This window comes from Achroia grisella, unplaced genomic scaffold, assembly GCF_030625045.1.
Source record: "Achroia grisella isolate CSIRO2021 unplaced genomic scaffold, CSIRO_AGI_Agris_v1 utg319, whole genome shotgun sequence".
NCBI lineage: Eukaryota > Metazoa > Arthropoda > Insecta > Lepidoptera > Pyralidae > Achroia > Achroia grisella.
In genome coordinates, this window is record NW_026712795.1 from 1,448,538 (window position 1) to 1,520,626 (window position 72,089).

At 31.4% G+C, this 72,089-nt stretch overlaps 1 protein-coding gene across 1 annotated transcript; it reads left to right on the forward strand.

Moving 5' to 3' along the window:
* The first annotated feature begins 2,297 nt into the window (after nt 1–2,297).
* LOC131843562 (5-hydroxytryptamine receptor 1A-alpha) lies at nt 2,298–43,889 on the forward strand. The gene is made up of 2 exons (XM_059192236.1): nt 2,298–2,609; nt 42,371–43,889. The coding sequence occupies exons 1-2, from the start codon at nt 2,431–2,433 to the stop codon at nt 43,662–43,664; spliced, it is 1,473 nt and encodes a 490-aa protein (XP_059048219.1). The 5' UTR covers nt 2,298–2,430; the 3' UTR covers nt 43,665–43,889.
* Nucleotides 43,890–72,089: the final 28,200 nt, after the last annotated feature.

Here is a 72,089-nt window from a genome sequence, read left to right on the forward strand (position 1 = left end):
GTATTCATGAATATGATTGTTTGATTGATCGTCTGGGTGTTTTTATGTATATGTATATATTTACAAAAAAAATTATCTATGTATTTGTATCAGTTATCAAACCCATAATACAAGCTTCATTCTTATTTCGATCTAGATGGTGCTGTGTGAATTGTCCTGAGATTGTTATAAATATATATTGCCCCACTTATTGATTTCGCATAAAATTCAGATATTTTTTTTTCTTTTGATGGTGATTAACTTAATCAAGCAAGTACATTTTGCTATTTACAAGTTAATTCAGTTCTTCATTCAAAGATATAGTGGTCAAGGTTTTGGATTATGTCATGGAACAATAATAATCCAATTAATGAAAGAACTTAGCCTCCTGTTACAATTGTTAGAATTATCAATTCACAAGTAATAATAATTTACGCTGTGGAATGTCAGTCAGGCTGACTGCCGAACTGATATCTGATAGTCTATATAATAATAATAATATCTTTGGACAATTCGCACAGTGCTATCTAGGCCCAAAGTAAGCAGAGCTTGTGTTATGTGTACTGTATACGTATATGTATATATCTGTACTACTGAACAACTAATATATAAATTTAGATGCAGAATTGATAGATCATACTTTTTTTTGTAAATATATAGATACTTACACAGATACATCTAGACCAATACAAATAATCATACTCATAAATACAAATGTTTGTGCCGTACGAGGAACAAAACTTGCGAACATCCGAAGTAAAGCGATATGCTAAACCGCTAAATCACCGTGGCCGTATATATTTAGGTACGAAATCACGCAGACGACTTTCGTGTAAAGTCAATGTTGGTAGATCGGTGTTACTTAAAATGTACTCTACATACAAAAAGAGTATTAGCAATTTTTATTATCAGATCAGTATTTGATATCTATTTATATATTTGTACATATAACATAAGGTATTAAACAAATCGTATCAACGTCTAGACAGTTATATCTCTAAATCCTTGGAATTGATTTTTTTAACCTAGTTATAGGAGTAGATTCCGTATTTCTCAGATATTAGGCCGTGTTTCCGATAAAGCCACGAGAGATGTTTTTTACTTGCTTCTATTCTAATCTATCGTTATACATATCTGTAAGAAATATATGAAATTGCATTTACATAAATAGTAGTACTGATAAAATATTATACATCTATTTTGTATTAAAAAAATTGAGGCAAAGCTTTTATTCCACCGAAATGGCAATGAATGAGGGCTAACCCGGGCGTCAAATAGTGACATGAGGTCACCAAAGGTTTTCATGTAGGCGACATTTGCCGTTTACCATCCGTCAGATTGTTTGTCCTTCCAAATCATCATTTTTTTAGGATTTACTCCCAAACAACCTAGAGTTCTAAATAGAGTAATTATATTGCTCTATTTTTATTAAACTTTTTTTAATCTTTGATAATAGAATGGTGTACACGCCCACGCTAAAGGTATCCGCTGGTAGAGCACCAGTGGAGGATGAGGAATGTAGAATGTAAAGTCAGGCTAGTTAACCTATAGTGACGAATTCACTAGGACTAAAGTCGACATGGTATATTGACCGCAAACGGGTCCCTCTTTATGTAATATCATCTTATCTGTGCTGTTACTAACAACACCCTTAAATTCATCTAAGAAGTACGTTATAATTAGTTGTCAGTGAATGATTCAAAATCATTTATGATATCTGGACAAAGTATTGAAACTAAATACTATATAGAGAAATAATATGCTCAAGTGTCACCCGTATGCAAATAAACGCATGCAGAACGATTTCCCATAACAGAGTGACGTAATACAAAGCATCAGTAAATGCATAATAGTTCGGAATAAAACTTTTAAGTTAACAAATATTAGTATATTAATCTACAGCACTTAAAACAAATTTATAATTTTTTTTTACACAGTTCTAACAGGATTCGACATAAAAAATCAATTATATATAAGGGATTCAAACTTGCTTCATGTTATGGCTAAGGCATTGTAATTAGCATAAGTAATTATCTAAACTAACTGAAGTTCTAAAGTTTCCATTAAAATCCTCAATATGAAACGCTATGGCGAAATTCGGAGATATGATTTACGTTTAACCACTGAACATAAACTATAATTAAATTACGATTTCCTGCCAAGAACTGCCAAGAATATTGGTAGAGTCTTCTTGAAATGAATGGCCGTTCGAGTTTTGCGATCGTAGTAAAACCGGCTCGAAGAGTGGGGGTTAACGAGCGATGGTTTACCATCGCAACGGAACAAGCCAACCGCTCCTAGCTCAGTTGTCATTCGACAGCGCTACGAGAAAGACGCGGCCTTACGACTGCGTGTTCTCAAAACTTTACGCGACTAACAACTGCAGTGTTTTCGGAATTTGAACTGAGAGTGTTTAGTTGCAAGTGACAGTGGTTTAGTGATGACTATAGAATGGAACAGCCTACTCTCGTGTCTCCTGGACAAACGTTGATGTCAGAGGGAATGGAAGCGAGGGACCGGCTCGTTAAGGAGATAGTACTCCTGGCACTTTTCTTGGTCTCTACAGCGGCTAACTCGTTGGCGCTATTAGTTTTCTGCCGACGACCTGGACTTAGAACAATATCCAATAGGTAAGTTTTTAAAAGTTTATGTTTTCCTGGTACTTTAAACTTAAATTTAGAAGTTGCTCTTAATAGTTAGAAAAAATACTTCTTTCTTCTAAATTATTACTATTAAGTATAATTACATAATTAAACCAAGGTTATTAAGTTTATAAATGAATAAGAAATTAGTTAATACAACACCCGAAATGCGATGCCTCATAAAATTCGTTTCGCAATATTTCACCTTTAACTTTGGTGAATTTGAATATTTAAATCTATATTGAACAGAATCGAGTTTTATTAAATCCTGTTTCAAAACTTAAAGACAATAAAAATTACTAGATTGTTACTATAGAGTATGCGGCACTTAAAAAATCTCTCACAGACACCTCTCACACATAACACAAAGCAAAGAATTTCCAAACAGTCATTCAAAACAAGAGGACGTAAACCCAAAACATCTTAGTAATATTCAAACAAAACTGTTTTGAAATCGGGCCACAACTTTAAAAGTTGATTTTTTGTTGTCATGTGTCCCTAAGTTGGATTGGAGCCAAACTGTACAGTATTATTAGACTATTAGTGTCAGTGAGTACAGCTACCTGGGATCTTTATGGTAGATTGTGAATCTTGTTCGATAGATTTACGACACAAGAAAAATATTGTTACGTGTGTTACTTATCGTCAGTAAATTACCAAAAGAGTGTATCAAACTTTTTCGCAGTTACAACATTTTAAAAAATATGGCTTTTTTTTCAACTAATAAGCATTAATATTGAAGTAATATTAATAATATCTTAAATGAATGACTTAAAAAAATAAATAAGTACCTTAAATATTTTGATATTACATAGTGCTTTTGAAGCGTTGCTAAAACTTGCCTAATGTTTAAAACAACACGTGGATTTGGAATTTTTCAATCACAAACTTTATAAAATCAAATAGATTGTATTTGTAAATTCATTAGATAACTTTATTGCTTTTCATGGCTGTAGTAAGTTTCGCCATGAGACTGTTTGACCGGGGCCCGTTTCCTTTCGACAATATAGAAATAAAAAATGTACCGAACATCGTAACGGTAGTTAAACATCAGAGTGAACGTCCTATTTTGTTTATATTAAATAAAATATCTATACATTTAGACAAATACTTCATCTAGATAAATTGGAATTAGAAAAGTAAAAATATCCAAATAAATTTATAAAAGATCTATAAAGTCTGACCTGTGTGACAGTATTCGCAAGGTCAATTTAATTTAAAGTATTAATTTCGTAGAGAAAGTATGTAAGTATATAAATATTTTGTAAATTTTTGTTGCCACACAAATGAAAGTTTTAAGATAACCCGATTAATAATGTCAATATGACTTGAAAGAAATTGAAACGGTGTTTTTATAGTTATTTAACATATGAATGCAATTTGAAAAGTACATATTATCTGCTTTAAAGTATAAACGAAATTAAAGATATACATATGAACTGTTGACCGTAATATAATGATCCAATTGTGGTCCTGTAATACAGTCAATTAATGTTCATTATGAATTATATGAACGTCCAATTTTGAGGCTATAGGGTCAAAATTAATTCTTCTGAAAACTTTTATGTCTATACTCAAACACCATTTTGCTTTGAACAATTATCAACACAAATTACTTTGCTCATTTCTTTAGAAGTCATTAACGGTTGCGAGTTGACCGGTTTGTTTATACTTAAACATCCTCCCGATTAGTAATTTCGATTTAATCTCCTTGTTAGATGAAGCACATGTAGGCTTCATCTAACAAGGTATATTATTTTACTGTTTGGATTTGTATGCTTTAACATTTTTATGTTGTCCTGGTATTTATTATTATATTTTAATAAATTTATCAACCAAACGCCAAAAGTTTTTTTTTAATTCGACGGGTATTCAGGGTTTACCTTATGTCTTCGCCTAAATTTGCCAGATTCTTGATAATTATTTTTATAATCGATAGGAACTATTTTTGTGTGGACCACATATTATGTCCGAATTTGTAGTCGATTTGTGGAAGTATTATCTTTAAAACTTTTGTCTAAGTTAAGGGAGTTCCGCGTTATCATTCGAAATGCTTCTCTTATTATTAATACAAACAAAGCTGACCCCAAATAATTATATCCGACCAATTGTAACAATGCCGCAATACTCATGTATAGAGGTTTATGTGAATTTGATTTTGCAATTAGCTGGATTGTAGCAATATCCGATATTGCTAAGTCATAGGGCGAATGTAAAATTCCACTAGAAATCTTATCACAAACTTCTTGCGATATTATCTTTATTTATTTATGATATTGCAGTAGTAAAACATGAGCTTATTCAGTCTCATACCTATATATAAGATTACTTTGTTTTCATTGGGATTATTTAAAGTTATTGTATGCAAGTATTAAAACAAAATATTATTAAATATTACTAAAATATTTATTTATTGAAATATATTTATTAAAGTGTATTAAAATTATAACACCGTTGAGTACAAACAATATAAAGAATAGTGGAATGCAAAAACTATTATTAAGTGCATACAAAAGATTATGAAACTTTACGATATCGCAAATTCTTTTATGAATCAAGTTCTAAAAAAATGATTAGAATTTTCTCATAATGTTATTGTTTTTACATCATGAATATAATCTATTTATTTTAAACTAGTTGCCCACATTAGCAGCGGGTGCACTAATGTAGAACTATTTTTTATCTAAATTTTCTTAATTTTTAATTCATTATATAAAATATTTAGTATATTGTCAATATTTTTAAACCAATTTTTTTATCTTGTGCAATTTTTCATACATTATGTTGCAATACTAAGTTATCTAATATCTTTACTTTTAGAAATTGTTTTTTTTTTTACTGTGTCCTAACATTTGCTTGCTACATTATTGCTGTATCATTAATTGTATATTTTTTGGTATATTTAAGAATGTAATACAGAAAGAAATAACATACCGTAACATTTTAGTTTTGGTTTCTAAAACAATTGGACCAATACCAAAACTTAAAAGTAAACGATCTTTTAAGTTTTGGTTATAGTCCGGTTGTATGTTTGGCATTTCTAAAATTCTTTGTATATCTTCTAACTCGAAATATATGAAATACCATTTGTTTAAATATTGTTGATTGCGCGCCTCATTTGATATAATTACTTCTTTATTGAGGTATGTAGTTTACTGGGTACCTGTTATGTATATACTGGTCATATGGAATAATACCAAGCCTGAATTTATAGTTAGCATTTTACTACATTTTTCATCAAATGAATTTAAGATATCAAAGCTCTATTTGTGAAATACTTACATGTATTTCACAAACAGAACAGTCTTAAAATTAGGAATATAATTAATAGCCTAATTATATATGATATGTTGATAAGCCAATAATAAATATTTCACCTGTGTATTTATAAACTATAGATAGAAAGATTGTATATATATAAACAAATACATTGAGCAGAAAATGACACGGAAAGTCACATAAATCTCAAACGCGAACGATAAATTTATCAAAATTAATAATGAACTGCAGAGTGGGTCAATAGCAGACGAATGGAATAAACCATTGAAGTAATGAACAATATCAACAGTACTATCAACATTGGCGTTTCTTTTCTTGCATAAATCCTTGGTGCTATATATTGTGAACTATACAGGCTGGTGCCCGTGGCTTTGGGCGCAAAGTATTACGAGGAAATTTAAAAAAATCTTAGTAGATACAGACATATATATAAAATAGAGTTCTAAGTTCTTTGTCCCAAATTTTTGCTTTATAAATTTAATACTTTTGTTTTAATGATTCAGGATTTTAACACCAAAAACAAGTGAATATTTAAAATAATTGAAAAGATCTATAGTTACAACAATAAATAAATTACAAAGAAAAAAATTAAAAGAGATTTTAATAGTATATATACTGTTTATCTTTACTAAATAGTTCAAACCACTATTTAGTAAAGATAAAAAGATTTAATCTTATTATAGCGGCTTTTCAAACTGATTTAAAGCTTGTATTTAGAATAACTTAATATTATATTATTACTAGGAACAGACAAACCTCGCTACCAACTTTGGTATGGAGAAGTGATAGTAGAAACTTATTTCCTGGACTTTAAACAAAGTTTGCTGTTAGCCTTGTAAATTGAGAGTTTGGTACTGAACCAATTAAGGTCTTGTATTTAATTTTATATTCAATTCGCATATGCTTATTATATGTCCTTCTGTTTTTTTTGTAATCAAAAATATTGCATTGAGATATATACTGTGTTTATTATAAACAAACTCAATGCAGGCGCGCTGAATGTATGTATGGGGTAAAATTATTCTTTATGCTAATTTAGGATACATTTTATTTGAATTCATTCCAGTAGTATTATTTGTTTGTAAGAGTAAAAAAAAGCCAGGACAAAGTATAGAGTGTATACTCTATCCTGAGGAGATAAAAACCATTGCTCACAAGAATATCCTTCAATTCTAGTCCCCGACGGGTTTAGGTAGCGAACTTTGAAATAGGGCGAGCACAATAGATCCATGTAAGTCGCAGTTCTACGGGTCTAAGGACCTGAGAATAAGCCAAAAACCATAGATTTACGATAGTCAAAGGCCTTTGATTAAAGTGTAATATGTATATATTTTTAAATTGTTTTTATTGTTTATCTAACTAATAAGATATCAAATTAATTGCTATAGTTTCTAATTGATTCGTACATAGTAATGCTACTGTTATTGTGAGATGTTAATATATATTTAATAGTTTGTATTTAATTAATTAGACATTGTTTGTATTCTATAGTAATCTATTCTATAATTTGGAAGAAACCACATTCTTATAAAGTTACAGTATTTGTCCATAGTTGTTTTAAAACAGTTCAATTGCACTCACTTAGTGATACGTCGCTCCATCGTCATTTTTAAATGTTATTTTTATTTTATTGTTCATATTATCACTCGGACTCGGTTATCATTGTTTATAATTTCTTTTATATTAGTCATAATACTGCATTCTGGAGAATTAAGTAATATTTATTTAGTAATTATGAAATAAAGTCGCCAGCGCTGTCTATACGCTTAGATTTTTTAAGTTATGCAATGGATTGTAATGCAGTTTTCAGCAATAGATACGAGTAAATCAAGAGTAACTTCTACATGTATGTATACTATAGTACAGAAAAGCCAAGATTGAAAGATTTATATTGCACCGGTGAGAAGGCGGGGCAGGCAGTTGTTTATAATTTCTTTTAAATTTAACATATCATTACATTCTTGTGAATTACGTAATAATAGATAAATGATATCACAACGTTATGGAAATACAACAGATGATCTCATACTTTTTACCACTATTTGACTGCATAAATCATCCAAACATTTTACAACTTTCACAATCTTTACTATACAATTAAACTTTCATACATTTCGAGGTTTACTTATTCAAATGGATAATTTACGTATTAACACCGAGTCATTGTAATATAACATGCACTGAATACGTTAACAGATCGTTATACAAGGAAAACATACATTTTATACTATATTATTTAAATACGGGGAGTTACCGGGTCTTGAAACAAAAAAAAAAGTGGTGCCTTTGTTTCTTTGAGCTCTAGTGTCTTAATATAACAATAAAAATCCATATATGTATCAATTAAACTGGTCCTTCAAGCCGGATTAATATTTTCAATATTCAATATATATTGAAGTTATTTTTATTTTAACAAATTAAGCATATAAAAATGAATTGTTTACAACATAGCAACTTATGCCATATGAAGTCACATTCAGTAGTTAAGTTAGTAAGTTAGTTAACTAATACAGACAGTTATGCCTTAAACGCTCTGTATAAATTTAGCACCTACTAGTATAATTAATTCTATTTGTAAGTGGTAGAAAATGAAAGTTATTTTCTTAATTGAAATAAAGACCGTTAATCTTATATGTTGCTAAATCTTTGTACTCATAGTTGTTTGTACGAAACAAAAGTGGCAATGTATACTACACAACACTAATAGTACATTTCGTAAAGTGTTCTTGACCGCTTATTTCTGATGTCAAAAGACACCCCACTCGGTGGGATTTTAGCAGAAATAACTCCTATCGCAATCGAACACGTCGCGTTTTCTTTTAAAAAAATTATATAGAACGCGACCAAAAAATCTAGATGTCAATTCTGTTGCCAAGTAACTTCAAAGATTGCCGGAAAGTCATTTATCAAGATCATTCTACATACTCCAGTTCTAACGGCCGCTACAATATTGTACCTACATTTATAGTAACTATGTGAAAAAAATCTCAATTGAGAACAAAAAAGAATAAAAATGAGGCACTATCATGTGAACTTCTGGATTTAGAAAGCAGAAACATAACACAGAACTGTATTTGAATTTACCACCATCAACGGATTTTAGCCATTCTTTTTTTTAATGCACTTACTTTACTAATGTTGGTAATACTAAAGTCATATTTTTCGACGATATTGGTACTGTTAAACGGAAAAACGAATAAACAAATTCGATATACATAAATACATATAGATCATACAATAACACAAATAAAAATATCACTCGAATCCAGGCAACACTGCGAGGTACACGAAAGATAAATTCTAACTCTTCTAGTAAACTTGTAATATTTCTTCAATCTATAATAATAAAACAACTTGGCCTAATATTTAGGTCAAACGTAAGTCTAAACAATAGCTTATTATTACTATTAAAAAGAGCACTTCACAAAAACATTTGCTAATGTAAAACATTCCCGTTTTACGCAACATAACTACATATATACGTGTCGCTATTGAGTAAAACCAAATGGTTATGATTGGATTCGTAATAGCATCATTGCTTGGCGTAAGTAGAGAGGTCGTCAAAATTAGGTCAATATAGAACAAATACAACTCATTGATATAATATTTTCAATTCCTTGACAAAGACATTGTACAGGCCTCGTTCGTTTGATATTGGGTGCAAACTATGTCAAGAACTGTACACGGGGTTAAAAAGCACTTGATGTGTTCAATGAACGGTTACAGTAATAGGTTACAGATGTATTATACTTCGAATTATATATAATATACATTAAAGTTTTTATAATGATTGATGAAGATGAATTACTTGTTTGATTGAATTGATTGTTTACAGAAATAACTGGTATATAATACTAGTACAAGCTGATGACATATGATAAAGCTGCAACTTTATTTTTAAAAATTATACAGCATCATCGACTTGGAATTGGTTGTCGTAGTAATCCTGATGCGTTACGAGTTCCATGAGGATTAAAACTAGACTAGAGGACTATAATTGAAGGGAGCTTAACACATGTTCCCGTCAACTGTAATTTTACAGTGATATCTCAGCTGGATTACAACGAACCAAGCTGGTGGTTGAAATTAGTGAGACAGATTACACAGATTTAGCACAAAATATACCTTAGTCTGTATTGCATATTATGTAAACCTGTAACATTAAATTACTAAACGAAATTGCTATTAAACTGCAGTAAATACGTAATGCTTTGATCAAGCGACTGAATTCTGTATAGCAACAAATACAAAATATTACATTATTATATTTATATTGCTTGGGTATTCCTATCTTATCAGTGTGTGAACTGTGTTAGATTTTATTTATCTTTGCTATTATATTGTCAAAACAGACGGGTACTGTTTACCATGTTCATTCATTCAAAGTTAAATGTTTATTTTATGTTTGAGTGAGTTTTACATCTAATTTTATTAGCGTATAAATCTGTTTTTATTATTACGTGCATTTGTGGTGTAGTTACCCACTGAGTTTACATTAGGTACATTAGTTTCCATTGTTTTCATATTTATAATTTTATATAAATAGTAACAATGATAACAACTCTGGCTACGCACTATTAACAAGACTGTTACCTCTACTTTACAAATAAAGAATTTGAACTTGAACAAAATTGCGATAAAATTGAAATAATGTTAATACTCGAATAACATTATAGTAAAGGCTATTAAGACATGTATCGCATATAGATTTCTATTTATGATATTACTGTATTGTACATTGAATATGAATAAATATTAATGCCTCTACCAGCTATAGCTATCTGCATTTCTTGCTATGAAAGTTTTTCTACAATATTTATCAAAGAGTAATAATAAAGGTTTACAAAACAGATTCCATTTAAAGTAAAATGCAAATAATATTGTAGCACCAGTAAAATGTTTACTATAAAATGGTTTAAGTGCTGCCGGCATATTGAGCAACACTAATGCCGGTATCAGCTGGCTAAAGTGACTTTCTAGCATTTCACATTTCTACTATCTAAATGTGTTGTCGAATGTTTGGAGCGCATTCTGTGATTTACCTCCAGTATTTGTAAAGTGGAACGACACGTGTTAGGAAATAGAAGCGTGTATACAAATAGAATAAAACACAAACAATGGCATATGAAAAATCATTGTTAACGCACTTCTTGTAAACGTCAAGTCATTTGGTTTTGCACAAGGTGCAAAGTTTGAGTTATAAGTACTTTTTGTTCCATGATAAATAAGTCGACAATTAATTCAAACAATAATTATAGGTATATCAAGTAACATGGGAATAAATTCCAACCCTTTTATAAAGCATTATTGAAATTCAGTTTATACAAAAAATGAAGTGGAATTCTTTCCATCCTCCTTACTTTTGTTAGAGATGAATATGCAATGGTACAAGAGCCTGTACTGACGGTATTATACGATGATGATAATGAGGTAAGGTTCTATTTGTTCTTTCTATTACTATAGTGAGTAATGAAAATAAAACTAATGAGTAAGGGAGAACCGCTTGATGATCGACCATACTTGATATATTGCTAGAAATGGGATCACCAGTTCTATTTCTAAAAATTTCCTTCCGGTCTTCTCATCTACTACATTTGAAAATTGCATATATGTATTATGCAACACTAAAAGGATTTCTTTCAGGATTAAGAGTACAAAGATCTATAAATAATAACATTACATTTTTTTTTATTATAAATATAAAACAGTCATATAAAAGCACTTTAAACATCATGCAATATTTGATCGTTATGTTTATTGACTTCAAATGGAAGCGAACTAGTTAGTTATTGTAACTGGATAATAAGAAATTTGTATTTAAGTTCATAGTTCTGTTCTTCTACCATTTTGTACTTTACTTTTTAAAAATCCTACAAACAAAACACCGTACTCCTAGTTTTGCTATTTACCTATATAAATATAGAAATAGAAATACAAGAGTAGCGATATATATAAATTGTTGTAGGATGATTAACGATTCTGTATTCCTGTCGTGACGAATCTATCAAATAGATCACAAAGCTGGAAAACTGAAGCCTGCGTGGGCGCTGTCGATTACAAAAATAACGATTAATGTTGGCAACATTTGGCGCTCAACATTGCTGATTTATAAATGTCTCGTCATAATCGAGACAGATCAGAACATCTTGTTATTGCTGAGGTAGATGTGTCTAATATGTTGGTACTACTGTCTCATCTATTTCTGCCGCCAAGTAGCAGTGTTTTGGGTTTGAAGGTTGCGATAATGGCAGTGAAATGATATAGTATGAAGGCGCGAGACCTTAGTCCTTATAAATGCCGTATAATGAGTATCAATGAGTATCACGTGGCGATTTAATGTCCACGTTATTTTCTATAATGGATGATATTGCAATGGCACACCCGTCTGCGGTAACGGTATACGCTGGCAGGGCACTAGTGGAGGATGATGAGACGAGCATGAGGTCAGGTCAATGACCTCATTGTGACAAGTTCACCAACAATTTTTTTTCACCATTACGGTTTTAAATGGTAATCGCGTGGAGGTTAATCTGACATGGTATCTTGCTAGCTATGGAGTCACCAATATATAATCGTATTACTAACAATCCTAGTCCTCCCTCTACTTGAGTATAGATAATGGTTGCTAGTAGAGAAGGGATTCTTACTAATGTGGGCTGATGGCTCAATAGCAATGTAACCAGGGTGGCCTCCTCGAGGTTTCCTCGGAAACCATCGTGATGAACGCCAGGATAATCAAATCTGATTTTATCTTTATGGGATAAAGATTTTGACATTTCTTGCTGGTGCCACGTTAGCATATATAAGTTACGCGTCTATTTTTATGCTATTCCAGTTACGCAAAAAAACATATTTGTCTAATCTATAAAAGGGGTACCCGAAGACAAAGGTTGAGATCCGGTTGGGGACTTGAAAAATTGCCGCCATAACTTTCTATAGTTGAAAAATAAGTTGTTACTTTCCAAAGTTTATTATTAGATCTTAGCAAACCATGATCTTGATTGATGATAGAGTCACGATCTGTTAAACTCTTGTCACTGTTTATCTTATAATCAATAGTTCATTAGATATACAATTTTTATTAATTAATTTTAATCGACATTAATATTTCAAATACAGCGTCTATTTATTTGTTACCTTTAGATGACTAAATGGCATAATGGATTTTAATGAAATATATCTTGACGGATGAATTACATCATGAGGATTGATAGGATATATTTTATTTAAAAAAGCAGACGAAGTCGCGGGTTAAAACATAGTCAATTATAACCATAACAGTTATGGTAATCCAAGTAGCTTTTGATATAAAACTGACTTAGTACTAATAGTTGATTCAAAATTTATGTCATACTTATCGATTGAATTCTGCATGAAAACGTAGCTTCAGGATTACAGTGTCACTTTTCACACATATGCGCAAAGTAAAAAAGAACGATGTATAACTATTTACAATTTATTATTTTCAACTTATTATATTTGTGTTTAACGTTGCATTTCGTACGGATGATGTAAAGTGTTGCTTTGTAGAAGCGTGACGAAGTGTTTGAGGTGAGAACGAAACGGACTCAATTGTATAAGTAAGTACACGCTTGCGGAATTTGTAATTTTTCGTGACTTTTACTTTTTGTTAGTTTGTTACTCCGTTACTAACCATACACAATTCCGCGTTCAAAGCGGAAAGGTCAAAATTTGGATCATCTACTTCTCGCGGTAACTTTTTAATATTACCTTTTTTATACAAGCAATTAACCATTGCTTGATAATTATAGTTTATTATTATTCTAGTTAGTACATAGTAACGGCGGCTACTTGAGATTAGGCGACTACTATGTACTAACTAGAATAATAATAAATTATAATTAATTTAAATAGCTAGAATGTTATAACTCGAGAATAAAAACTTATAGTACTACAAGTATTAAAAGACTAGTGTCCTTAGTTTTACCCGTGCTCGTTAGTTTATAAATTTTATATATAACGTAATATATTATCTATATCACTTATGAATAATGTAATGATGTATCTTTCAAACAGTGGAAGAATTGGTCAAATCGGCGCAGTTCACTTTCAACTTCCAGAAGTTCACTTTTCTAGTAACAAAATCCACACACACTCACTTTATAATATTTATATATTTGAATACAGCAATATATTTTACTTATTATCCACAAAAACGTTTATATTTTTTATATTTACATTATCGATAATTCTTTTCTTAGGCTAAAACTGATTTATAAATATACTCGTGTTGTATTTAATGAGGGTATTGTTAGGTGTATAATTAACAATTTTGCATAAAGTTTAAAGAACTGTTATACTAAGGTCAAATAAAGAAACACGTAAAGAAAACTCATTAAATAGATTTTAAGAATAAAAAGGCCGTTAATGTAGTTTATGACTTACAAACGTTGTTTATGTAAAAATAAGTAATTATACAAATAATATTTACGCATATAAAATGCAGTACCAACCAAGATACTGTATTTTACGTAATTTTTTCTTTTAGCATAATAGCAGCAGTTTAGTCCCCTGCGATCGATTCCCCGTCCAATTTAAACGGAGATCGAAATTACGACATCCTTAGCAGAGATTCGAACCCCTAGCGGTGCCGTCAGTCTAAAGTCGTATCCGTTAGGTAGGAGTTGGAATTCAACCACCTTCAGTAGTACCATAAGTCCTCCGCGGCATCATACAGTAGCCTTCTATCATTCGGCGAAGCTGTAACGGCCAACTACGGCCAACAGCAGCATTCGTCAATAAAATGTCCTCCGGAATGACGACGCTTGTGGATTAGCACAAGTATCACATATCATGATCAGGTGAGTAGCTTGTTAGCTATACGGTATTGCATAGATTGCAAATTGCATCAGTTTCATCTCAAATGATATATTTTCGGATATCTTCAATGCTGTAATGTCGGATCACCGGATACGAGTAAATTGTGTTTCTAAACACATCTATAATTTACAAGCATCGGTAAATAAACATAGTTTATGTAATCCTGGATGCTGTAATCATTATTTAGCAAATATACGTCTCTATTATTTAGATACTTACTTACATATTATTAGGAATATGATTAATAATAGGATTTTATTTCAGATTTCCTTTTAGATATTTAGGATTAGAATCGTCATAAATACATAAATTCTAGTGAGTAGGGAATAATTACAATGCCCCAGGACAATTCCCAAAGAGTCCTCTAGATTAAGTCTAAATAGAGTTTGCGTTATGGTTGCTAAACAACTGATAGAAGTTCTTAAATGTTTTATTTTTAAATAGACGCATAATTTCTTTATTTTCTTATTTTTACTCTCTCTATCAACCCGAAGGTAGTCTGGAAAATATTGTTTAGCGATATGAGCGTCTTTTGTATCAGTTAATGTATATTTACTGTTTTTTGTTCAGTAATTGGTGCAATAAAGAGAATACATAAATAAATAATATAGAATACTATATTATCATAATTATAATATTTAAAAAAAAATGAGTTGAGATGTTATTGAACATTGAGAACCTTGAACTGATTTTGGTGCCAGTTCGAAGTCCATTCTTGTGTACGAGTATATATTACCGTATGATTACTTTTTATTAAAATTCAAAGCACACGTCTTAGATGTTAATTCGTGAGGACATTAGCAGTATCCAAGTTGCTATACCTATAAATGATACTTTGATAAAAGGTTAGCTACATTGTTTAAGGTAAGTTCATTTTAAGTCAGCTTGATTGCAATTAATATATCTTTCTTAACAGGAAAATCATGGTCCAAGCATTTTTTTTTACTTTGCCTATATTAATGCATAGTTTTATTTATTAAAACACATAATATATAATATATACGCTTAATCAATATTTAGAATCATAATTATTTCATAAAATTGGTCTGAAAGTCACTAAAAACAGTCCTCTGTTATGTTAATTTAATGATTCGAATTAGTTGTGTTTAAAAATCTAAAATCTTATAAGTCTATGAACATAAAGAATATAAATATATAATTTTAAGATTATAAACGATACATTTTATGTCCACTGTCACAATTTGAATAAAAATATTAAACACTATTATGATGAAATGGAACGTTAACAGTAAGATCGGTCGTCATGCTGAACAAGTCTCAGAATAATATGGTCTCTGTAATGTTGAGTGAACATTCCTCTGGTAAGTCTATTTTACAGTGTTTTATGTGTTATAATTATATTTATTTAACAAAAAAAATTGCTCACTGTGATAATTTAGACCTGTTGCTGTGTTGTGAAGTAATATTTAAACTGATACGTGGTATGACATTTTTACGTAAAAATAACAGTTCTCTGTACAACAGTCCTCTGGAAATTTATAATACAGAGGACTGTTTAATGGGACAGAGGACTGTTTTATTTGACGTCCGTGTACTTTATTAATAGTCTTTATTTGAACTGCTTTGATTTTTTTTAACTGTTGTATTAGTCTTTTTTTTCTATTATTATGGATTTTAGAATATAAAATGAAAAGACAAACTAAACCATTACGGTTTTTTAATATATATGATGGAATGATGTCACCAAAGAAAAAACCTAAAACCAAAGAAGAAATAGAAGAGCAGGCAGGAAGATTAAGAATCATAACAAATGACCCAGTAAAAAGAGAGCCATTGAAGGAAAAAGTACGTCGAAACTACCAATGAAAGAGGGAAAAAGGTACAAGAAAGTCAGTTCATGATATGAGTCGACGTAAACACAAAGCTGTGACTAAAGAATAGAGAAAGCACTGTGCTATCTATCGCGCAGGCAAAAAAAGGCTTTGAAAGAAATTACAAACAATTTTGTACGAGAAAATACCATATGACCACTCCGCGAAGTGATGCAAGTAATGCGAGAAAGCGTAATGCTAGAAAGAAACGTGACAAAATTGTAAAGGATAAAGACAATAAGTAATACTCCATTACAGAAAAAAATCCGAGAAATATAGGAAGAGATTAGAACGTTTGGAAAAAGCTAAGACAAAGGAAAATGTAGACACACCTAACACTAAACTTACCCAAATGCGTGATTCGCCAGAAGCTCGCATAGAAACAGTCAAAAACTTGGCATTGGAGAGACCTGCAAGAGAACCGCTGATGTCGTCGTCACTACAGGAGGTGATATTGAGACATTAGTATAGAGGCTATTCAACGAAGATGTTCCGCAATTAACTTGTTCACGATTGACGATAAAGCCATCCAAGAATTGACAGACGACATTCAAAATGAAACAGTTAATTTAAAAAACTTTAATGGCTCTATAAAAATACATCAAGTTAAGGCTGAAATATTAAGAAGTCCTCTGGAATTAGCTCCAAGTACAACTCATAATGAAAAGTTTAAGTTGCACTTGTGAAGACGAGTGCCAGCATTTCAATTTAGGAGTGTTAGAGTACAAAAACAAGACAAAACATAACGTAGATGATATTTACACAGAAAGTGAAAACATGGACAACTCACAAGATTCCACAATGGAGACCCACAACGACGTTGTACTGGCTGGACCTAGTTCAATCAACCAACAGAATTACACTATCAAAATGATTGGTATACATCGTGGTTAAATTTCTAGTAAGAAACACTGAATATGCTGATACATACTAACAGTAACCTTCTTAAAAATTTGTGATGCTAAAGGACACACATTCAGAGGCGATGAAAACGAAAATTTCTATATGTGATACAGTATTAAATAAAGAAGAAAATTTATTTGATTGCAATTAATAATTAATATTGTGTTTTTCTTCAAATAAACATTGATATAAACTGTCCTCGGGGTGGAAAAAACAGTACTGTTGGCAAAACAGTCCTCTGCCGCATTTTTTTACAAAGTTGCCTATAATTCGAAAAATAAGGGAAAATTACAATGGTTTCTTGTTCATATGCATTTATATTATGACTATCTATCGATTTAACATATTATATTTTTAATTTTGTTGAAAAATAGGTTGGGACAAATTTCAATAGACAAGTTTCCAGTTAGTAGAGAAAGGCCCATATACGCATTTAGAATAAATCAATACTGATTTTTTAAATTAATTATCCATATGAACCGATAAATATTATTAAGATTATAAACGCGGAAGTTTATGAGTATTAAAAAAATCTTAACATTTGATAAAACTCACAGTAAGATAGCTCAGATCAGAATAATATGGCCTATAAGTTTCATGTAAGAGAAACCGAAGGTACGGCTAGTATTTCATATACGTAGGTAACTAAATTTAATGGTGAAATATTTCTTATGCTATTTGAATTGATTTTTTTAACTGTGTATTAGCAAAGACAAATAAACTGTTTACTTATCTGATGGAATGAACATGTGGCAACATGGCAATCATCGCCTTTAGTCAATGACATTATAAACTTGTGACCTTTAACTTTCTTGACAGAAATCACACTAACATTCCCTTTAAACCGAATAATTTGAGGTTTTATTACAAAATACATTACAGACGTAGCAAAATTATTATCTATGCTATATGATTTCGATAACGTCGCGTAACATATACAAAAAAACTTGTCCTGTGAGTTAATAAGCTTTAATTGTTATTTTATGAATTCAATAAAATTTATTTATATTATTAAATATAAGTAAATAAATATTCTAAAAATACGCGAACCAAAAAAAGTTGTATAATCCTATGAGTTAATAAGCTTTAATTGTTATTTTATTAATTTAACAAAATTTATTTCTATTTATAGATATAAATATCATAAAAATACTTGAACCCGGTACTGTATGCCAAATAAATAAAAAAATGTCCACAAAAAGCGAGTCAAGTTAAAAAAATGTAGCAGCTGTGATTTGTTTGGCATCTATTATGATTTCATGGTTCTAATTTGGTCAAGTGTGCTTTGTTTGTAAGCAATTGGTTCATTAAGTTTTCCTTCCCATCTATTTATATAATAATTACATATAAATATGTGTGTATGTTTCTTTTTGGAAAAAAATACTCCGTTATATAAGTCCTCAAATGCCATTTGTGTGTATGTTTTCTCAATATTATATAACTTAAATGTTAAACTATGTAATGGTTAAAGTAAAGCTTACTTCATTTCATTCTTATTTTGTATTTTAATTGTAATTAAATTTTCCGTAGTATCTAATTATGACTTTAAATTTTTTTCATACCATCATATTACTGAGAAAATCCGGTATATTTCTCAACAGAATTTTAAATATGCATAATGGGATAAAACTTTAGATATTAAATCATGTATATGACTGCACGGGAGTACAAGAGATCTCTAAAACATGACTCAAACTGGATCTTTGAACTTTTTGATCGGGGGTTTTTAAGACGTGGGCAACGAACTTGGTCAGATTTAAATTATATAGGTGGCTCCAGTTGCTAGCTCAGAATGACTCATATATCAGATCTTTAAATACTCGTCCACATACTTTAAATGTAATAAATCAAGGTGCGTTTTTTATAATATGGCTCTGTGTATATGATTCTATAATTGATTTCCTGTGAACTACTTACTGTAAAAGTATGGAATACAACCCATAAAGAAATAAATAAATGTTTGTACTAATATAAAAGCGAAATTATATTTTGATTTTGACGACCAATCTAAAACAACCAATCGGATTAGAAAAGAAATATGTCTCACTGAAAGCCTTACTCTTTAGGAAGTGTAGTTATAGATGTCACGATACGATACTTAAGTGTCAAGAAAAAAGAAAACAATGAGCACTAAACAAAAAAGAATAATAATAATGCGGATAACACAATGCGATGTGGTCGCCATTTCTTTTAAATTAAACTGCGTGAAAGCTCGGGACATAGTTGTTTATATTGTAAATTTTTAATAATCCCGCTATTCTTAATTAGCTAGGTAGATAGTAGTTTATTCTATAAATATTTTCTATTAACTCATACACCTCATATAACTTTATATACTTAGATTGATTTAGTGAGACTGAACGACGCCGCTTGCAAAACAAGTCCTTTTTCCAAGGTAAAAACAACTCTAATTCAATTACTTACAGCATTATTGATAGATACATTAGTATTGACAATGGGAGACATAAATTTCTTCTGTCATGGCGCTAATGCTTTGAATAGATTTCACGGTCAAGGATGGACATTACTATTTTTTTATATATTTGGAATGCCAAATAAGGTGAAGGCTTCTCGGTAGTTAATAGTAATCGTCGTCTATATATCTTAACAGCATCATGGATATCACGTTATCATGAGAGCATTGTCATGCCAAAGGACTAAGATGTCACGTTTCTTATCCTATAATTTAACTATCTGCGGCCTACTCTACGACCGAAACACAGCTTACAAAACAAGCTAGTTGGCGGTAGATGGTAATACTGCGGTACTTCTTAAAGTCTATCCCTGTAGAACTATATAATAATAATAATATCAGGACAATTCACACAGCGCCATCTAGACATAAGATAAACAAATACATACATTTTTTTTCACAATACATATAAAATATCCAGACAATCATGAATACAAATGCCATGCGAGAAATCGTACCCGCGACCGTCGGGAGCAAGACGGTGTGCTGAACTGCTAGACCACCAAGGCCGTCAATATAATGTCTAATAATAGGAAAAAATAACTGTTTTATACCGTTTAAGTTAATAAATCGGCATGATAGTTTAGCAAGAGAGGTATCGTGTTAGTTTGTATGTTCCAGTCACGCAGACTCGAAGAATTTAGATTAGTTTGTCATGCAACAATATAGTTCAATTTGCGGTTCATCGCCGAAAATAGAAATGTTTTAAAATATTGTCATCGTAAGTATATTTGAATGTTTATAGCGCTCTGTAAGAACACTATATATATAGAATATAAATATATATAGAACAAAGACAATAATTGTTAGTTCAGAAAATGTATAGACAATTTATTGTACAACGTTCAAGGCTCAAAAGTTATTACATAATAAATAGTTCAGTTAAAAAATAACTGTCTGTTTAGTTTAGAAATATGATCTGTATAGATCTTATTATTAAATAATACATTAATCTGATTCTATATTGTATATAAGTTCTTCAATTATTATTAAAAAATAAAATGCAATAAACCAAAAAAATAATTTGTTAATAATATTATATTTATTTCATAAGCTTCACGGTCACGAAACATAGATTTATCTGTGGTATTACAATTACTACAAGTAAACAAGAAATAAATTTGCAAAGAAATTATTGACAATAAGTTACTTTATTATGTAAATACTAATGAGATGGGACGTATGCTTGTTTGCCATCTACCTGGTATAAAAAAGAATGAAAATATAGGCAAAGATAATATACTAAAGGTAATATCAAGAATAGCAACACTATTTTGTTCACTGATATGTGGGGATATTATCAAGGGCTTCATTATTGTGGCCTCAGAACAATTGTACGTATATATAATACAGCTATGCCCCTTCAAACAGCCTTTGTGGTCAGTGACCTTACCGTTTCCTATGTAATGTAGTTCAATGAAGAAATAATTACACAATAAAGGGCTTGTAACAATAAACTTGTAATTAATTAACTCGTAAATTGAAATGCTGATTACTGCACTTGTAGCGAAATTACTTGGACGAATTTATAGTATATGTCTGTATATCTTATAATATAAAGAAGAAAGATTTGTATTTTTGTATAATATGTTTAAGACGAAAAAACTCAAAAACTGCTGGTGCTATTTCAAAAATACTTTCACTATTAGAATGTTTCATTATCCCTAAGGTTATATTTATTATTAGAAAAAAATATGAATCCCCACAAAAACTTTAAATAATGTAACCCATGGAGTAACAAAATGCACACCCGTACAAAGCCGGGACGCACCGCTAGTACATTATAAAAAAATAATTAAAAAAATGCGAAAGTATTTGTCACGCTTTCGTGCCTTACCGGCTTATTCAATTATCATAAAATTTTGTATATATGCAGTATTTGAGATGGAGAATATCACAGGCTACTTTTCGTAGACGAAGTCGGGTCATAATAATATTGCCATATTGGTAGTTTCTTACTTGTTAATCCGGTATATTTGATGGTCTTTGTTGTTTAAGAGTATAGAAAAAATACATCATTAGCGGTTTTTTTCACTCTTAATGAATGTTTCTTGGTTTTTTTCTGTCTGAAGAATCGTGAGAAGCGAATATGTAACATCCATTGTGCCGTATATGCTCAAACGGCGATGACAATTGTCTTATAATTAACAAGGCAATTTATCCTCTGTTATAATAAAAAAAAGGTTTACCCACTGACTTGTTTATATATCTTTTTATTTATATTAAACCGATTACACCACGGCAATACGCCCAATCTTTAACACTGTAACAACCAGATCTGCTCGAATTTGTCGTAATATTCTATTATTAGATTGATCAAAATTATAATACGGTTGCTGAACCGTACCACTCTCATTGTACTCTTTCGGTAACAGTCTATCGACTGTCAGACTGGACAAAGGCCTTTTCATTGTAATGAATGGGTATTTAGATCCAACATTGTTATTACTCTGGTCGATTACCACAAAGGTGACGAGAGTTTTAGCGAATTATTTAAAAGACTCGAGTCATTGGTTGATGTTGTAATGAGATAAGGAAAGAGAATCATTCACTGACTTAACTTTATTCACGATCCGATATACTAGTTTCTGACCGCGGTTTTACTTAGTAGACTAGGATAAGAAGTATTTGTCCATTTTATATCCAAAATTGCAATTTGCAGATGCAAAATTTAATGAATATCGATTCAGACGTATAATAAACTTTATATGATAATAAAATTTGTTTTGCAGTTTTTCATTATTTCATTTAGAGACTAGGATAGTACATAACGGGGTGTATATATAGATAGGGGGAGGGAGATTGAATATTTTTCATAAGTTACAGTTTTTCCATCTAACTTAGATTAGATTAGATTAGATTGTCTAATCTAAACATTTCCGAAGATAAATTCGTCATCATGTTTCAAATAGAAATGCGACTCGGAAACGTGACTTACTGTATTTAGTATAACTACAGTTAGCACGTTTTACTTACACATTGATAAATCCACTGCGATTTCATTGCATTGCACGCAAGATTGCATCATTTTTATTGTCGACACTGCTGAAGGATTTTGGTAGGTCATAAAAAGTTTTGTTCATATTATCCCTTGTTTCTATCTCATCTTCTACCAGTTTGTATATGTATCTTACGTTTTAAAATATTTGAGATATAAGTAGTACATACAACGATATCGAACGAAAAACAAAATAACGAAAGAAATCTTAGGCCTATGGTGACTTTTTATCCCGTGATCACGCGGACAACTACTCGTATAGATGCTGTTCTTGTATAATACTCGCTCGTTATATTAAAGGTAGTTAAATTTAAATTTCGCTTCTCATTTGCAAGTAATAAAACGCCTTAAGTCGTAAACCATAAAGGATATAATTCTAAATCGCACAAATCTCTAACAAATTCGAAAACCTAAAGGAAGTTATTAATGGAAAAGTTTGCTATATCTCGCCAGTGCCGGAACTAAAAGTATTATGTAAATTTATATTCAATTGACATTATCTAGAATATTTTTTTTTTCTATATCTTCTTGATCGACCCCTTATGGGCATTTAAATTAACTTTTATGTATATTTTGATTAATTCATCTTAGTCGTAGTCAGTGTTAAATACTTATTTAGACATTTTTTTTACATTAAATTTTGGAATTACCAATTAGTTCTTGTTATTAAATAAATGAGTAGCGACATAGAGAAATGTGGTACCACCGTAGAGTAATATAGGATCAATGGAATATAGACCTATAGGTGTTAATTTTAAATCCATCGCTATCTGCCGATATGACAAATATTTCTAAATCGCTTTTGCGGATACAATAACCGAGGTCATTCCCTCACGCCAGGTAAATCTAGGTTTCGCCTTGATGCCAATGCATTTACTGCTACCATTGACCTATTTTGCAGACAAGTGCATTACAACATGCTAGGTGCAGTAGAAAATTGTTTTAAAACAATATACAACGATTATACTGCGTATATGTTTATTAATTCTCGTAATTACGAATCTTATCTCTATATACCTCTTTGACAATTAAGTTTAGCATACTGTCTATTTTATGACGGTCCCGGATTCGATTCCTGCACGGTACAAATATTTATATTTATGACTCTGATTCTATAGATATGAATGATATTTATGTCTAATATTTTAGAAGATATTAAGTATGTAATGTAATATCCAAAATATACTTTTGTTTTAGTGACTTTGTGGTAATCTAGTACAAATACAGCTTAGTTTGCTACTTAGTCATTCAGGATTAAAAAAAATGACCACAGATGTCAATAAAATTTTATGCCATCCTTTTTAGAGATTTCGTCAATGTTATTTACTTCGATACTTTGTTTGCGTTCAGCAGATAAATTGATTCTGTCTTGTTTATCATTCACAAAGAAAGCGGGTCATTGGGTAGACGTCGCTAATTTTAAAACATCTTTCTACACAAGACGAGCAATCCACTGAAGTGCTGGAATATTCTAAATAAGAATATGATGTATTTATTTAAGACAACGAGATGTAATATTCGTTGTAAATAAAACAAATAAAAGGTAAGATAGATTATTGTGTTAAATATTGCCTTTTAGTTAATATTTCACAGGTTTTACGGTCTTTTAGGCCTTTTAGGGTTTATAGGGTTGAAATATGTTCAGGAGTAAATGTATATACATATATAAAATATTAATAGGAAACATTTTCAAGAATTGTACATTAAAATTAAGCTAAGTGTCAAACACTTTATTAGTTATCGGTGAGTGGCATTCGGTTTTGTGAACACAAATAAATATAGACAAAATTACGTTATAGTATTACCATAATGAACTGTTATTACAAAATTTATAATTATAATAAGTGACGTCAATTATTAATGTAATAATATTTAGAAGTTTTCACTGAATGTAATTATGTATAAATTGTGCCTAATATTGAAATTTCATGGTCGTTTGTTTATGAGATATATCTACATATATTTATGTCAATAACTAATGTATAAATTAGAATATTTATATCGACTCTGTTATATATTTTAGATTGGATAAATATGGAATGGTGTCCCTCCTGCACTTAATGTATACGCTAGCGAGGCACCAGTGGAGGATGATAAGATGAGCATGAAGTCATATCAGTTAGCCTATCACGGCGAGTTCATCGCGATGGTTTTCAGGGTCGACCTGATTTGAAAAGTGCAATGTAGCAAAGGGGTCACTATATATGTAGGATACATTTTATCTAAAAGGAAATAGTTGGAGTCCCGGATAAAAGCCAGTATGATACATATAATGCATTTAGGTCACTATAATATCTCTGATGATGTTGCTTCGGTATTCATGTTACCAGGTGAAGGTTGAGCTTAGATGGCAAGCACGCGGCAGTAAATTGACTAAAAGAAAACAGAGAGAATAAAAACATTTTCATAGAGAATCCTCTATGAAAGTAGTGCCAACAATTATTATGACAGCGTCAAATAAACAATTCAAATATGTACTACGTTTATTAAATTGACAATGAAATTTATTTGCTGATATTGAAATAATATACGTGGCAATACTGATTAGGAAATAGTGAAGACTTAAATATTAAGCGATCTTAAATACATAAATATTATCTTTATTAAGAGCCCTCCTGATGGTATGTGGCTACATTCGTATATATGAACCGAGTACCACGGGTGTCACAACATTAGCTCATGCTACCATTCTTTTTTTATCGAACTACTCTAATGTTGTTGGCCGCAGCTGGCCTTTAGAGCTTCTTCGGAGAATAAGGAGCATGTGCAAACGGCACTCCAAACTCGCGGAAGAACTTATGAAGTAGCTGAAGGTTGACTCCTAGATGACAGATACGACTTTAGTCTGAGGGCACCGCTAGGGGTTCGAACCACGGCTCAGACCGTCATAATTTCGAAACGTCGGGATCGATTGGACTGACTGATTGACTAAGATGTACCTATTCCTATCCGGTAATTTCGCAGATATGTATCACTCGTCAATCGTAATTTCCAAGAAACCGTATTCCAAGCAAGATGCTATGTAGACAATCATGTAATAAGGAAAGAGAGGTCAACACAAAAAGGATAGACGCGGTAGTAACGCTACCTTCCTTTCACTCTTTGTGGTCATTTTTTTAATTAACTTTGGTTCAAGTCCGTACGATAGAATTTTTAATATAACATTTCCGCTATAGTAATTATAATTAAATCATTCGGTTGCCATTTACAAATGAATGCTCCTTTAATAAAAGGAAATAAACAAACATAAAGTGCATATACGCATAATATTTACGGAAATTAAATGCATTATTATAATTTATAATAATCCACTTTTTATTAAATTATTCTAGAATATGTTTCTACTATAAACATAGCATTTTTATAGTTTAATATATACAGATTATAAAATCATAAAAGAGAAGTGTCATCACATTCAATATAAAAAAAAACAATCATGCAAACAAACTAAAAGCTAGTACAGCAAAAACGAAATAAAAAAAAGCTGAACGAAAAAGGTTTTCGCAAACTTGGACTACGCTCGCATAATGCAATATCAAATCTAGATTCCAAGGTTACCGCTCAGTACTTATGTACACAACTAACTTACTGTTACTTGTTACAAGTTAAGTTGTTAACAAGATATTACTTAAGTTGATATAAACTTACTCGGCTAAACACTCGGGAAGGTCGTACAGTTACTGCCTCTGAAATATTGATAACATTTTAACCCTATCAGTACTTGTGGGCTGCTTTGATCACCCTATATACACAAAATATTATAGAATAATAAACATATGTCGGTATATGAGTATATAGGTTTAGTTTCGTCTAAAAATGCAAGAAGCTGACCACACATAGACTGTATAAAAAATCGTTTAGTCGTTTCTCTGTCATCTATTTCAGCTACCAAGCAGCTTGCTTTATAAGCTGGATAAGAAGCATAACATCTTAGATCTTTGGAATAGGAACACATGAATGATATCTCGGGTGTCACATGAAAATGTAATATTCGTAGCTCTATTCGTTCGCTTATTTGGCATTCTATTTATATAAAAAACAATAAATTTGTTTTTTATAATTAATGTAAATAAAAACCGATGTATCATTCATTTTATGTTTGAAAACGTCTGGGGTGAGAATAGTTCCCCGCGCGCGTAATAACAAGTTAAGAGGAAAACGGGAGCCCAAAATATTAACAAGATTTATCCATCACAATCGGCTTTGTTAACTCGGCAGGTAAGTACGTGCCAAGATTGTCTATGCTGATACTGTATTATTTTGAGCTCTTTCCTGTCTTGAAACCATAGACATGGCAACTGTATGTTAATAATTTAAGTTTGAAACTGATTGCTGAAATTTTGTTATTCATCGATACAGTTAGAAGTCACCTTTATAAACGTTTATATTGTGATTCTTTTTTTCAGTATAATGCTAATCATAGACATATGGATCTGGATACTCTGTGCATTATTTGTAAAAATTTGTTGTACTTGATATAGAGAAACGTCAATCGTATTTATATATATTGTATATATGAATAATAACTACTTACCTAAAGTTTTCATTATGGAAGAAGTGGTTCGCCCTTTTGAGGTTGAAGCAATAAACTAAGCCGCTGATCATTTTGTGTTGCTCTAGCGCACACATTACAGTTTTATTACTCATTCACGTTTGTAATGATTGTTTTGTTGTTTATATTTTTATGTGTATTGTGTATGCTGATATATATAAATTGTTTATCTATCTATCTATCTTATATCGTCTATGAAAATCATCAAAAGTTTAGAATAGTCAACGTCTGTAACGTGTGTGATGGGCCGTTGGTCCGCTTTGTAATATAGTAATAAATAACCCTAGAAGACTATGCTTACAAGGAGATTCCAGCCCCGGCTTAACGAAATATATAAATAAAAATATGTGATTGTTGAAATGTAAAAAAAAAAATTGTAAAAAAACATCTTGGTTGGTCCGCTTTGTAAAAATATGAATACTCTGAAAGTAAACATTCATTGTATTGTAATAAATAGTTTTGACTTTGCTCTTACAAGGCAGCTTCCTGTTACTTAATTAGTTATATTCTCATTTGTAACCCAACAGAACATTATTTAGCCCATTAAATAAAGTCTAAACAAATTTAACTTGTCCATTGAATGTTTAAAAGTAATAATTATTCAACATTGAACACTTGTAAAGGCCGAACGATTGCATATAGAAACAATTGTATTCAGTATTCAGTACAGATTTTAATGTAATTTATTACTGCCGTCCGTAGCAATGTAGACAAAGAGAATTCAATTTGTAATCGTGAATGTTTGATTTGAATAGGTGTATTGTAAGAAAGTTTAATATTTGTGTTACATATATTTTATAGTACAGTTGTTAATATATTATTGTTGCTAAATCTATCACATCAAAGAGTAGGTCTGATATGTGGCCTATTGTGTATAGGTAAGTAATGGTACTTACCTTCAGGTACGCTGTCAACTTGTTTGCTGTTCCGGTTTTATTTCTTCTAATTGAAAATTTACATTTTTGCGTTTATTTTTCGGATTACTCTAACGCTGTTGGCCGCAACTGGCCATTACTTCTTCACAGGACGATAGAAGGCGAGTGCAGATGGCACTCCAAATCCGCGGTAAGACATAGATGAAGGCCATGACGGATACGACTTTTCATATGTTTATTTTCATAGATAGGATTTTGGTTGAATCTAATTCTTGGAAATTTTATCAATCTTTCGGGACAATGGAATGCATTTAGACGTTTTTTTTTGTTTATTTGCTGATTCATTAGACTTTTTTTAATTGCCTTAATCTTTTATCTTTCATATATATATACCTACCTTATATAATTTAAGCTATAATAATTTACAAAGGTTGACTAAAATATTTAAATAGAAAATATTTTCAAAGTACATTAATATTTTAGCAAAACGATCAAAATGAATTGGATTATATTTTCATTCAGTTGTATAATAGAAATGTATATTTTCGTTAATTAGTGTGAATACATCAAAGTTTTGTTTCTTGAATTATTTTGCCACTTTTAGACAAGAGGGCAACGACTTCCGTAGTCCGCACCGTCGAAGTTCATTCTCATTATTCTCAAATTTGTAAAGTTTTCCTTTATTGTTTTCCACTTTGTGAAGTTACAGCGAGTCGTTTATTTTGTTAGTCGTGGTCGGAAATGTATTCTTGCTCTGTTTGTTTTTTAAGATAAATTATATTAAGTATCTATTCTATAGTTTGCATTCAATTTAAATATAATACTTGTAAAGTTGTATTTTCTTAATTTACAATTTTCAAAGGGTGTAATTATGAATAAATATTGAAATCGTTGAATGAATAAATAGTGAAATACAGTTTATACAATTTTGACAAAATGTTATTGTTCATTTTACTCAGTTCTACCTGCATAGTGAATGAACGAGCTAATAAAAAAACCCTAAATGACCACATTGAGGATCGAATCTTTGACCTCGATTACGCAACATAGTGTACTGTAATGGCATTTTAATGGCCATTAGCAAATACCACCATGGTAGATACAAAGACAACATTGTAATGATACCTGTATGTAATCACATAGAAGAGAATTTTAATCTATGGCTGACTTTTTACATAGACACCAGACAGTATTTTTTTTAATAAAATGAAGCTTATTTAAAATAGCATAAACAAAAGTCCGATCGATGGTTCGATGATCCTTTGACCATAAATAACTTACTATAGCGCTTGAGCAAATACCGAAATGTATCGAGGTCGCTGCCGATAACTTATGTAAACTCACGCATTGTCGAACACAATACCTGATTCTATCTTAACCCGATTACGAAAACGTACGAACATACAGTTCAGAGAGAAAAAACAACAATAAGTATGTACTTTATTATATTTTCTAAAGAAATATTATAATAAGGTAATATTAAATTTCCTATTTATTTTGAACTCTACAAATAAAATAAATTAAATATTAAAAAAATAGTACTTTATTACATTAATGTAAAGACAACAAATTCAAGTTTGATCAAAAAAAAATATTTAAAAATGCGTAAAATTTATGACTTCCGAGTTTTTATAAGTAACTAACAAAATAATGAGGTTTTCTTCGCACCGGTACATAAGTGCGCCCATGTGAAAAAAAAAAAAAATTAAAGTTCAATGCCTGGACAATGTTGTCCTAATAGGCCGGTGTTAGAATACAAGGTCAGAACAAAACGCCCATATCCATAGTACTGTTTACATTTTGCCAACACTTCATTAAGTGAATGGGTAGAGCTTAATGCATTTAAGTTTTATATACAATATTTAGGCTTTTAAAGCTATTCATTAGAATTTATACGATGCATAAGGGCCTATTCACACGACTGGCGCTGGCGCTGTCTGTGTCCGTTAAGGATAAGGAAAAAATAGTTTACATACACTTTGGCTTCCGATTCTCCGAATTATCTATAATGTATTATATAAACATACAATAATAAAAATAGTGACAATTCATTGCTATTTTATTATTGGTGATGGAATGGTGATTACATCAATCCATGCGCTATCCAAAGTTCAGGTACTACTAGTAAATTATAAATACGAAATCAGGTACTTAGCTCATTGTGTAAAATTATTCAATTCTGCAGCCCATACGTTTCATTATATTTATTTGTGTATACAATCTGTGCGTACTATATAAATACATACTAATAGATCTAAATTTGAAGTAACTTTTACTTCTATATAATAAAAAAACAAATAGAACATAAAATCGCTGTCTCTGATATGATCACTAGTTTATCCTTTATATCGGAAGCTTCTGAACCGTTGAGCAGAGCAGTGTGAATTGCGCTTAAACACATTTATTATCTCAAGTTAAACTGAACTTCTAACATATTTTAATGATAATTTCAAACATTTATGATATTTTGTTCTTTATCTGTTGCATATAAACAGTATATACAAAGTCCAAAGATTGCTTTGGAGTGTAGAACATTGAACTGTATATATAATACTAACACTGATTCACGTAAGATATGTCCGATCTGATCGTTCGAAACGAAAGCAAACAAATGAGTAATCTTTCATTCAATTCGTTATAAATTGGTACAGATTCTTCGGGTGTTAATCAGATGTTTAGAATTAACGAGGATTATTAGTTAAACATTACAACTCCAGATATTATAAGCAAACTATCTTTGTACAATTAGCTAATGTAGTTTTTATTAGTCATAACCGAAAGTTCTTTTCGCGCCAAGATATTCATATCACACAGCAACAGGGAATTCATCACCACACGCTAGAATCTAAGTGCTCTCGGACAGTACGGTATTAGAGGAGCTTCCTGCTGCGTACACTTAGGTAGTGGAATGAACTACCTGCCGAGGTTTTCTCGCGAGACTACAGCATAGGGTTTTTCAAGCAGGATATATTAAGGTTTCTTAAGGGTTGGCAACATGTACCTGGTACCTCAGAAGTCCATAGACTATGAGACATGTGCTTGTTTGCCACCATCGTAGTATAAAAACACATTTCTTAGTTTAGTAATATCATGGTAGAAATCACTATAGCATACGGTTTTACTTGAAATTTTCCTTAAATACAATTATAAGTAATATATAATTTGTTGTACTTTGTAGTTTAAACAATTGAATAAAGGTACCTAACATAGTTGCTTATTTGTATGACGATGTAATATGTAAAAACTAGTTTTTATAATCACTTGTTCCGCCATTAACCGTTTACGTAGCTTATGTAGTTCCTGTGCCAGAAAGGCATTGTACGTCATATAGCCAATTCGAAAGGTCGGCAAGACCAGAAAGGAACATTTACTGGTTGACGATTTACTTTTTTTAATGGTGTTGTTAATATCATGCAAAGGAAATAAAATATAAGTATTTACCTACTTACATAATAATATTTTTTTTATATGCAGAAAAACAAAGGTAAGTTTAGAGAGGTGAAATGTGGTATTATGTAATTGAAACTAGTTGATAAGTTGTGACGGTCTCTTATGGTCCAGCTTCACACCGCCATACTTTCGATAGTCGTAGATTCGATTCCTCGTACGAAATCGTATGAAAATGGATATAAATTTTGTAAGGATAAAACTTTCTGTTAGATATCCATTGTCTCTGCTTACCCTGTAATCGACTTAATGTAGGAATTGACAAATTTACATAAATTACAGTTACCTACGTATAGAAAAAAAATATAAATATCGACTCAGTATTTAATTCTCACAAAAGACAATACAATGACGTCAATAATCACTTTCATTTTTTTTAAACCAAAGAGATACACAGGTTTTAAATAAACGGTATTTAATATTCACTGTACCTACACAAACATGTAAAAGATTAAGTATCTTTAATTAATTATACAAAAACTAAATAACCTCTTATCTAAGTGTAAAATATAAGCAGTTAATTTTACTATCAGTGATGTTAAACATGTGAAAGTTTATTAAAATATCTCTTATTTAAAGTGTTAATAAGTGGATTTGTTCGGTTCGGTATTTTTAGTAGATTATATTCTGCTTAATCAAAGTAGACATTTGAATAACCTTAGATGTAAATAATAGAATAATAACGTGGAATCTATTTTATCAACCGTTGAACGCAATTGTTTTTTTATATAGAAATTTCAACACTAAAGTTGGTTGCATAGTTGAAGTTTATTCTCCAGTGCCGACACTCAAAACAATTGTAATTTGCGTGGGCGTGTCGTAATAAACCAAAATGTTAATAAATTAATTTCAAAAATCGAACTACCATGTTCACTCCCTTTTTTTTAATTTTACACATAAATGGAAACAAACATATTACGTTAGGTACAAGTATCTCGAGCCTGATTTCTAGTATTCACCTAGATGCCAACTCTGCTGTTACAAAACCAGTTTAGAATCCTGTAAAGAAGCCGTTCACTCTCTCTATGAACATTTTATAAGATTAAACTAAAAAAAAATATTAAAGAAAGTTAATAGCAACTATTCTGATCTTAATTACATTTAATGCCTAAATAAAATTATATAATGAATTTAGTACTTAATATTAATACAATATCATTGAAATAAAAGATACATTATTCATAATATCTCAATGATTGTAACATACACGCTTTCTACTAGCGAAAGTTTATTAATCGTCGTTCTATTAGACATAGTACATTGTCTATGGTTTATAGTCTGTAACCATAATCTAAGGACATTACTCGTTTATTTTATAATCTTACAGTCTAGAACTAATTCTATGTCATCATATACATAATCGAGTTAAGTACTAGCAAAGGTTACATAAGTTTCAAGGTTGAATTATAAATTTCTACTTCTTAGTTCATATTTTATAAACATACATAGATACCTAAAGAAATTAGTTTAATTGTACAATGTAAGTTTTTATATTGCATATTCCTATCTTAGAAAAAAAAACTAACTACTGAGTCCTTAATATCCTTAATATAAATGTATTTTTCAAACATAAATATTTGTTAGGGAAATCATGTCGGTAGCCATCTATCAAGACTTCATTACCATTTTTTTTAAATGGTTGCCTGACGCGTTGTACAAGTAATATTAATAAATTTGTCATAATTAACTGCCTATTTCACCTTCTCATTAACCACAGTAATGGCACATTAGCCCCTATTTAGGCGATCGTACGTCAATATTACAACCATACTTTATGTTCCATTTGGCAGACGCGCGCGCATTGAAATCTATATTCTCTATGATTTATTGCCTTTTGTCTCGTCAGAAGTGTGCGATTTGAAAAACGATGGAATTCCTCTTTTTAAATTCGAAATTCGAATGTTATAGACGTGTCGATATTAGGCAAAATATGTCGATAGAATTTAGGTAGGTTTATTTAGTGATAAAATTATCTAACGACTCGTTTTTGTTTCATTATTAGGGCTTTCCATTAATTTTTATCTCAGATTCCATAGCATCTTAGTTTTATTTGGTCTTCTTTCTTTAATATGATTATTATCGACTATGTTTTATGTATACTTTCAGAGAGATATAGTTATAGAGTATACTTTCAATTTTCATATGTATTCTTATATATTTGTATTTTATATATTTTCCACGTGGATATCAAAGAGCACCAAGTAGACATTATAGAAGATGACGCTTGCAAATTACAAGTTGTACCATAGCCAACCCGCGCATTTTCAATCTTTGTAACTTTGTTTTAACGAATCTCGTAACATTATCTATGCGTTTTATACTTCGGAACCTTGTCAAACTATAAGTGGCTTATCATTTAAGTTGTTAACGCTGTCAGTTTCTCTATAAGGAAATACTAGATTACAAATGCCTACATAACCCGCATACCGTCATACTGTGTTGGTGACGTCACATGGTCCATTGGTGGGTCATAATCGGCCTAATAATCCATTGACGACATAGTCTTATGTCGTCAATTCATTTCCAGCTTTTTAATTTCGGCATAACTAAATGCGAAATGCAGTCGTCATAACACGTGTTACTGACGACCTTCAAATGCTTTATTATCGTGTATTCAAAATTATTAATATGGTTCATGCTGTTGATTATATAATAGGTATCTAATATCTGCTATGACATAATAGATGATGACTGAGAATTTTCCGATGATTTATTTTTGGGTAATATGACATTGACATTTTACTACAGGGGTATATTAAAAAATAAAAAATGTGTATGAAAAAAAGAGAAAATATGTAACTGTATTTAATATCCACTGGATATTAATCTATCAACATTGAATATACTACACACAAAGTATAAGCGATCAACTTTCTGAACCACAATATAGTTTTTGTCTCTTTTGGAAGATATAAAAGCAATTTGTTCATTGTTGAGACAAAAGAATATTTAATGTAAGCAGATAACAACTAAGGGCATTAAAAAGTTAACGGGATCAAAGAATGCATAGTAAAACGGTATTTTATATTCTCATAATAAAAACTTGATTTATTTTATGTTATTTTAAAAATGGAATAGATATTCGAAGGATAATATAAATTATGACCCATGATTATATTTTTTAAAATTAGAATTCATTATTTTCCAAAAAACGAAAACGTAATTTCAGTTAAACATTGTGTTATTGAATATAAATATCGGTTTTTAAGTATAATTTTAAATTCATATCAGTGCATTCTAGATAAAATAATGTTCTAAAGGCGGATGCACCTTCAACGGGAAATTCCTCGACTCCCACTAATGTTGTCATGCAACTGCAGGCATTAATTACACACGTTTTGTTTATTCTTAATTCTATTGTTTCTATACATTTATTATGCAAAGGAATTAAATTGCAAACAGCTATGTTCCGCATAACTAACTGTAAGTTCAAACACCCTGCTTAGTTAGAATAACATGAGTATTGAATTTGACGATTTTGTTTATACAACTAAATTATTTTTACTGTTAATTAATTAATGACTGGCAGTTATCAACAACTGACCTACTTTTTGCAACCAACTGTCAAAGGATGTCCTCAATTAGATAGTATTTTTACGCATTCTTCGATAAAACTTGACGGATTTTGATGATTCTTTTTGATATCGTGAGGGTTTTCTTTGTCTCATATAACATTCCTTGTAACAGGTTAAAGAGTTGATTTTAGTGGTATTAGCTGTACTAAAATCTTAGGATAAAAATATTGTTTTAAAAGTCCCTTATTCTTATTTATGGTACAAGTAATCTTATCTTATGTTTTTGTGAATACATACATAAGTACAATAAATTATTTTTCTTATGCTCAGGTAAGAAGAACAAAGACCTCATAAAACAGATGAAATTACAATCTGCAAATCTAATAAAGGTTCTGATGGTTTTTCTAGTATAATAAAAGTCCCCAGCCCCCACAAGTTTAGTAGGTAGTACAATATATATTTACGTACACATAAACAGTCGCAAATCCATAAAGAACTAGGTAATAAGATCTAGATAGCGTATAGAACAGTTTCTATAAATAAAATGTACGTAACATGTTTTTTAAATAAGACAACATATCTTCACGACTAATTTCCTAGAGGGGGTAGTCAGAGACATTGTTATAATACACACAGTTAGCTTGGTATATTTAAATTCAACGTGACTGGAGCGAGGTTACCGCCGGAAGTAATTTTTGTTGTTTTCATCACCAGAGAGGCAATATATATCAACAAGTTTTTTTTTAATGATGGCGAGATTTGAATTCACGGTCTTACGGTTGTAAATAGAGGTAGTAAACCACTATGCCACGACGCTCTCGTTATTTATATTTAAAAATATAACGTTCTATATTTAAATATTAATAGGTAAGTATAAAAACTTTTACATGTAATTCTGAACGGAATATTACAAACCGGATTCAATTGTAATATTAATTTTAATCACGAAACTAGTTTTAAAATGTGACAGCGAACTGCATTAGGGTTTCCCCGGCCTTGAAGACAATTTACATATAAATATATGTAAATATCGATGTGTAAATATATAAAAATGTAATAAAAACTTCATTTTATCAACATTAAAGCTTAATTGGGTATGTTTTTATGAGTTTTTTTTCATGTAAACAATTATTTCAGTCGGTTATTGGATTGGAATTGATTTGCAAAATATATATGTAAAATTGGATGCATATACAATTATAGTACTAATTCAATTTATGATAAGTGCTAAAATTTTGTTAACAGGTTGATATTTATTTATAGTTTGTTCTAGTGTTTATCTATATATATACGATATTATTTGAACAATTTAATATATTTAGTAGTTTAAAAAAATTATATGTCTCTTTCCCTCAGAATTTACTATGTATCCATAACATGTTTTTTCAAAATCGAGCCAGTCAAATAGTCTTATAATTAAAAAAGGGGATGAAGAAGAAATTATCACTGGTGGCGACCCATAGTGTAACAAATGCAGTCATTACGATCTTTATACATGAAGCAACAACCTCTAATGTGTGAAAACTCACAACCCATATTCGAACTGACGACCTCGAAGATATAAATCGAACTCGTAAACCACTAGGCAATGAAAGGCCACATCGCTCTCACTCCAGTTAGAAATATAAAGTTTACATTATAAATATACAAATATCGTTATGTTGATACATTTATAATAATAATTATGAATGATATTTGCAATATATTTTATTTAAATATTTAAGTTTGGCATCATTAACTGCGATATATTAAATTTAATCTAAATTGAACGTTGGAGTGCTAGTGTTAAGGTTTAGAATGAAATGGGTTCTAATAGAATACGATGTAAATAATATAATGATAGTGTGGGAAAAGTAAAAATACACGATGTGTGTGTTTTCTTTTTATGATGTCGTGACATAACTAGTGGAACAAAACAGATTATAATCTACCTGCTAGTAATAGGGAAGGAATTCGAAAAAAGACCGCTCTAAAAAGTACAAAACTTTTAAAACTATACACGAGATAGTAAAAAGAATTTCTGAAATCCAACCTCAAAGGGATGAAAAATGATTGATTTTTTTTGTATTGATCCCTATAGGTATAATCATTTAGAACCAAAATCTAGTCCTGTTTATTCATTTAGAAACTTAAGCTTTTAGTACAAGACTAAGTTCTAAAGTGAAACTCTTTCAGGGTTTTAAATCACAACCCAGAGGTTTAAAGAGAGAATGAAAGTTTATGTCGTCTATCGGATATCTTTTTTTTTAGTTAATTGCATATATTATATGACATAACCTAAAAATGTAATTAGTAGGCACATAATGGCGCGAAAGCGTCTATATATATCATGATTGCATATTATATATATATTATTGAAATATTTATTTGCTACATTTGATGACACTGACGTATCTGTCTGGCATACTCTCATTCTTTCAAGGTTTTTAAATTAGACATATGACGACGTTTCCGGTATAAATGGCCGCCCTCGGATGTTAATATTTGCGATGTGATCATTAAACAAATAAAATTCTTATTATTATTAGCTTAGAGAACAAAATTTGTCGTCTTTGACTCTGAACTTGGTCACCACCAGAAGTGGATATTCGTGGGCATACTTTATGGTCATAATTGTCCTCGACACAGTTTTTAATAGTCACCATTGTGCTCATTTTATGTATGGTTACTGGTAATTTGCTAACATTTAACGCTAAACTTTTAAGAAAAAAATAACCTTTATTTATAATTTTTGCTTAAAGTATTTTAATTTGGAAAATGCTTTTAGACTTAGATAATAAAAATTTTGCTTGAAACCTAATAGGATTATGAAATAAACATCGTGAAATAACAATTTTTGTTAATTACATGAAGAATAATATTGGTTTTATAAATATAGAGGTTATGAAAGCAATTGAAATATTATCAATGTAATTACAAATATTGTTGTGTAATTATTTAACAAACCTAAAAAAAAAAGAAATAGCCATTGTAATTCTAATAATATTTCTTAAAATATACTACATAAGTTCATTGTTATGCTGGCAACGTTTAAAAATAAAAAAAAAACAAACACATATTCCATATTTAAATGTAAATAAATATACAAGATCCTTGTAGTTATCTGATCATCCATAAATTCATGGGAATTGCAAAAAATGATTCCGCCTGCATTAGAAAAATGCATGAAGTGCATGCATACATGCTATTTTAAACACTCTATTTGGTTTTCAAATGCCAATCACTGATGCGTGAAGGTTGCTTCGCAATGTCATATACAATATGCAAAGGCCACTGTTTATCATTATTTTTTTATCCTGGAATATTCTGGACAAAGGTTAGTAAGGCCTCTGGGAATGGTTGCATAATTAGAAAATACGCAACTGCTTTGGAGTTGTAAGAATCAATTGACATATATTTTTTTATATAAAACCTGCGTTTTATATTAAAAGTAGCTGACCCGCGCAACTTCGCCTGCATTACACTTACTTGACATTTATCATTAGGTATATTTCGCCTAATTTACGTTATATCTTTTTATATTATAGCCTATGTATTATTCTGATGTATAAGCTGTAAAGTTTCATCAAAATCCGTTTAGTAATTCTTGCGTGATAACAAACATCTATCCATCCATACTCACAAACTTTCGAGGTTATAATATTAGTAAGAAGAAAAAAGTTTTATGTTGTCTAAATATTTATTATTTACAATTGACATATTTTGAAATACAATAATACGATTACATTTAGAAATATACAATATAGAGCTCTGGTGTTTATTTTTTTAATTACGTGTAACACGTATTTTGTACATATGTAAATGCAAAGAACTGAAATTTTTAGATGCACCAATAATAGATCTACCTGACGCATTATTTGTTTTTCTTCAACGTCATTGCACTGTGTAGATATTGAGTGATAACAAATCCACATGAAGTTAGAAAAATATACTAAATAAAATTCATTTTAGACTTTGTACTCTTAGTCGGGTACATATTGATACATCAGCCGTGTATTTTGACATGCATTTGCTTGTATTTAAGCTTTCTGGTTGAAGCGAGAAATCTGTTAGTGAAATTTCAGGCCACTGACTCTCATGTTATTATGAATGGAAACAAATAAGGGGTGCTTACGGCGACACATATATTAATATCCGTGGTACAGCTGTACTTTTATGTAATTGTAATAGCAAATAAGCTGACGGACTACCTAATGTTAAGCGATAACCGTCAGCTATATACATGGACATTGCTACGGATATTACATAATCATATTTTATCCGTAATACCACTGATGTACTGCCATTCCAGAGTGTTATGATATCATGCCTCTTGTTCTGTAATTTAAATTGAAATATTTATGCAAATACATTTCAACATCATTATAGTCATAAAAATCGTTAAAGTAATTATAACGATTATTTAAACAACAAATGTGCATGGTAATAGTTGTTCATACACGGGATTTTTATTTAATGTTAGACATAAACACCTATATAAGCTTGCAATGTAAATAAACTGCCTTTTCAAAAGAAAGAAAGAAATTAAGTTCAGTTTCATGTAAGTTCTTCTCAATTGAATCTGTATACTGAACTACCGTCCGGTACGGAAAAAAGCTTAAGAAAAACCATAAGCGGCTAAAATGTCCTACATGAATAAATGATTTTTGATTCGATTTAATATCGCTCTCAATAAAATAAGGATATTAGCCTATTATAGCTAATCTCGGCAAGTAGCGTGATATATTTTTTATTTTAAGTTTTCCTTCCCTTATAAATATATTTGCTATGAATAATTTTAATCTGGGTTAAACCAGATTACTAAATTTATTGAATTCCCGATATTTCGATAGTATTACAACTACCGATATTTATAACCTCGATTGTATTATTATTCTTAATATAAACAATATCCATCTAAAAGCTATGAACAGAGTCAAAATATGTAACAGATTGTTGATACAATATTTTAATATTAATTTATGTAAAAAGCAAATTCGCACTACACATTTAATGTTGGTTTCCGCCAACTTACAATATAGAGTTCCATTCGGTAAATTGCACAGAGTATGTTATGAGAAATTATTATAAGCAAACTACAGACAAATACTACCAAAGACAATAACCATAAATACTAAAGTTATATATAAATAACATTCTTACTTCAACATTCTTACTTGTTTATTACGATAGGTTCGCTGTCTGTCTTCGATTAAGATTTTATATTTATTTCCTCTCAGCCTTCAATATACCCTTGAGGATGATATAACGAAAGTGAAGGAAAGCTTTTAGATCCGTGATTTTATAAAAATCTACTTCGATACTCTGCGAATGCTTCGTTAGTAAATCAACATTTTTTATACAACCGAGAATGGCAGACAATCTGACGGCGCTCTTGATGGAAAACAGTTAACGTCGCCTTCAGAAGTGACGTGAACAAGATCATGGATATTGTAAATATATTATTACTCACTGTATTTGTATGTTTAATGTCTTCACTTCCATAATGTAATGTTATTTTGTAATTGTATTCACACAAAACTTAAAGAATTCTATATATTTTATTAAAAAATAACGGAGTTTCATGTATCTTGTTTAAATTTAGAATTAGACTGAAATTTGCACTGTGAACATGACAGTAGAATAAAAACTAAATTAATCTAAAACATATCAAAAATGCAATTACTTGAATGAGAATTATTTTCATTTTACTTTATATTTTTAGCTATAATTAATATAAAGGTAGTTGAAAACACAAAAGTTTAATCATTTTAACATCCCAATATCGTAACGCTATTTGGTTCCTGAAAGGTTTATAAGAGGTAGATTTAGTATATAATGATGACCAATCCAAGTGTCTTGACCCTAGGGTTTATTTCATATTTTCTTCTCTTGCACAAATATACTGGTTATTTGAATGCTTTGCTTCAATAATCTCTATGAGTGGTGACAGATTCTATTCTTACTCCACCAGACTGATATTAAATTAAATACAATGCATATTAATTATTAATGTGGAATCATCTGCCCACGAGGTCACGCATGTCAAATTGTGTTGCTTTTGCGTCATTTCTCATCGGAAGTAAATTTTGTGTAAACAAACATTTACCTTATTTGAACAGGTTCCTTCATCTGATGCGTAGTATTGTAGGTCGCAGGTTTATTCCGTAGAACATAAACGTGTCCAACCCTCTAATTGCCTGGACCTGAAAGCCACGTTCGCTATACAGGTTAATTAAAGTGCAAAGAAAAGGGGGTTACACATGTTCATGCTTGTTGGAAATGTACTGGTTATATTATAAAGTTAATGTGTTCTAGTATCGTGTGGACTTAGGAAAACCTGAATCAGATCAATGCTAGTATTATGTGTATGCGTCAAGCAATTAGCGCTAGATCACGTCTATGCAATGATAATTCAATTAAGTATAATAGAAAATTACAGATGATTCTGCCGGAACCAAACTTTGTACATCCGTAATAATTCCTGTTATGATTATATTGGTAGTCTTTGTAAACATCGGCTTGGATATATTTAACAGTGTTATCTCATCTGTCTTACCTGCTTCTGCTATCAAGCAGCTTTTAAAACAAACTCTGTTCAGGTTATAGTAAAAATATTGATCGACATACAATATGTGCAGTCATGGCAGATATTCTAATTTAAAATTTAAAACTAGATCGAATCAAGCTATATCTTGGGAATATTTGATCTATTAGGTCACTATGTATATTTCCATTGTGAATGTTTTTAGGATGTGGTGCAGAAAATGTTAGTAAATATAACGCCACTTGACCAAGATTGATTTTACACATCTTACATCTGTCAAACAACGAATATTAATCATTGACTAATCGGGGTTAACCTCAAAAACAAACTCAAAATACGGCTCTAACAATAAAAGTGCATAAAAACAAGTTTATTTATAGAACCTTGCGGTACTGCGTTTGTTTGGAATGTTCAAGTACACTGACGACATGTCAATACGCCCCGCCCATAGTAAACATATTTATATGTCTCGTACACCTCGCTTATGTCGATTTTCTTTTTGTTTCAGGTTCGTTATTAACCTCCTGGCGACGAATTTGCTGACAACATCCCTGCTAGCGCCCGCACTGTTTGGCGAGCACACTGCAAGGGAGAACGCAACTTCGTGGATGGAGGCAAGCGATGCCGCAGCAGCAGCCTGTAGTTTGGCTGCTTTACTAGCTGTCATGTTAATTGCGTTGGATCAACACCACGCAGTAACAGACCCTCTTCGCTGTCATACGCGCCTGCTTCAGCGGCGCCCGGCTGCCCTCTGTGCAGCCACATGGCTGGCTGCGGCTAGCGCTGCTACTTTCCGGGCAGCCATTGCTGCTGTCCGGCACTTTTACCCGCTCGAGCCTGTAGTACAAGGAGTCGAGCTGGCCTACTACGTCGTGTACTTAATTCTTGGAGTTATTACCCCAGCGGCCATAGTTTGCGTTATGTATGCCAGAATTTACCGTGCAGCACGCTCTTCTGGCCTCCGCGCAAGAGCACATGGAGCGAGCGCATTGCAACTTCATGAGCCACCAACAAATTTACCCGACCTGATTGAAGAAGGTGATGGACTCACACTCAGAATAGATGTACCAGATGGATCTGATAATCCTAATGCTACAGATAGTGATCGGAAGTTTGGTCCGTTCTTACTTCCACCTGAGCGTCCTCTACGATGTCCATCTGTCGCCAGTCTCCGTAATTCGCGAAAAGACGGCAAGTCGAATGAGGATTTGAGAAAAGGACTACCTGCTGTCAGCTCAGCTCCATCTCTGGCTGCTCCTCTACTAGCCGTACAGGCTCGTACGCCACAAGCGTCCAATAGTACATCAAGAATAACATCAATCCGATGTCGGATTTCAAATGCGTCGTTGTTCCGATACCGAGAAGAATCTCGTGCCGCTCGTGTTGGAATATTAACTGGATTGTTAGTGATGCTGCACGTGCCACATGCAGTGAGTGCGGTTATTTCGGCTGCAGTGCCGGGACTTGCTGATAGTGCGCGCACGCCTGCTCTTGCGTTACTACTTCTGTCGGCTGCAGTCTCTCCGTTCCTATTTGCTCTGCGCTCACGACGAGTGCAGCGGGAGGCTCGTCGGCTTTTGCTTCCTGAGAAAAGTCCCTGGGAACGGGGGTCGGGCGCCGCATCAGCCGCGGCAGTCGACGGGCAGCGCGCCCGAGCCGCTCTAGAACTTTTGCGTACATTATCGCCGGGTAGCGGTGGGGGTGAAGTGCCTACGTCGGGAAACGGCCAGGAGGCGGCCACCTGCCGAGGCTCGTTCAGCTCGGGTGGTAGCACACAGCTGTCGTCAGCGTCGGACGAGTGACCGCCGCCCCCTCCCCGCGTGCTGAGCCACGCACCCCGGGTGCACTTTGCCCCGCGCCCCACCGCAATACTCATCTGTGATACTAGGTTAAGCCGCTCCGCGCTCAGCGCGACCGTTAGACTGATTTAGTATTAAGTTAATTTATTATTGTGTCCATGTACCTTTCCGCTGAGCGGATAACTTTTTATTACCTGAATATGAATGTATAAAAGCATTAAAAATCTTATCGACTTAAATTTTATTTTTATTTTATATCTACCAATGACCTACTGACCTGATTAGAAATATATATGTTGGTGTAAACCGCAACATTACAGAACCAGAACATTAATATACCAGAAGTATTGAAGGTTGAGACAAAATGGAGTAATAAGCATTTTATAAAAACGCAGATTACGAAAAGCACGTTTTGTAATTCTGCAAACACATTTACTTGATAACTCATTTAAAAAGGCAAGCAAATCATTAGGGCAAAGTAAAGTAAATACATACTAATATTATAAAGATGACAGTGTGTCTGTTTGTCTTTTGTTTTTGTTACATTTAAACCAGTAAATAACAAAACGAATCTTAAAGAAATTGGAACGTGAAGTTAGATTATATGGACTATAATATATTTATAAAAAGAGGACCGTAGCAACTAGTATAAGTAAATAGGATAATAAATTATATTGGATATAAAACTTAGACCTGTCTTCTATGTAAGTATCAATATGCAGACAGTATTACTTCGCTGGATCGCTAAATTGAAATTGCTCATTCGCTATAACATTAGAGTACTCTAATGCCTAACTTCTCGATACTTCAGTTATCTAGGACAGGACTCTATCAAACATAAACTCTACTATACTATACTTATTCTGAATTATATGTGTACAAAACAAATTATAAATAATATAAGAAATAACAGATTTATAAGATAAAATTATAGTAGTGTCACATGGTCCTGCTGTTCATGTATATAACAAATTTTATAAATTATAAATCTTCCAACAGTACAAATAACAGATTACAGAGAGATTATTAAAAATTAATAAAAATTACAGTTATGAGAGAGAACCCATAACAAATTAGTTCTTTGCAACGGCAACGCATAAGTGATATTAGTAGTGTCACATGATAACGTGATTTCCGTAGTGCTGTTCATGTATATAGGCGATAATTACCGTTTACCATCAGGTTTTCCGTAAGCTAGTTCGCCATTCTGATTAGATAAAAAAACAAATGTCTGAGATAGGCACCATCGATCAGCAACTCCATGTATTCTCATTTTATCTTCCAACAGTACAAAGCAAATCCACAAAACAATACATATTAAATTACAATTATATGAGAGAGATTATTAAAAATTTACATCAACAACCCTCACTTTTGAAGCTGTTTCTAAATAAAAATATAATATAGACTGACGTAGCCTATTATTTTTTTATAGTCCTAAAGAAACTAGGAAACATGCCAGCTACCTTGATGAAAATTTGCCAGCAGTGTTGATTATAGTGGACATTTCCCAAACTAGCCTCATTACACGTGTATCCACGGTTGTTCCTGCCAATATATGCAGGAATATTTCAGAAGATCTGCAGATGGTATGCGTTAGTAAGAGTCCTGATGATCTTATATTAAGATCTCTTTATTTTAAGTCACTGCAATATGTGTTATTACACATCTCTTAATTGGAATCTATACGACTATTGTAAAAAGACAACGGATTGTATTATGAGGGGAATAGAGTCCAGACCCACTGAACCGATTTAAAATATTAAATAAAGGCTCCTTCCACGTCTGTTTGTATGTTTGTAATACTTTTACTTACTTTTTACTAATTTTTCAGTTGACAACAAGCCAAATTAGTTTTTAATTTTTGTGGCTAAACAGCAGATAATTAAAAAATTAAGAGGACCTGTTTTGTGCAGATTTTTATTCTCTAAACTTTACGAAAAAAAACGTTTTACAATTTTTTTTTATTATTTCTTTCCTTTCTTGTCAACTTAAGTCAAAATTTCTTTTTAATATAATTATTCATGTCTTTGCGGACTTATTTTTATATATTGCGCCAAAACTAGTCACATCTTGTTTAATTTTAAATTTTATTGGACTATAAGGAAAACACGAAACAATAGCCTATAGCTACCAAAACCACTTGAACATTGTTAATAGTAGGCTAATATCCTCTTCTTATAGGGAGATTCCCTTCCCCAGTATTGTAGATTATTACAATGATACGGTAACTAACACTTTAGTACTTTCTCTAAGTGGCATTACTGACAATTCTAGTCGTTTTTAAACATTATCACAATAATATTATTGTGACATGGTACAACACTGTTTAATGTTTTTTTAATGGATAATAATGAAACAGTGTACCCGCATACACTAATAATATACGCTAGCGTAGTGCCAAGGTAGGACAAGATGAACATGAAGTCAGATCAGTTAGTCCATCGTGACAAATTCCCTAAGTAACCACGATCTTTTCCAGGGGGGCTGCGTGGAGGTCGATCTGCCATGGTAGATTAGACTAGCATAAGGGTCACTAGTTTCCATTTTTTTACAGTCCAGACTTTGCACGGGTTAAATTATTATTATTACGGGTTATATATTAAAGGGAAATTTTTTATAGAACATGAATTATGAATGAATTATGAATGAAGAATGAAGAATAATTAATGATGAATGATATGAATGAATGATGAATGAATGATGAATGATGGATGAATGATGAATGAAGAATGAATGATGAATGAATGATGAAGGAAGGTAGAATGATGAATGAGAATAAAAATGAAGAATTAATATTGATATTGATGATGATGATGATTAAAGGTTACTGGTTCCTATTTTAATATTAGTAGTAACTAGCAATCGAAAGTAATAATTTAGATCTCATCTCTTTTGTCGTAGAAGTCAACAATCAAGGCATATATCATAATAAAAGATATCTTAATGTAATTTTTGATGAATCAGATGTAGTGATCAATTAGTTTGATATACTATTATCACAGATAAGATAATAATGAACCTTAGAATCAAACTTATATATGTGACTTATTTTTATATATGGAAAGTACATGGACTATAAAAAAGTATTACTACCAAAAACTTGAACTTTAATAATTTATTTCATAATTTTCAACACTTTAGAGAACGCTGTGTTCTGACATGGTACAACACTGTTTAATGTTTTTTTAATGAATAATAATGAAACAGTGTAGCATACACTAATAATATACAGCGTTCTCTATGAACATGAAAAAAGTCCATGACAAATTCCCTAAGTAACCACGATCTTTTCTTTCTGTTTTAGATTCTCTTCATTTTTTCTCTTTGCACAATTATTTTCAATGAAAATTTTTTAGAATAAGAACTGTGTTAATAATTTTGTTATTTTACGATTGTCTTTTGTTTTTTCTCTTCATTCATTCTCTTCACAATTATTTCAATGAAACTATAAGAATAATAATTTATTGTTATTCATTATTTTCTACTATTACATACATACAATATGTACATATAAGGTCTTATGGTTATAAGTACAACTAGACCAAAAGCCAGTAAGTACACTAACCTAATTCAAATTATGGTTAAGTGGACTGATACACGAGTGCACTTAGCTATTAGCTTAAAATTCCATTTGTCGCTCTCAAATTTGTATTTAACGATGTAAACAGTTTGTCAAATTATCATACAGCTCATTAATATGTATACTTAATATCTACTCAATTTTTTCTATTTTTTTTTATAAATGATAATGGTGTCGTGCGCCAAAGGAGAATGACAAACTGATTTCATGCTCATCCTAAACATGAAATCAGTTTGTCCAATGTAACAAATTCACCGGGTATTTCCTGGTGAATTTGTTACTGTTATTAGAGTGACTGTAGAGAGATCGTCCAGAATGATATTACTAGCAATGGCCCTAACAATTAGTTACCATTACTAGGAACCCTCACAATAAGTAATATTTGTTATATATTTTTTTAATTTATCCATAAGATAGTTTGAGAATTCGTTCATTATTTTCATCAGTGAGGAAAACATTATCAATGGATTTAGTCGTCTAGTTATGCTACTTTTATTTTAGAATTATTATTTAATTTAAATAAAAATAATTTCTACGCGAACGAAGTTGTAGATAAGAAGTACCTAATAGAAAATATAACCTTAAAAGCATAAAATAAGAGAGAGGGGTTCGATAGAGAATCAAATCTTAAAAGAAACGAAGTGACGAAAGAACGAAGTGTTTTGTTTTTAATTATTAAAATATAACACTTTAAAAAATGAGGAAAACATTTCTTGTAATTCGCACCCTGTGACATTGACCCTGGCACACCTTTGCCATGATATTACTCTTGAATTATTTCAGCCCAGGGTTCGCTCTTGGCTAGAACTACAATCAAAATGCACGAGCGTGAATGAATGAAGCCATAGTATGATATGATAAATTGGCTAGTCACTGTCAATTAATACATGACTTGCTTATATGTTGGGTTCTATATTCTAGTCACGTTGACAAAAACTAGGTTTATGTGTCTGGTTATAATATGTTTTGGTACTGAAACCAGTCGTCAGTAGGTAAGTTTCCTTATTCTATATAGCTTAGTAGCAGTTTTTCGCGATTTCGTTTGCTTTTATGATAAAATATAATTATGTCTATCATTGTGATACCATTATCTCCATATCAAATTTCATTAAGATTCGGTTTAAGAGTGAAAAAACAATAATAATAAATTTCTTTCGTCATCACATATATCATCCTCATATACGAGTAACTTTTAAACTGGTCCACGCTTGGCTAAGCGTTTGAACGTATTACCCCGTAGAAAGGGAGATATATAAAATATATATAAATAGTATTAATAATAATAATTTATAATAAATAATACTTATTCTACGAGTCTACAAGAAACTTCCACCGGAAATAAATTGAATGATTAAATAATTAATATTTAATTGACAAATTAATATAAAACTCACAAATCAATAGTTATATAAAGGTTATAAGTTAATTATTTCTATCATTAATTACTGACAATAGAAAGTTTTGTATATGTATTATTTATATTTATATATATATAAGTTGTTATTTTTATTAATATTATGTATAACATACAATGTATTAATTTTATACAATTATATATATAACAATAATATCTTTACATAGTATAAAATAAATAGCTTCCGCTGTCTGTTTGCTTAGAATGATTTAACTATGCAACGGATTTTAGCAATAGATAGAGTAATTCAAGAGGAAGATTTATATGTGTAATACATGTATTCACGTGCATATCCCGGCGGCTAGATAATTAAATAAATATATAATAATTATAAAAAAAAAATTTGGTGAAAGCCAATTATTATTCCGCCTAATTTACAATTATCCTTTATTTTTGCAATACGCTACTGATACTGCCATCTGTTGATTTTTGTAAGAAACTTTAATGTGTCTGTAATGCAGGTAGTAAAACATGTTAAAATATTGTGCCAGTTTACTATGTTGCTTTGAGTACAACTGTCGAAGTACGGATGAGTTTAACTGTGTCTCCTCTGTATAATATCAGCATATTTCGTCTTTATTTCTAAAAATGCAGACGAATTCACGGCTTATAACTAGTATATGTTTCTTTTAAAAAAGGAACATGATTGTCTCTGTATCTTTTAATTTCGCTGTCATATCCACTATCCAAACTAAAATACAGCTATGCAAATACAGTCAGTTGGCGACAGAATTATGACAATTGTAATTAGGTCCAAATTAATTGTGAGCATGTATATGACTAATCTCGCTGCATGATTCGCTTCCAAATGGAACAAGGTATCCAAAAGTTATTCCTGACTTTACTTTCGTTTGTAATATCGCACAGAAAAATTAGAGGTTATATTTTTTACTAACTACAGAAATAATAAGAGTGATGATGCTCTGTTTGAGGTCATATTATATTTTGTAAATTTATCTTACTAATATTATAAACGCGTAAGTTTAATAGTATGGACGGATGAATGTTTGTTATTCTCTCAGGTAAAAACTACTGAACGGATTTTGATGAAACTTTACAGTAATATAGCTAACACATCAGTATAACATGTAGGCTAGGCATAATATTAAAAATATATGTCAATTGAGCGAAATATAATGATAAATGTTAAATAAGTGTGATACAAAATTAAGCTAAAACTATTCTATTCCTGAGAATTATAGAATATAAATCTATTATCCTAGTATTTCCTATGTATATGATATATGTATGTTTTACATAAAAGTATTTATAGTCGGTTGTCTAGTACCAATGACCCAAGATCATCTTAGCATTAGACTATATGGCGCTATGTAAATTGTCCAGGGTCATTATTATTATTACATTAGTTTATATACTATATTTATAAACACCGTAAGGCATTTTCTCCCTGTCGACCATAGGGCAAACAGAGATTAGTGAGCGGTGCATTTAAGTGAATAATAACATGTTCATATGTAAAAAAGTCGCGCCTTATTGCGTGTTTTAAACATGATGTCAATAGCAATGAATCGACTGAAATTCAAGTTATGCATGTGATTAGATTGTAGGAACGGATAGAATCGCGGTTTACTCAGATTAGGCAAACTCGAACTCAAAATCATTTATTTACATAGGACCTAACGGCCTCTTGTGTACGTCATATTTTATACAAACTATTTCAGTTGAGAAGAACTGGCAATAAACTAGATTTTTTATGCATTATTATATTAATTTTTTTAATGAATATCAATATTTAAATATAATATAGCACATAGCACTTAAATATGTCTAATATAAAATATCCCTTGTCTGAACAAGGTGCCCTAGCCCCACAAGGTCGTCTCCCAAATAATTATTTAAAGAGTAATAATAGGCTTTATTCAAGTAGTATTTATTGGAAAACAAGAATAGGATGTAACTTCATCGTTAGTATTTATTTTGTAGATATAGTCCTCTCTAACTATATATATCGTATTAAAAGACAAGAGACAAAAACACATGGAAACACTGAGTATAGTAAAAGTATAGTAGTAAAGCTAAAGTATCGTATGTAGATTAAGATTGACAAATCATTCAGTATTTTTGTTACCAGCGCTTAGGTATTTATACCTAAACGTAAAAATTACGTTTAGTTGAAAATTCTCGATCATATGTATATCCAAAGCATCCAATAATATATCGAATTGGGTAAGGGATAGTTAGTAATGTGGACTGTTGACCCTATTGCTAGCAACGTACCATGTTATATTGACTTCTACGCGGTTCTCCCTGGAAACCATCACCCATACATTCCTGGTGAATTTATAACGATGGGCTACTGACCTGCCCCATGTTCGTCTTATCATCCTCCACTGATGCCCCGTCTGCATAAACCGTTGTGTATGTGTGTATAATGGATCATGGGGTTCGATAGGATATCTAGAGTCCCTGTGATGTATATGTGTATTAAATATATATTTACAAAAAGCAGCGCCTCTATTTATTTTATAACTGATAGATTTGAAATATGGGATTACTAATATCTTTATTTTATGTGTCATCAGTTCGTAGGTATTTAAGTAAATATATATTTGGTTATTTTTATCTTGGCGTGACACTTATTTACTTCGTAAATATGATAGTAACCCGAAGGCGTAACATACAATGTTTTTTAATATATAAAATAGCTATGCTTTAACGATTTGTGTAGTATATTTGAAGTTGTTTAAAGTTTTAAAACTGACTTTAAAGTAGTGTCGTCTGTATTATTATTTTGGTCTTGGTTTCTTCTTTTTCTTCTCATTCTCTTCTCATTTCTGCTGTTCCATCAAGAACGTATCGACGTTCTTGATGGAACGGCAGTGGTCATTACGTAGTGGGGTGAAAGATTCATGTCATCTGCCGTACGATAGCTCACCATTTTTTCTACTAGTTGCCATTCTGGTACACTCGCGGAGAGGTAAAGAAAGGTACCACCTTACCCTGACTTAAAAGACCTTAAGTTCAATTCTGTTGACATCAAAACTGTGTGTGTTAATTTGTATTTCCGACTAACTGTCCAGGGAAGGAAATACTGATAACGATAACCAAATATTTACCCGTGAGACGGCGCGGTAGGCTTGCTCCCTGCTGCGTTAGATTAAAAAACAATTCCAGCGAAATATGGGCATGTCAAGTGTTGCGTTTACTATGACGTCGATAGTTCACAATGTCTCAGATTATCCCCATCAGGTAACAGTCGTGATGGTATGTATTAGTAGATAAGTATCGTTTAGAAAAAGTCGCATTTCTTTTATGGGAATGGGTACAAAAACGTACATTAAATTACCGAAGGATATACTGAAATTGCCTTTAAATAAATTTAAAACATTTGTTAAATCATATTTAATTAGCAAAGCCTTATTCACCAAACCCATTACACACTAAACGATTACTTAAATGACAAACGTGTAAATAATGGTTGTTCATGCACGGGATTTTCATTCAATGTTGGACATAGACACATTTATAAGTGTAAAATGTAACGAAACTGGTTAAAAAAAAATCAGTTGAGTTTCTTGCTAGTTCTTCTCAATTGAATCTGTATACTGAACTGGACGGTAGGGAAAAATATTAAATGCTAAATACTTTACGTTCATACACGGCTAAAATGATCTACATGATTGATTTTTGATTTGATTTGAATTGATACAAATGACGTTAAAAGACAACATTTTTTAAACTTAAATACACTAGAATATACCAGACATAATAACGTCTTCGAGTTTTTTGTTAAAACAAAACATATACAAATCAGTGAGGTCAAGAATGATTGAAGAACAAGTTAGTACAAGGTTATCTAGTGAAGTTAATTAATCTATTAATTTGTAACGGAAACGAGCAAAAAGTGTGCAGAAAATCGGATTGGGAGTTAAATTAATTAAACTTTTAATTGGGAAAGATTCAAATCGACTAGTGTTTACTTTTTTCATGCGAACAATTGTCACTTCTCAATTGCAAATGTACTGTACATTGAAAGAAAGAGACGGAGAAAGTGGCTACTAATTACTCAAAAATAATTATACTACTAACTTCTTCCTCTTCTTCGTTTCAATAGCAACTCAATGATCATACCCCAGAATATTGCGATGGCTTTTGCGCATTCGGTGGCATTTTTTAGGATGGTGGGGCAATGGTCATGGTAATAGGTGAGCCATAGTTTGGAATTCTAACAAAAACCCAGACGGAATAATCAATATGTGACTAATATAAAAAATAATCCTTTTCATCCCAAATGCTACGAGTACATGAGTCAAATTACATAATAATTGGTTAAACAGTTTCGGTGTCGAAACGTGATAACCAAAATAACCCTCTCACTTATATATATTATTTCTATATAATTGTGTATGCAAAATACATAGACGTATAGTATAATTTAGAACCCCTTTCTCTTTGAAGTCACTGCGAAAATTAATAATCAGACTGCCCCAAAATAATGATCTGTGCAGACGCGTAGTTAGGGTGCTTACTGCAAACATAAACCGGTTACTGTTTTCAAAACAAAATACATTGTTTGATGTCCACGTGGAAAATTTTGTATTGTCGGTCCCGAGGAGCTGTTACTGTTGCCTACCAGTAATATACATAGAGTAAGTTTGGCCACTAGCTCTATTCTATTTGTGCTGTTATATTTTTAAAAATCTATTAATCTTATTTTTAAATGAAGAATGCTGTTGAATGAATTTTATGCTGTGTTTGTCTAAAGCAGATATCAAGCCAGTAATATAATTCTTCTACTTGAAGGCCTCGGTTGTCTAGCGATTTACCACACCGCCTTGTCGTGGCTTCGATTCCTCAAACGATGCAAACTTTATATTCATTAGTATTGTTAGTATTGGTCTGGGCGTTTTTTATTTATAAGATATTTTAGAAAACAAGTTTTTATATTTCTAAATATATATGTGTCTGACTAGTACTCATAACACGAGGTCTGCTTAGCTTGGGACTAGATAGCATTGTGTGAAACATTCTGAGATATTATTATTTCATGTCAATGGCGACCTAAATGTATTAACACCAGAGTTTAGTTATGTCATGGCCCACTAGGTCGCTTTGATCATTTCTTACTTTGTGCAGGACGATGGGAATGAAGAGAGAAGAGATAATAAATCCTAAGTTTAAGCGGTTTTTTAATAGATTACAATAGAATGGTCTTCTGCCTGCGCTAAGGATTTACGCTGTACGAGTAGAGGATGATAAAATAAACACGAGCTCTGATCAGTTAGCTCTTTGTGGCCAATTTATTAGGAATTTATTACGATGGTTTTCCAGGGAGAACCGCGTGGAAGTCAACCAGACATAGTACATTGCCAGCAATGTGATCATTAGTCCGCATGACTAACAATCTAATTAGAAGGGGTTCATATGAAAATAGCTTCCGCAAGGAGACTAAATTTATCCGTGAAAATCTAATACATGAACTGATAGAGTTACTTTCGCGTTTATACTATTGACTACAATATCAATTGGTAGATATGGGTATATACATTTCTAACAATATTTAATAGATATAATAGAATGCTGAACCCGCCTGTGGTAACAGTATACACTGGCGGTACCAGCGGAGGATGATGGAATCATTTCTCCCCTATCTATACTAATAGATAGGGGAGAAATGATTGTTTATTTATTCAATTAATGATTTATGAATTATTAATTAATATATTATATTATGATGGCCTAACTAACCGATTACGTGTTCATTCCATCATCCTCCGCTGGTACCGCCAGTGTATACTGTTACCACAGGCGGGTTCAGCATTCTATTATATCTATTAAATATTGTTAGAAATGTATATACCCATATCTACCAATTGACGGCTTCCTCAGAATTAGTTATCAAGATAATCTAAAGAGATTAGTAAAGATAGGTCACTTCGGTATAATTTCTAATGATCAAGTCGAAACGTGATGATATCACTGGATTAAAGGAGATTAGTGATTAGTGCGTGCAAACAGTATTCACTCATCACTGAGAGATTTATGACAGGCCAAAATCAGCCGTCAACCTACTTTAATATACTCATACATTATACTAGAAAAAAGTTTATAAAAATAAATATATCTATACTAATAGCATAAAGCTGAAGAGTTTGTTTGTTGTTTGAACGCGCTAATCTCAGAAACTACTGGTACGAATTGAAAAATTATTTTCATGTTGGATAGCCAATTTATTTTTTAATTTTTATATAACATTACGCTATGACTAATAAGAGCGGAGCTTAAGTCCTCTCTCTCTCTCTCTCACTCGCCTCCAATCGGTCGGTGAAGCTGTAAAGGCCAGCTACGACCAACAGCATTAGAATAGTTCTAAAAAAAATAGGTTGTATGCTACTTCAATGGGTAATTTGTTTGGATTTATATATATATATATATATACTTGTAGATAAAAGATAGAACTATAAAAAATCGGAATTGTACTTTTTAAATTGATGATGACTGATTTCAGTATCTTATCAATCGTTTGAAAGTATTATTTTTATACCGACCTTATTAAATAAGAAGTCAATGACCTCATAGTAACCTTTTAGGTCTAAAAATTATTTCAAATGTAATATTCTATTTCCATTAGCGGGCTATATTACATTTCTTAATTTAAAGTCCAGTTTTGGATAATATTATTTTTTAACATCCTCATTATAAATATTGTGTTACGAATTTACCTTATTTTATAATAGTACCTAAATTAAAATCTACGTATATAAAAATAAATCCTAATTTCCATTGGTCAAGCCATAAATTGAGAACGAATTGACAGATTTCATTCATTTTTCTTTTATTATTTTCTAATACATTGAGAAACCTAAAACCTAAAACCTTGTTAAATTTTCTATGTGTAACGATTACATTTACAATTGGGGTTCAAATAACGTTACACCGTTATTTGAATCCCAAATAATAATACAATAGATATAATAAGAATAAGTGTTCGAGGATATTGTCAGGGAACAATTTTAATCAAAATTCTTAGAACCATTTAGGGGCTTGTAACGTGTTTACTTAGTACTTGCTAAGTAATATTCAACAGCATTTTGATTCGTAAACATTGTTTAGGTAAACATTGCAGGCCAGTAACTAGTTATGTAGAATCTTCTGGATCAATTAAGACTACTAAATTGCGATCGACACTTCATATAAAGATAAATTTACTTTGCCACTAAGGAGCATGACATTGTCGCCTACGTATGGACCAAGACAGATGGAGTCGAGTCAGAACGTGAGTTTCAAGGCGTTTATGGCCCAGGTTGCCACCAACATACTTTTAATGAGAAATATTATTTCATACGTATGCTAGTTCCTTGATCAGAGACAATTTATGTTTATAATATGTATGCTAGTCTATCAATTTATAATATTATCGTCAAATATTATGTTATATATAATAGTAGCTGACCACGTAAACGTTGTTTTGCTTTATGAATTAAAATCGCTAATAAAAATTAGGGGATGCACGTAGAAGGGTGATTTATGATTGTATTTATTTTTATAGCCACATTTTAAAAATTAATAAAAAATTAGTAAAAAAAATAAATGTTAGGAGAGGACCCTTATCACTTAACGGTTTGAAAAATAGGTCTTAGCCATTTCTCAGACATACTGAATATGTATATAAAAATAACATTAAAATCGGTCAGGCCGTTTCATAGGAGTATGGTAACTAACATTGTAACACGATAATTCTATATATATGATTAGACTATATATTACGTGATGAATTCATAAATAACCAACCAAACAACTCGTGTTATTTACGGTTTACTATATGTCATCATATGTTAAGATTTCGTCAATGTTATCTATATAGTGAATTACAAGAATGTCACTAATAAGATAAACTGATAATCAATAATGGTAGTGATCAACATCCTGAAAGCAAGATGTAGTCATATTCAAAGGAATTACAATGAATCATGAATAACCTACCTGATTTTTTAATACAACTGAATGATCTAACGCATAAAATATATTTATTTACATTCAGTTCATAAATCAATTGTTACTGAAATCTATATATTAACACGCGAAGCAAAAACTTTGTACACCTTTATACGAAAATTACGCGGACGAGTATATTTCGCATACATATACTTTATATAGAGAAGAAGCAGAATGCTAACATTTTTTTTAATTATGTACCTATACAAAATACGTTAAACAATAAAATAAAAACGCTACCAAATTCCGCAAAATGGTTCTTCGTAAATCACGATTTGCTCACATAAACCGAATCGGAACCAAACTTGTATAACACCCATCAGGAAGTAACAATTTTTGGTTCGTAGATAAATCAGCCGTGACAAATTTTTGCAGAAATTATCTTCCTCCTATGTTAAAACCTGACGGCTCCCTAGCTCTATAAAAAAGGCAAACCTGATGGCACCTTATTTTGCTGCAACTTCACATTTGGATCCCGATAACAGCATACCACCTCAGTTGCCCACATCCAATGCCAGAAATTCACATTCACCAAAAGGAAGTACTGTCCAGTTCGTATAAATATGAATAAAGCCATGGAGCCTGATGGAGTACCAGCTATTGTACTAGTTAACATCAAAAACCCAGGCTCGTCTTTTTACCACAAAAAAGGACCCCTTCAACCTATCTCCCACTTTTTGAAATGTATCCAATTCCCATTTCTGACCCAAGAATTTGTTTAACAAAATCACCAAAAGGGCATCCTAAAAATTGGCATGGCAGGTTATGAGATACTTTACTCCTGGACAGCTTCTAATACTAAACCAATCACAGGTTCGATCATGCATTATGGAGTATGAGTATTGGATATATCATGAAGTATTGTTCCCACCTCAAAGTCTGCCCTCGGAACCGCAGCTGACTTTTACTAACCTTCATAACACAACTATCTTTACTATCTTAGAGGTTTTGGACCGTGAGAAAACCGGAAGGACCTGGTCAATAATCGTGGGCCATTATAATTGCGCTCGCGCGTCTATCCTAGTAATAACGACCTGGCCGGTCCCCTTTCTCCCGCTTCTCACGCTATCCCTCCATCCATCTCCTCTCTGCTAGTATAATGGTTAATACATCTATTTCTGTCGCCAAGCAGCTTAATTTGTAACTGCGTTCTAGCATGAAATAAAAGATATCACGAGTACCAGATGAACTACACGACCAGTGTGGTGCAGTTAGTGCTAACCATCTACACTAAAATTATGTGTAAAGCCAAAATAAGTTTGTTTGTTACTTGTTTACAATTAAACGGCTTAATGAAATCAACCAAGACACATTGCATTACTAGGTTTGTTACCGGAGCGTATTTATTCTTAAATTGCGATTGGATTGATTTTGAGTGGTAAACGATGAAGGCCAGGACCATTGATGAAATTTTGGTCTCGATTAGGTCAAACCGTTTCGGAGGAGTATCGTTACAAAGAGTACAAATCTGATCTCTAAGATCGCTCCGCGCTTCCCGCTCTGCTCAAGAAGAATGCACATAGGCTATCGTTTATCTTAAAAAAAAAATAGGGATAAAAATTTCTACGGAAGATTTTGCGTAGCTAGTCAAGCAGCTAGTCTTCTAAATATTAGCGCAGTTCTAAAATTATTTATATAATCAGAATATTTTATCACATCAAATATACTTATCTACTTGGGTATTTAGTGCAAAACAAGGCGCTAAAAATAGTGTCAATACAATTCATATAATTAGTAAGGTGTGAATTAGAGCCCACATACCTGTCGGAAAGTTTTTTTATAGGTATCTAAAGTATAGAAGTATATTCAGTGTCGCCAGACTACTACTAGATATGCTACCCAAATGTTGTACAAATTTCTCCCAAAAGTAGTAGTGTAAGCTTCAAAAAATCTCTCGCCATTAAAGACGTGCCCTGATGACATACGATCTTATTTTTTCGAATGCTTGTCCTTTTTATAACCTTTTTATAATCCTTTTAACTAAGTATAAAACGATTTCTTAAGCCCTCGGCCCCAGACTTGTTTTATTCAGAAAGCTCGTGTTCTTGTACTAAGGCCAACCACATACATGCCAAATCTCCTACGTCCCCGAATTTCAATCATTTCCAATACACATTGGTTTTTCCTAAATTTCTCTTTATCGCTACCGTATCTCCCAAATTTGATCTACATGGATGTCAAATTTCCTATATTCCCAAATTTCATCCTCATTGGTTTCTCCCAAAATTATCTCTACCGCCACCGAATCTCCCAAATTTGAAAGAAAACCTACAATCTGGTATCACTGAGTATATGTGTATATATAAAGAATGGTGTGAGTGATTGATAAGCGATCGTAGGTGTGTCTGTACGTCACCCATTCACCAGATAGTTGTGATAATGCGCAATATAAATAATAGTAACGATAACATTAACTACATAATATTATTATGTGGAGTTTATTTGTAGATATGTTGAACTAAACTTTGAACTTTAGATAGTAAATTTCTTACAAAAATAATAATTATGTAGTTGTAATAATGTATTTCATCTTTATATATGTATAATACTCGCACGCCCGTCTCCTCACGAGTTTACAATCAAAAGGCGATCTGTTTGTTTGTTTGTGTGTACATATGTATTTCACGTAAAAATGGCTGGTGGAATTATAAAGAAATTATCACAGTATGTGATATAAAAATAGTATTTGTAAAAGGTGCAATAATTAATTTTATTACGCCACCTACAGTTTTATATTTGTTCATTAATCAAAGATTAAATTATGATAAACACTTAAATATATTTGTTGTTCATATATACACAATATACATAGAAAACCCGGACACACCCGGACCGATACACATACATATAATATAGCGCCATCTTCATTCATATATCATCATAAGCAGAGCTTACCGTGGGACCAGATGGCAATGTTTTAATCCAGATCCAGATCCAGATGTTTTGAACCAGGATTATTAAAAATATATATATATATAAAAGATAAGGCATGATGATTAGGAACTTTCTAGACTGAGCTAGTACTAAAGTATCCACTCTGTATATTAGTACATTGTAGTAATTACACATAATGGATGCCAGGTCCACTGTTATCATGTAGTTAGTCATTCGGCATTTTCCTACATTGTTATATTCTGTTGATTAATGTTCATAGTCGGTACCTACATAAGAACTAGCAATCATACTTATTTGTCACTACATCTTTTACGGCTTCTGCTATACGATGTATGATTGAATTTTATCGTTGTCTTTATGTTATTTATGTACTTTGTGCAGTTTTAGAAGGGTTTTACCTCGATATTGTCTAAAGAAAAAGGGAATATGTTGCTTAAATATAAAAAAAGCAACACGCAAGTTTCTTGCGCATTCTTCTTGTGATGAGACAGTTTTCCGAATGAGCGGTAGATTAAAAACTGTGATGATTATTCAAAAGTGCTTCAATGTATGTTTATTTGAATATATGATTTTCTATTCTATTCTATTATTTTTATAAACTTCATGTTTCTGTTGTAGCTTATAATTTTAATAACACAAGTCAATTCTGCAGTTTAATTGATAAGTGTTATTATTATTAAGATGAGAATTATATATTATCATATTGCTGTATATTAGTTTTTTGTTGTGCTATCGCAGTTTTTATATTTTATATTATGTTCCAATATTGAGAGAAATCGATCCAGTTAACAACCGCCGAAACTAGCGCCATACAGAAGCAATGCCAGCCAATGCATTGCTAATCTAGAGTTCTAATCCTAGACCATTGAAATGCTAACGCATGAGTGGCATTTCGGGTGTTATGTGATAACATGATGTCCATAGTATGATCTTCATATATATTGGCGACAGTTACCTTTTACCAACGGGCCTTAGGTAGTGAATTTAGAAAAAGGACGAGTACAATAGATCTATGTAGGTCACAGTGCTACACGTGACAAAAGCCCAAAACCCTCAATAAAAAAGATACCACTTACCATCTGGATAGTCAGTTCATTTAATATACTAATTGCATAAAAACAACTACATGTGTATCTAATGATTTTAGTATTCTGACTTTTGTGTCCATATTTTTTATGCATAAGTATATTGATAGATTCGACTTTTTTATTTTCCCGATAACTTAGTTATTAAATTCTACAGAACTCATAAATTATGTAAGTGATTCAATGTTTGCGCAAGTTATTTTGTACTTCTAATATACAGGTTGCTTTTTTTTCAAATTTAGTACCCATACCAATTTTTAACTAATTTTTAGTGGGAAATATATTTGTTGTCCACTGATTCGAAATGAAAACAAGAAAAATGAGAAGTTCTAAATTTGATGCTAAATACTATTTTTGACATATTTAATGACGAATTCGGTTGTCTAGCGGTTAAAAACACTGTTTTACTTGCTAATGACTTGGGTTCTATTCCCGCACTACATAAATATTTATATCGTGATTGTTTAAAATGGTCCAAGACTTCTGTATGTCTATTAAGTATATATATTAATAAAAAAGTGTGTGTATTCATGATACAAGCTCCGCTTATTTTGAGACTTGATGATTGCAGTTTATCTTTTTATTAAAAACTGTGCAAGAGAAAGTTGCTGAATTTGAGTTATTTTTTAAAAACCGAACAGTCGCGATGGATTCAGATTTGGCACAGTGCATCACTTTCGAAAAAACCCCAGACCAATACAAACAGTCATACTCATGACTACAAATATTTGTATAGTACATTTTTATCATAAATATTAATTTCGCCATGATTAAATGCAATACTAAAAATATATTAATTATAGATTAAAAATATTTATTACAGCATCCTGTATACGGCTTATATACAGATTCAGATCTAAAAGAAACGGTGTCTCGAATGTTAAACACATCTCCACACTCAATATCACATACAAATAAAAAATGTAGGTGAATAAATTGTCTTGTTTTTATCGTGACGTACGTAATTTACATCCCTAATATGTTTATATGTATTGAAAGGATATGTATATGTATATATGGTCTCGGTGGTCAAGCGGTTAAGTACGTTGCGTTAAATAAGTTATCTTATCTCCAAACTCGCGGGTTCCATTCTCGAATGATAAAAACTTTTTTATTATTATATAAATTTATTTTGTGAGCTTTGTTTCCAAACATATTAACCCCATTATATCAAACCTACTTATAACAAATCTTAATAAATACTAAACAAAAATTAAATAATAATCGACTGAGAGTGATCTATTTACAAAATATACAAAGCTTTGTATTTATAAGTATGATTGTTTGTATATGTTTGAATGTTTTCTATACTAAGTCTGACTACTTGAATATCCTCATCCAGGATAACAGTCGTTAATAATATTTTTAAGAGGAAAAATTTGATGTATAAATACAACTGTTTTTTTTTTAATAAAAATTAAAAATAATAACAGATTTTTGAAATTTTTTAACACATCAAAGGGCTATATTATTCAGAACTGGCGATAGATTTGACTTATCATAGGTGTCTGTAATTAAATATTCATCATGAATAAAGATATTTTGATTTAATTTGATTTGTAGTAACTTAGACTATTCTACTCGGGCAGTGTCGCAGGCTACAGCTAGTCTCAAATAACATTAAATGGCAGACCACAATAGGTGGTATTAGAAAACGATTTGAAAATTTGTAATTGGTATAACCAACATCCGGGTTGTCGTGTCATTATTGTTCCCCATTTTGTATAATGGTGATGTCTGAAATATTTTATCAGATGAGGATAAAGATAGGTTTTGGTTATGTCAGTTTCCATGGAGAATACGACCTGATAAGGTACGTTACTAATATAGTTAACCGGGTATTAACTGCTGCCTGTCTTCATCAAGGAGGACAGGCCGAAGGGGGTGGTGTATCGGCGCTACCGCGGCAGACTGCCGTCATCAGTGCAGTGACCACAGAAAATTGATTTCAATATATTAATTTATATGTATGTTAGTTTATAAAGTATGTGGGAATAACCACAGTAATTGAATCTATGATATCTCATGTCTTCAAAGATTAATTAATAGTAGTTGTTATTCTGTTTGGTTGACTAATTGTCTGTTTATTACCTTTTCAGGACTAAACAGGCGACTTTCAGGCGAATTGATGTAAAAAAAATTATAGGAAGAAAGATTGTATCATGAGTAAGAAGAAGGATGAAAAAATAATCTAGAACAAAAGGAAATAAGGGATGAAAGTTTATGATTACATAATTAATGGTAACAGCTAATTAAAAAGTAATAAAATGTTACGAATCTGGCAGAAACTAAAATGTTATATAGTTCTAAAAAAATATTTCTGATTGACATTCTGATGTAAATACAGATAATAAATAAAATTAATCCTTGAACTGTAGGCACGCCATATTCCACGTTCTATGTAAATATACTCAACAAAAAATTGTTAGTTTATATTTAACTTAAAACCTAAAATATAAAAGGTTAAAGTTGTAAACATTAATCCTCGAATTAATAAAAAAAAATTAACGATAAATATTTTAATGTTTAACAAAAAAATCTGTCATTTAAGATTAAGGGGGTCTTCCTATGTGATGGGTTGAAAAAATCGATTTTTTTTTTTTTCATAAATTGCTCCCTTAACATGTCTAGAATACGGTAGTAAAGCGATTTTAGAAAATTCGAAGTCGTTTTAAAGATACAGCAGGTAAAAGAAAGAGCGGTTCGGAGCGGTGAGTTGGCAGTTAGAGACCGGGCCTATTGTGTACCGTCGGCTTTATACCTGGCCTTTTTTTATTAATATATTTGTTTATACAAGTTTAGACACGTTTCTACAGACTTAAACAGAAATTTCTATTGTTATAATATTTTACCGAAGTTATTTTAGTCTTGGTTGAACTTCGAAGAGAGCAACAGCTACAAATTATTTTTTTCATAATGAGTGGACGGAAAGGAAGTACGAGTGGAAATGTTCATCCTGGTCGTAGTAAAAAAAGAAATTTTAGTGGAAACCGTTTTACCCACCAAAATGAATTTACATCAGCTTCGGCCAAAAAACTTAAAAATAACATGAACATGAATGTTCCCATCGCTTCGAATTTCGCATATTGCATTTTGGAGTTTGTTTCTGTATTTGCTGCAATCTCTGAAATAGTTATATGTAAAACTTGTACAAGTGACGTGTCTATTTCGCGATCAAGTTTCCGAGGCCAAGGCTTTAAAATTATCTTCATTCTGGTTCCAAAGTTGTTGAAATTGCTAGCTACTTAGCAGTTATTATCTTTAATGAAGGTTTTCAAGGTATTTTAAAAGTTATGTCGATTATGGGATGCCCTGTTGGTCGTGAAGCCCAAGCGTATGTTGAGAAACGGGATGAAAAGCGAATCTTACACTCTGAGCGGCGCGTAAGTGATGTCGTTAAACAAGCCAGGATTGACTCAAGAGCTGAACAATCTGCTTTAAAAGAGTTTCACGAGGAAGAGGAAGGAATACTCTATGGACCAGGCATCGCCGATTGAGAGTAAGTTGATATTTTAATAGTTTTTAACGGACTTGAAACTTTAAACGCGTTTTTCTCAAAACTGTGTTTTTCAAACTTTCCTCCATTGTATCTCAGAAACGGCTGGACCGAATTACTTGAAATTTACAGGGCACACTCAATATATGTAAACGCATGGAATGAACTATTATCAATCGAAAATTTTCAAAACTTCGATTTTTTTATAGCAAAAAACAAAAAAAAAAAACGCCTAATTTGCAACTTTTATTTCAAATGTCTATCAAAAATCCAATTTTTTTTATATTCATTTGATTATAGGTCATTCCGTGCTTTTAAGCCTACAAATTAAAACGCCGTTTTTTTTTTTTTTTTTTCAGATAAGCCGATCAGCCGGAATCGTGGAGGAAGTGGGAGCTCTTTTTTTCGAGGCGGGGGTGTTCAGAGCGCTGTAACTCTAGTTTGACTGAATATTTTTAGCTGAAATTTTATATTTATACTGTCCAAATATGTGTTAATAAATGATAAAAAACTTGAAGCTCTAAATATTTACTGGTCGTAGAAAAAAAATCCTAAAATATCCCTAAAAAACAGGCCGTCACATAGGAAGACCCCTTAATATAATTAAATAAGAAGGACGAATAAGTAATTCAAATGTATGTTAATTCATCTAGATGTATTTTTTTAATAATTATAATGGAATGGTGCACCCTTCTGCGTTAACGTTTCACGCTGGCGGGGCACCAGTGAAGGATAAAATGAACATGGGTTCAGTATGACTGCACTGAACCCATGTTCATCTTATCCTTAGTAGCAAATTACCAAGAATTAATCATAATGGTTTCCAGATCGAACTGCATGGAGGTCAACCTGACATGGTACATTGCTGGCATGGTATACTAGTCTACTTTATTGGCAATCTCCCGAGAGGGGTTATTTGTAATAGAGACACCGGTCTCTACTCACTCGGCCCCAGTCACTAGCAATGTACATGATCAGGTCGACCTCTACGCGATCCCCTTAGAAACTAATGAGCTAGCATACATAGCATGAAGTCAGATGCTCATCCTCCACTGGCGCCTAGACACCGTATACCATCAGTATACAATTAAAATGCATGTAACATTTAGAATCGAGCAGAACATACACTGGCCTCCAGAATATTCTGGTTGCTCGCGAAGCCAAACGCAGAAGTTAGTGTAGTAAATGTATCTGTTGATATAGTGGATGTTTTCCATTTTGCACGTTTTTATATTTAAATATGATTTAAAATAAAATGGCTATATACTAAACAAATATTGAATGTCCAAACGAGTTTTTTTGGTGTTGACCGAACGCTGTTCATTGAAGGGTTATATTGAAATACTGAAGGAACTTGTGTATTTAGGGCTTAACTTTATTATACATAAACAAAAATTGTATTGGCGATGAATTTTTATAAAAATAAAGTTTAATTTTGTACACAACTAAAAGCGTATGATCTCACTTAAAACACATCAATCCCAAACATACATTTTGTTTTTGTCACAAAATTTTGAGAAAATCCGTAGATGCTAATATTACAACAAATGTGAAAGTCTGTCTGTTTTATTTTACTTGAAAAAAAAAAACAGCGTAATATTTTGTAATGTTACAATAACGTATGTGGCAATATTAAAGTTAATTATATATCATTGGATACGTCAGCTACAATAGATAGAACAAATTGTCTATATTTTATATATATATGTACTACGAGTAAATACAATCAATAGCTAATTGGTTGTTTTTCATGTCTTACTACTATTGAATTATTGGAAACAAGTATATTTTTTATTTGTATATTAGAAAACAGTGCCATCTTCTGATAAATATTTTGTAATAAATTAGAAATCTAAGATTCTTGATATGTATATATACTTCCATAACATGTAATTTTGTTTATTAATATTATTATGTATACTTACGACAGTTGTCATTTACGACTAGAGATTAGTCGTCAGCGTGTTTGTGATACTTTTAACTGAAAAACAGCTTGATAGGCTCTTGCCCTAGCTTTGCTAACAGCAAAATTAAGGATTCTAAATTCGGTTGTAAATATATACATATAATGAAAATTATTTGTTCCTGGTAACCCTATTCTGAATGCACATGTACACGATTAAAACGAAACAGAATATAATGATGTTAATTCTGTTTTTATTGCGACAGTGGCAATAATTTTTCAAAATATAAACAGAACATTGGCCCATCTACGATGTGTGAATGAAGTTATTGCCTACTCTATGTGCGTCATGAAGTCATATAACCGGGCCTACGTATGTTTGACCTTGAAGGAGTGTATGCGTAATGACGAAAGATCTTTGGACCCAAAAGAAAGATTGTTTATCTAAAGTAATAAAGAAGAGGAGAGACTTAATGTTTTGTAATCGATATACTAAAAAAATATTTAATCGATTACAAAAAATCTACGATATATTTTATCGTATACCTAATTATTTTGCGGAAGTCAATTTCATTACTTAATATATTTATATTACCTTTTTTAATTCCACTATCATTTGCATCTGTGTGACCACAAATATTCAATATACACCTATGCTGCGACAGTTGTTTCGTCTCTGAATGAGGCATTATCAGGCCATGAATCTAGGCCAGGCTCGAATATAGCTCAAAAGCTTAGTGTTAACTGTTTGGTAACCAGACTACAACGAGTCTTAGTCTAGTCAGGTTAGGTTACACTAAACATTTGTGGTCTCACACATGGTAATGGTCAAAAAATCATAATTTAAGAGCGACGCTCTCGTCGGTGGAGCTCTTGCCGCTTTCCACGATCATCCATCATACCTTTATACCTTGCTACGATACGACTCCAATTCTGTCTTTAATTTGTTTAATGTAGCTGTGCCACCTCTGCCCCTCTTTCCTTCTATCTTTCCCTCAATAATAACATTCATAAATTCATGGTGCCGTATCAAGTGTCCTAACATTTTTCGGTTATTTTCTATAGTATTCATCTGTAATGGTAGCGAAAGTAAATAAAATAAATGCATTAAGTAAAAAATCTTTCACCATCAATAAGCTATATTAAGGGCGTATATATATTTTAAAAAAATCTATATGAATATTATTCAAAATAATGTGAATCAATAGTACCTACGTAGGCGTTACATAGTTTAAAATGTGTACATGTACATTTATATATTGTATACATATACATCTGTTTTTTAATTTAATGGGGTTCTGTTAAAAATTTCGACCATTGATATAAAATCAATAAAACTTTGTTTTACTGTGTTACATTACATTCTGTTTACTATATTTTTATTATCTAGTCTTATCTCGTACAATCCGTTTTGTACCAATTACACGCTTGAAAAATGCTTGTACTGATAGTAATCTGTTTTGTGTGCTAATAAATAAATAAACACAATTTATCCGAAACGAATTTGTGAACACATTTTCGTAGGAATTAAAGCTATAAATAGTCGAACACGAAACGTCAACGCAGTTTACCATTTTAATTAAAATATATATAATATTGTATACAATGATATACTAGCATACTGAAAATGTAAAAATGAAGATAAAGAAATAAAAAGCGGAGTTGAAGCCGTCACTATTATAGTAAGTTAAACAATACCAAGATCATTAGAAATCGGTGTAGTATTGTTTATTTGGTGCAATATTATAATATGGTGTCGCGTATTACCACGAATAACTGTTAATTCGCCTACATATTACTTGTTCATTATGCTAGTAATATGTATATGAGTTACAAGTTTAGTTCATATAACCAGTACATAGAAGATTTCCTGGAATTGTTATCTCAAATTTCCGCTTTGGTGGTCTGTAAAATAAAATAATAATACCCCTGGATGATTCTCAGAAAGTCATCTAGTCTCTTATCACTACGACTGATTTAATCTTATTGTATATTTATATTTGACCCAAAAAATAGTGCTGGTTGGTAGTTTCTATTCACACGTTTCGAATTGTAAATGTAAACTTACAAGAATTATTTAAAAGAGCAAAACACAAGTTTCTTGTGATGAGACAGCTTTCCGAACGAGCGGTAGATAATAAAAAAAAAATGTTATGACTATTCAAAAATGCTTAAATTAGTTTATTTGAATAAATGATTTTCTATTCTATTCTAGATATAGATAAGTACTTATATACATAGAAAACACCCAGGCCAATAAACCAAAAACAATCATATGAGTATGATTGTTGTACAAATTATAATAAAAAGTAATAAACATATCCTATATACAACTTTAATGAGAAATGTGCTAGTTGGTTAGTTATATTATTAGTTTAGTTTAGTTTTAGACATAATCCAGAGAACATCCCTGTATCAAAATAATGGCAGTGCTATGTTTATTAAAATTTAAAATAAAGTTCCTGAATATATCAAACTATGCAATATAAGTCATTTTAGAGTAAAAGTACATAAGTGGTTGATTATAAATAACTTCTACAGTATCAGGTATTATTTGACACACGAATTATAGTTTTAATAATATGTATTGATTGACATTATTGGAATGTTGAGACATATTGTTATTTTATGGTGCTTATTATAATATTTTTAATGTAAGGAAATTTAACAACATATATATACCCCTACTGCTACCCTACCCTACTTGGTGCTGCATATCGTGTACTTTTATTATACAATAAGCTCAAAATTACTATGTAGCAAGCATAAATAAATTATTATTATTATTCTCATTGTTATCTCATTTTCTCAGCTTTCCCTGGTTTTGCACACCCTACGGTGTATACCACTTATTATTATGATTATTAGAGGCATTGTCAACCGTTGCCTTAGGCTTTCCAGAGGCTTTGTACAAAGTCGTCTGCGTAGGTCTGTGGCTCTGTCTAACAAATTCCACCCACATATCAGCTTGCAACATGTTTTAAATCAAATAAAAAAATATTTATTCATGTATGACATTTTAGCCGCTTATATATATCAAGTTATTAGTATTAATATTTTTTCCTACCGTCTAGTTCAGTATTTATACAGATACAATTGTGAAGAACTGGCAAGAAACTTAACTGAATTTCTTATTTTTAAGGTAGTTTAAAATAGTAAAATTTTATACATTGTAAGCTGTGTTTCGGTTGGAGGGTGAGATATGTCAGTGAAATTACAGGGTACGGAGGTATGATACTTTAGTCCTTCGGAATGGCAATATAAAAGGTAAAGGGATAAGCAGCTGACAGCTCACCTGTCGTTTAAATATATATATACTGTACTATAACTAAGTATAATACAAGCTGCGATGGTAGCTGAGCTGCGGCGCAATGTTTCATGACTCTGACATTCACGCGCGAGAATGATCACCTGGGGATTCTAGCTAGTAGGACCCGGAAGTGCCTCCTTAGGGGCGGGCGGATCTCCATAACGAAAATATTCTCAAGTAAAAAAAGGCGATCCTGAAATACTCATTTAAACTACTTTTTTCAGTATACTTCTACTAATACAAACAACGCTTCGAAGGTCGCAATACAATTTTATTTAAAAGCAAAATATAAACTCTAAGACGTTCACTGCTCGCGTCTCTCAAGAGCCCATTTTTGCGTTCACTAACCTACACTTACCTACATAACGTGTCTCAAAGGAGCGAATCTTAACTTAGATAAATATTATCAGACCAGTAGCAGCTCGCGAACTAAAGTGCAACTCAAGTACGGTATCATTGGAGATATATTTGCAAGGAAAAACAATTTCAAGCTTAAATTACTTCTTACTAATATTATAAACAAGAAAGTTGGTGAGTATTAATGGATGTTTGTTACTCTTTCACGCAAGAACTAAGTAACGGATTTTGATGAAACTTTACAGGCATATAGCTTATTATCAGAGTAATTTGTTGGCTATAATTAAAAATGATAGTATATCAATTTGTGCAAAATATAATGATAAATGTATAGTAACTGTGATGCAGTCGAAGTTGCGCGGGTCTAGTGATATTTATTACTAGATAATAAAATAGTTCGATTTGGAACAAATTATTATTATTTTTATTACTATAATAGTTGTATATGTAACAGTATTGCCTGTGAAAAGAAAAATAAAAAGTGTCATTCATTCATTAACTCATTTATTCTCACGCAGAAGACTTTTCTGTCTTAAACAGGTTATGTTGTGTGTAAAGACAGTACCTATGGGTACTGTCTTTCAAAGGCACTCAGTTCTCTGTCTATGCCGTAATGAATCTTCATAATGATATACAAGTATACTTAAATAAAATATGATAACAATTAAAAGAAAAAAATTCCCATGATGTAATTCCCGACAATGTCAGTTAAATGCACATATAAAATACAAACTTTCCATTTCTAAGTCGTAAAGATCAATTAATATTTATTATGGTCTAATTGACGCCTGTCAACTGTAATCATTGAATACAGTGAAACAACAGCTATGCAGAGGGTGCAGATTAGGCAGTGAAGTTACAGAATAAGAGGCATGGTGTTTTAGTCCTATGCATATACTATATAGTATTATTTTTAGCACAGATAGTATTATAAACGCGAAAGTTTGTAAGCATGGATGGATGCAAAGATATTTGTTACGATTTTAATACAAAAACTACGGAATGGATTTTAATAAAATTTACTGCAATATAGCTTAATCATCAGAATAATATATAGGCTATAATTTAAAAAGATATTATGTAAATTAAGTAAAATATAATGATAAATATCAAGTAAGTGTGATACAGATGAAATTGCGCGGGTCAGCTAGTATTAGTATTGATCTATATGTTTATTACGGATGCATTTACAAAGTAAATTTATTTAAGTTTCTCCATTCACTTCTACACTATTTATGAATCATGCCATACCTAATTTATTAAAAAAAATATAAAAGACATTTTAGTCCTAGTATGATTGTTAGTACTGGTCTGAGTGTTTTCTATGTACATTACTTATGTATGAGAGAAAATATTTTTAATTAATTCTATCAATACTGCCCATAATACAAGCTCTACTTAGTTTGGGACCAGATGGCACTGTGTTTATTATACTGGGTTAATATTATTTACATGTTTATATGCGAGCAACACTCGACGACACGGAAAAATATATTTTATAACAATTCCAACTATGTAATTACACTCAACAATTAAAAACAAACGAGGATGACTCCTTTGTCATAATGATGAGTCTTGTTGATTCATTATTCAAATAACCGCCAGTTTTGCCATGCTGACATACTGGTTAATTAGTGGTATCCCAACTAAAGATGTTTTAATAATATAAGTCCAGAGTTTATGTTTTTTGCTCGTCTTTTGCAGTCTTTCGCTCACACGGGTATTTCAATTGTTTTTGCACAAAACCTTAACGAAATAGATGTAAACCTTTCAACAATCACTCAAATTATATATATATGACATTTTAGCCACTTATGCAAATATTTGTTTTTTTTTGTTCTTGGTTGACCCTATTGTCACATTGTAGCTGCAACGAAAAACCTGTGTTAAAAAATTTAAAAGTCCTTTAACGTCAATTTGAAAATGAGTTGAAAGATTCAATGTGCTTCGGAAAATTCATGTAATTTCTCGAAGCACTCCTTTGGTACTGTTTTTTTAAGGTAAGCTAAGCAAGTTTATAATTGATTATCAAAATAGTGGGGGTAGAGTTTTATGTTTGTTCTTCTTGACTCAAACTACGTTTAGAACTGACTGCACATTTCATTTGTCATCACATAGTGTCTCTAATGGACTTTCAGGAATAAAAATTTTATTCGATTTGTTTATTGACACAAGTTTCTTGCTCATTCTTCTTGTGATGACTCTGCGTTCCAAATGACTGGTACAATAAAACAAATATGACTATACAAAAATCCTTGTTTTGAGTTTATTTGAATAAAGATTATTTCTATTTCTATTGCCGTTTCCCACTACTTTTCTAGATGACAAAACATTAAAATCACGTACACTACTTAACTACTTTCCGCGCCATAGTTTTCCTGCTCCATTATTGTAAGTTAGGAAAATCATGTCGCGGAAAGTAACTGTCA

Coding starts and splice junctions, on each gene's coding strand:
- LOC131843562 (XM_059192236.1), top strand. CDS start 2,431: ATGGAACAGCCTACTCTCGTGTCTCCTGGACAAACGTTGATGTCAGAG. Junction 2,610..42,370: donor CTTAGAACAATATCCAATAG/GTAAGTTTTTAA, acceptor TTTTTGTTTCAG/GTTCGTTATTAACCTCCTGG.